The 71,933-nt window shown below is 34.1% G+C and overlaps 8 protein-coding genes across 12 annotated transcripts in view; 3 read left to right on the plus strand and 5 right to left on the minus strand.

Moving 5' to 3' along the window:
- Positions 1-7,728: 7,728 nt before the first annotated feature.
- On the plus strand, positions 7,729-13,103 carry LOC122591115 (survival of motor neuron-related-splicing factor 30). Of its 4 annotated transcripts, none has more exons than XM_043763328.1 (8): positions 7,729-8,005; positions 9,219-9,287; positions 9,961-10,080; positions 10,831-10,910; positions 11,027-11,102; positions 11,182-11,373; positions 12,263-12,391; positions 12,796-13,103. In XM_043763328.1, the coding sequence occupies exons 1-8, from the start codon at positions 7,928-7,930 to the stop codon at positions 12,958-12,960; spliced, it is 909 nt and encodes a 302-aa protein (XP_043619263.1). In that variant the 5' UTR covers positions 7,729-7,927; the 3' UTR covers positions 12,961-13,103. The 4 variants fall into 4 exon arrangements, with proteins under 4 accessions (XP_043619263.1, XP_043619265.1, XP_043619264.1 ...); XM_043763330.1 differs by lacking the exon at positions 7,729-8,005 and adding an exon at positions 9,593-9,694 and having other exon boundaries at positions 9,819-10,080; XM_043763329.1 differs by lacking the exon at positions 7,729-8,005 and adding an exon at positions 9,819-9,882 and having other exon boundaries at positions 9,244-9,287.
- Positions 13,104-13,888: 785 nt separating this feature from the next.
- LOC122591114 (purple acid phosphatase 2-like) lies at positions 13,889-16,149 on the plus strand. The gene is made up of 8 exons (XM_043763327.1): positions 13,889-14,071; positions 14,175-14,375; positions 14,489-14,600; positions 14,714-14,943; positions 15,063-15,201; positions 15,333-15,553; positions 15,629-15,750; positions 15,832-16,149. Exons 1-8 carry the CDS (start codon positions 13,889-13,891, stop codon positions 16,025-16,027), a joined length of 1,404 nt encoding a protein of 467 aa, XP_043619262.1. The 3' UTR covers positions 16,028-16,149.
- Positions 16,150-16,319: 170 nt separating this feature from the next.
- On the minus strand, positions 16,320-18,077 carry LOC122591727 (putative UDP-glucuronate:xylan alpha-glucuronosyltransferase 4). The gene is made up of 2 exons (XM_043763974.1): positions 17,387-18,077; positions 16,320-17,209 (listed from the first exon to the last, which is right to left on the minus strand). Exons 1-2 carry the CDS (start codon positions 18,075-18,077, stop codon positions 16,320-16,322), a joined length of 1,581 nt encoding a protein of 526 aa, XP_043619909.1.
- Positions 18,078-26,631: 8,554 nt separating this feature from the next.
- LOC122593987 (putative UDP-glucuronate:xylan alpha-glucuronosyltransferase 4) lies at positions 26,632-30,436 on the minus strand. The gene is made up of 2 exons (XM_043766459.1): positions 29,721-30,436; positions 26,632-27,735 (listed from the first exon to the last, which is right to left on the minus strand). Exons 1-2 carry the CDS (start codon positions 30,427-30,429, stop codon positions 26,843-26,845), a joined length of 1,602 nt encoding a protein of 533 aa, XP_043622394.1. The 5' UTR covers positions 30,430-30,436; the 3' UTR covers positions 26,632-26,842.
- A 2,518-nt stretch (positions 30,437-32,954) lies between these two features.
- Positions 32,955-43,975, minus strand: LOC122590595 (DNA polymerase lambda). Of its 2 annotated transcripts, XM_043762785.1 has the most exons (14): positions 43,858-43,975; positions 43,607-43,747; positions 42,490-42,843; positions 41,940-42,033; positions 41,697-41,827; positions 40,356-40,418; positions 39,326-39,505; positions 36,018-36,071; positions 35,265-35,353; positions 34,818-34,908; positions 34,608-34,688; positions 34,376-34,443; positions 33,862-33,946; positions 32,955-33,238 (listed from the first exon to the last, which is right to left on the minus strand). In XM_043762785.1, exons 1-14 carry the CDS (start codon positions 43,948-43,950, stop codon positions 33,143-33,145), a joined length of 1,620 nt encoding a protein of 539 aa, XP_043618720.1. In that variant the 5' UTR covers positions 43,951-43,975; the 3' UTR covers positions 32,955-33,142. The 2 variants fall into 2 exon arrangements, with proteins under 2 accessions (XP_043618720.1, XP_043618721.1); XM_043762786.1 differs by lacking the exon at positions 39,326-39,505.
- A 5,168-nt stretch (positions 43,976-49,143) lies between these two features.
- Positions 49,144-54,016, minus strand: LOC122593125 (NADH dehydrogenase [ubiquinone] 1 beta subcomplex subunit 3-A). The gene is made up of 2 exons (XM_043765483.1): positions 53,669-54,016; positions 49,144-49,312 (listed from the first exon to the last, which is right to left on the minus strand). The coding sequence occupies exon 1, from the start codon at positions 53,911-53,913 to the stop codon at positions 53,674-53,676; it is 240 nt and encodes a 79-aa protein (XP_043621418.1). The 5' UTR covers positions 53,914-54,016; the 3' UTR covers positions 49,144-49,312; positions 53,669-53,673.
- Positions 54,017-67,415: 13,399 nt separating this feature from the next.
- Positions 67,416-67,772, plus strand: LOC122591728 (auxin-responsive protein SAUR71-like). The gene has a single exon (XM_043763975.1). The coding sequence runs from the start codon at positions 67,416-67,418 to the stop codon at positions 67,770-67,772; it is 357 nt and encodes a 118-aa protein (XP_043619910.1).
- Positions 67,773-68,506: 734 nt separating this feature from the next.
- LOC122592792 (protein STICHEL-like) overlaps positions 68,507-71,933 on the minus strand; it is a 7,777-nt gene continuing 4,350 nt past the window's right edge. Inside the window, exons 3-6 of the mRNA XM_043765106.1 lie at positions 71,368-71,895; positions 69,770-70,313; positions 69,173-69,245; positions 68,507-68,841 (exon numbers count right to left, since the gene is read on the minus strand). Coding sequence (XP_043621041.1) covers positions 68,740-68,841; positions 69,173-69,245; positions 69,770-70,313; positions 71,368-71,895 — 1,247 coding nt within the window. The 3' untranslated portion in view covers positions 68,507-68,739. The remainder of the gene's footprint in view (positions 68,842-69,172; positions 69,246-69,769; positions 70,314-71,367; positions 71,896-71,933) is intronic.

Here is a 71,933-nt window from a genome sequence, read left to right on the forward strand (position 1 = left end):
AGAGCAATTTGAGCCTTAAGCTTTTTGTATTTTAATCTGTAGCTATCATCAGGCTTGTTATACGAAGTTGATGGACCAGATTGTGAGACAAACTGATTGGACTTGCACTCTTTCATGAAATGACCTTTTCTGCCACACTTAAAGCATGTCAGATTGGTCTTGTCAGTGGAAGAACTGGGTGCATTGTGTCCAGTGGGTCTGTTAGCTCTGGCTTTAAAACGGTTAATCGTTTTAGCAATCAGATCATCACTATCAGTTTCATCATAATCTGGAGAGATATTATTCATGACTCCAGAATCCATTAATTCAGACATCATCTTCTTCATCGAAAATACATTCTCGGAAGACATTAATGTTGTACATGGTGGTTCAGTATGACTAACCACAAGGGAACTACTAGAAGCATGATTAATAGCATCTTTTTCTGCCTCAATTCTCTGGGCTTGATTCTCTTCAGTGAATCTGAAGGCTCCATACAAAGATGATAGAGTATGGGAATGCAAGGTTTTACCTTGTCTCAAGACCACAATCATATGAGACCATTTTGAAGAAAGAATATCACAAAATTTTTCAAGAAGTATGTCCTTGTCCTTTTCTACCCCAAGCCCTCTCAACTGGTTTATGATGGACATAAATCTGGTGTAGGTACCAGTTAATGATTCATTGGGTAGGGCAAAAAATGACTCATACTTCTTATTCAAAGCCACTTTCCTGGTAACAATAGTATCATCACTATCTTCATATTGGTTCACTAGTTCATCCCACATGCTTTTGGCACTGGGATAAAGCACTAGTGTGGGAATAAGAGCTTCAGGAACGGCCCCGAGGATCATGACTTTTAAGGTAGTGTCAATATTGACCAGTCTCCTTTCCTCTTCAGACCAGTGTTCCTCTCTCTTTTCCCTCCCAGATCTTGCTCCAGTTGGATCAAGAAGTGGATTGAGAGGACTTCTAGGAATATAGGGTCCTTCATTTAAAATTTTAAGCATATTCCTCTCAATACCAGTAACATGTAATAACATCCTAGCTTTCCACTTGCCAAATTCATCACCATTCCCACTGAATTTGGGAACAGGAGTGTTTGAGTAGTGCACATGCATGTGTGGAGAAGCAGGAATAGGAGGTGGTGGTGGTGGATTATTGTTATTATGGCCATTGGTTTGTTCAAATTCATTTATGGGTGGAGGTCCACTGTTTAAAGGGTTTCCTTGTGTATTCTCTGGGTTGGCCATCGAGAGAAAGCAAATCTAGGCAAGTATGTTAGCCTTCTGCTCTGATACCAATTGAGAAGTCCCTCACTCGATGGCTTAACCCACAAGTGTAGAATAACAAGTTAAGTAATCACTAGATAGGACTAGTATGAAACTTCAAGTAAGCACTAGAATGGACTAGTATTACGATAAATATAAATGCAAGAATATATATAGCGTAATACGTACTTAAGCAATATAAAGATAACCAAGTAAGTAAATGGTGAGACACAATGTAATTTTCAAGTGTATTCTATTTATTGATGTTAAATAAAATACAAGGTTGTTGCGGAACAAGATATTACAAAGTATCTAAACAACCTATGAATTACATGTGATCTAATCTTTGCTAAATAAACTCTTTTATCGAAATACTTAAAGTTGTGAAGTATGACTGTTTAGATCGAGAGTATTTGAGCAAAGGCACCAAATTGCAAAAGTATGTAATTTGAACGAGGAAGTGACTTGGTATTTATAGGCAAAAAGAATAAATATAATATTCTTTTTGCCGTACAAATATGGTTACATGCATTTAACGAAATTACTTTAATTCCTTAAAAGCATTGATTAAAGTACAAGAATAAAGTCACATGATAGTGACTTGTCTTCTAATTAACCAACCACCTTTACATGCGTGTAAGGCTTTTAACAAAAGACAAATGGATTGTCCGGTTAAAGGCATGTAAAGGCATAAAGGTCAATTCCTCGAAATCAGTGTTCAGACTTGTAAGGTCTAGAACACTGACAAGGACTCCAGTCAGGAGATCTGGTAAGTCTTCCAGTGAGCTCCGCTATTTGTTAGACTTCTTTCTTCAGACTTCAGTCTTCGACTTCAGTGAGAATGTTCTTCAGTGGAAAGATCTTGACTGGAGTGAAGTCCAGTGAACAAATCTGGTAGAATCCAGATTTCTGTACAAGTAAGTTGTTCACTGGTCTTCACATAATTTCTGGACAAATCTTCAGAGGGCTCCAGTAATCACGTCTGGAGCGAGTCCAGTAAATCTGGACCTAACAGTCCTTCCTATTTCGGAAGTGCCATTTGTGACACGGGGTCGATAACTTGTTTCAAAATGGAATGTGTCCTTATTCCGGTATGTGCTTTTATTTTTCTATGTCGCTTACCCCTATTTACTTTTGTTTGACCGAATATAGACATTGAGGGCATTGTCCATCTTAAGTGTAGGGGGGTGGCAAATAGGTTTAAGCTACCGGGTTTATCATTTTTGTTTTTTTGCCATTGAGATTTTTATCAGTTTTGTTGATGTGTCCCTCTCGTAGGCCTTTGGATTCTATCTAGGGGTATGAGTTTCTATTTTGAACTCTTAACTGTGATGTGCATGTTTAAAACTGGTGACATTAATTTGGCGGAATAACAGAAGTTGATATGATTTTTAAAAACTTGAGTTGAACTTGTCCTTGTGGTAAATTGCTTTTGACACTTAATTGATTACTTATTAAGCAATTTTACTACAAAATGTTTCGTTGACAAAAATTTTAATTGGCAAAGTGTGTCCTGAACGGTTATTTGGCTAGTCCTTCGGGATTGATAACATTACTTGCATACTCATATATATCCAAAACACCAAATTGTGAGATTTCATTATTTCATATAAAATGTGTCAGGTGACGGTTTTGGTTTGTTTACCTCGTAAATACGTCCCTCTCTTAGGCTTTTGGATTTATTCAGGAGTTAGGGTTTTCATTTGATGCCCTGCACTAAGATGTGTGTGTTTGAGGTATTTCTAAGCCATTTCCGGGTTCTTTTCTTGATAAGAGTATACCGGTGATGTGTTGATTCTAGAACTTGGCCTGGTGATCGTGACGAGTACATTGGATGACGAATTGGCATTTAGGTTTGACCATACTTTTTATTTCCTTCTTTTCATTTTTCTTTTGTATATCCACTTCCCTAGTATACAACCTTATACATATATTTGTCTATATTCACACAATTTTCTTTTCTTTTATACCTTAGCAATATATACACATATACATCACTATAACTTACCTTCCCATTGTATAAATCCACTTATTCATGTAAACTTTACCTAATTATACCGTTAGTCTAATCTGGGGGGCCATTGATTGTCATTGGTTTTTTTGGATGGTTTGGGAGAGTTTCAATGGGTTGATTTGTGAAATATTCTTGTCTATGAGAATATGTATATGGGTTAAGTTATTGAAGATTGTCTAGGATTGTTCAAACAAAGGAAGTGAAGTGTTATAGGCATGTTTATCATTGTAAGAGGGTATCTACTAGTAAAGTAAAAATGGTTCAAAAAGAATAAATAGAATTGAAAAACAGAAAAATAAAAAAAAAAAGAGAAAAGAAAAGAACTTGGGCTACTAGTAGGTATTTCTCATCTTTAAATGTCTAGAAAGTTGTCGTATCATTAATTTTGGAAGATTTGGTTGATTATAAGTTGTTTGAAGTTGATACACCACAATGGTGTCGGGCTTGTTTGGTACTTTGGAGGTGTTCGTGGAATAACGTCTTATGGGTTAGTGGTTTGTTGGCAATCAATAGTATGGGTTGATTAGACTAACTTATTCATATTCTATATAACTTATACTATAAACTCTGTACTTTCACTTTCAACCAGTAAATTTCCCATATCCTACTATACATTTCCATTATACGTAGCCTTAGTTTAACCAAACAACCATCCTTAATGCCTATTTTGACGATGTACTTGATCCTTGCGCCTTAATGGTGGAGTGACGATCCTGGTTCAAGCCTATGGTAAAGAGTATACATCACGACTAAGCTATGAGTAATTCTTCATATATTCAACCCCGAAAGTAAGCTTGTTGGAGTAGAATGATGTTGATAGGATCGTGTATTTTCATTTATGCTTAGTTGATTATTGTGGCTTGCGGATTGTTCAGGTATAGTCAAACATTTCGAGTTTTCATTTAAAGATTAAAACTGCTTCACCCGCTTTCTGTCATTTGACATGCTTGGTGTTGCTTCTTTTTTATACTTGTCATTTGTTTGATAGTTTGGTTGTCAAGGATTACTTTTTCTTAAATTCCGGATTTGCTTGAGGACAAGCAATGCTCAAGTGTGGGGGGATTTGATGTGACTAATTTATACCCATTACCCACATTGTTATTAGCCATTTTACTATATGTTTTAAGTCGTTTTTGTATGCATTTGGCGCGTTTATGGTGTTTGTTAGTGTTTACAGGCTCTAAACAGGATACGCGTTCATTTGGTACATTTTCGGATGATTATTGGCCCGGAAGTGCGTTATGATGATGAGAGTTTATTTGAGTGGAAAAGACGACAGAGTTTGGCAAGTAATCGAGATCGAAAGAACTTGGCTTTGTACATATTTGTGACTGCGCCGCAGTAGAGTTTGCACTAGCCCACTGCGCCGCAGTCCTGATCCACGGAAATTAATGGACAAACCCCCACTGCGCCGCAATGGGGATGGTTAGGAGTGACTGCGCCGCAGTCAGGGAAGGAAGAAAGGATGTCGTGGATTCATACTGCGCCGCAGTGGTGGTCACACAAGCCACTGCGCCGCAGTCCCCCTGAAGTCAAAGTCAACAATACCTCACTGCGCCGTAGTGAGGGAAGGTTCAACCCCACTGCGCCGCAGTGGGTGCACGGGAGAATCAGACTTGCCTTGTTTTTGCATCAGATTTTGGAGGAGTATAAATAGAAAACTCTAGGTCGAAAATTGGCTATCAAAAATCTTTCTAGGAGCTGTTCTACAAGGATTCTTCTTCCTCCAATCAAGATTATTTCTTAGGCGGACTCGTTGAAGATTCACGGGCACCCATCTAGATCGTATCTACTTATTGTCTTGCAATTTACTTTTCATCAAACGATTGGTACATCATGTTTCTCTTCTATTTTATTTATTATTGTGGATTGATCATGAGTGGCTAAACGTTTAATCATCCACCTTGATGAAACGAGACGGATAATGTGATTGCAATATTTTTAATTCAAAAAGGTTTATTTAATTATCGTTATTCTGTGGTCTTGATGATGTTAATTCTTTTCATTAATTAATTTTGATATTGGTTGCATATGATTCTTCGTTGGTGGTACCAGTTGAATGTGTATGTGATTTTAAAACAGTTACTTGTCTATAAGTAATTATCACTGGTTCATGGTATGATAGTGAATATCATTTTAAGAAAAGATTAATTTTGTCAACGTGATTGATATCGGTTGGTGGTACCACGCTATTGTCACATAGGTTCAGTTGATAATTTGATAGTCAATAAAACTGATTGTTAGAAGAATTGTCTTAGTTTTGGTGGTCCCGGCTTGGGTAATTTAACTGGCAGTTAGGTGATTTGATTTTTTGTTCACGGTTGGTGGTACCACGTGAGTATCTTAATCTTGTCACGATTATCTTTAAACTCTAGAGAATTTGTTCTTCATTAAATGCAATCACATTTGAAGTTGAGGGAAATCAAGGTGAATGACTTTTAATTATATTGTCTGAAGTTTTTTTTCAGTTTATGCAATTATTTTGCAAACCAATTTACTTTAAGTGCCAAGAGGATTTTCGAAGCAACACCCGTTTTCCAAACCATTTCATAAGCAACTAATAATTTCCCAATCCCTGAGAACGAACTCAGACTTACCTCTTAACTATATTACAAACGATCGGGTCCACTGCCCGTGAGTGCGTAATAGTGAGTTTTTAGGGAGTTTTAATTTTATAAATTTAAAGCTCGATTTTGCATATCATCATGCTAGCTGGGTTAAACGGGCATATAATATTTGAAACTAGAGTGTTGGAGTAAAACACAAACTAAAGGGGTAACAATGGTTAAGGCATCGACACTCAAGGCATAGCATACAAAACTATTGGTCTTTTTATATCTGCTATGATATTTATACAAAAGTTGAAATCTTGTGATCCATGTGAACGTTTATGGTAAAAACCTACGAACTCACCAACATTATGTTGACGTATTTTAGTGTGTATTTCTCAGGAAACTAAGGTTTAAAATGGAGCATACTCTACAAGTCACATTTGCATATTTCACGAAGAAAAGGAGGTTTTATAGTGTTATAGTTGCTTTGTTTAGAAAATCTATGTGATAAAATTATGAACTCGTTGTTATAATTATGTAATGAATAAAGAAGTTTTTATAATAAAAACGTCTCATTTAGAAGTCGTTTGTTATAATTTGCATTGTGCTTCACATAAGTCACCCTCTCCCTGGACCCACCCTGGTGGGGTGTGACAGACGCCTCCCAGATTTGCACATCCGCCTCCTGTTATCACCCAGCCACCACCTATTCCGACCGTCCATGAACAACTGAAGATAGGGGAGGCTTTAATCGGGGATGGGAGGGCTTATGGATCGAAATCTGGTGCTAGGTCGATCGAATTTAGGGTTCTTAATAAAAAAAAACCCTAATTGAAAACCCCAATTTTGAAGATGTCGCTGCTGCTGAGCAATCACCACCATTTTTGGCCACCTCTGGGAGAAATTCCGATTAAAATAAGGATGGGGAGGGGGTGATTAAGGGTGGGGATGATTCAATATCAGAAACAAATGCTCAATCGATCGATCTAGTGGCTGTGCAAACCGAAACCCTAAATAAAAACCCTAATTTGTTGCCTGACGCCGTCCAGCCACCTGCTACCACCTCTGAACCACCACCTGGAAAATTAATTGATGGGGAGGGGGCTATTTCGAACATGGATGGCAATAGATATATACATATACATTAAATGAAAAAGATACCTATATTATTATTATTATTTATTATTATTATTATTATTATTATTATTATTATTATTATTATTATTATTATTATTATTTGCAGAAATGGTCCTATGAGCAATAAATGGACGAAACTATCCCATGTGACAAGCACATGGGGGCATTAACGACTGAATTCTAACGGCTCGTTACTTTTGGACTAAAATTGCAACATGTGTGATATGACAAGGATACGTTTCACGACTTTTCATATTTTTATATCAAACTTGCAAAATGTGTGATAAAACAGGGACCAAAAATGCAATTTGTTTTTTATATAATCTCTGAGTTTGAGTTTGACTATTGGATTTTTAAAACATAGCCAAAAATATACGATATTGATAAAAAGATATAACTCTATTTAAGAAAATGAAAAGTCCTTGAAAGTTGGAAACAATGATAGTGATATTGTAGAGAGAGTTAAAAAATCTAGAATAATAGGGATAATTTTTTTGGTGTGTCATTTTTTAGCAGATGAATAAGGGGTATATTTGTCTAATTCATATTGAAAAATAACATTGGAGATATTTGTAATTTTAGATTTTTGGTTAGAGAAATTTGTAATTTTGATAGTAGATTTGAGGATATATGCGATTCTCGTTATCACTAATTTAAACCATGCTCATTTATTTTCACCTAAAGAACAAATGTGAATGTTTATAACATGTATAGGGACTAAATATGTAACCTTCTTAACAAAATCGGGCTACTATCCCCAATCCAATATCAAATCAAAATTCTGTCAGTTATAGGGTTTCCTTTCGAATCGATAAATACATATATTCTCTCAATTAGGGTTTTACCTATATTTTAGACAGATATTTACAAATAATAGTAATAATTTATCATAATAGTCTTTGTAAAATTATCAATCCAATTCGTATATCTATTCAAATCACGAGTTTACAAAACCCGGAAAACAAGGGGGAGACATGGAGGGAGGGGGAGATGACGTCAGCATAGAGGAGCTTACTTCCAATCTTTCTACATATAAACAACAGCTTCAAGAGGTACAACTGTTGCAATTATCTTATTATTATTATTATTTTTTTTAATTTTACAGTTATTATTATCATAGATATATCTAGATATAGATATAATAGCTATGTGTTTTTATGTATGTATGTATATGTTAAAAGTTCAGAAGTATTTGTAATTGCTATTTGGGTATATGGAAACACCGCCGAGGAACGTGAAAGGGTGGACATAGATGCTAAAGTATATATCGAATAATAATAACTATACTTAAATGATTATGTTTTTACGTAGAGATCGACTAGGGTATATTATTAGAGCTATGAATAACTATCTTTTGGCCTAGTGGTAGAACGTTTTGAACGTCTCAAAAGTGAATCTTGGGTTCAAACTTTATTGGGTGAAAGATCCTCAGATGGTCAGGGGAACACTAGAAATTCTTTGCAGTTGGCATGGAGACATGATGCCACTGCAAATACTAGAAATTTTACTTTAGATAGTTGCTCTTAGGAACTGCTGACGTAATTGCTATTAGTGGACGGCTTTAATGCTGGCATCATGCAATAGTGCAGAAATAATAACCGGGTCCTAAGAGTAATTTAATCATGAGACCTCGCTTTCTGTGTAAGGACACTCATATTGTTTCATCATAATAAAGGAAATGTAGCTAAGCAACCACAACTAATATATGGAATCAGCCTGCGGTGTTACGATGGTTCTACGGGTTTTTCAATTGGATTATACACTTTATGTCTAGTGAACGTGAGAACGTCTATTGTTCTTGCTGGATCCTTTGGCATGATGAATGTTTGCCTATAGACAGATGCACTTTTATAACTAAAGTATCACAATGAAAATGACTTCACAACAAGCGAGAAACATATCTTTTGAGTTTCCATAAAAGCAAAACTTCTAAAAAGATAGTTCTTGTAATATGTATGTTCCTTTAAGGTTATACTCGTAGTATTTATTTAATATATATTGATACTATAATGTATCTCAAAACTTGATAGTTGTGATTAAATGTGTTCTGACAAAGTTTTGCTAGTGGCTTTTGGCCAACTTTTTATTTAGTCAAGAAACTAGAGCTCATGCTTCATGCCTTAATTCCTTCAGATTATAATATAATTGTTTTTTGTTTCTAGATGCTTTATAAAGAAACAAGTTTCATTTTTCTTAAATATTTTTTCGAGCACAAGATACTGTGTACTGTGTATTGATTCACAAGAGCATATTGTCTTTGATCAGGTTAGGAAGCTTTTGAAGAGTGAACCTGGGAATGCTGAATATGCTGATGTGGAGAAAGAACTCGTTGAGGTGATTCTTACATTTTCCTTATATGTCACCAGGGAATGTTGAGCTTTTTAGATTTTAACTTTACTTGGCATCTAAATTCTTGTTGATGCAAATATGGTTGACCTGATTTTATATTTGGCTCCATCCTCGTATTTGGATGATTGATTAACCTTCTTTTCATACTAATGAGCTCTACATTTTTAATATCTGTCACCTGGTATAGGACATAATTATGCTTGACATATGTTAGACGTCAGTTAGTGTAACATAACCATTTCATTAAATTAATATGATGTCTGACCTGTCCATTTTCTCCATGAACACAGATGCACATGGATATGTGCGTGTGTGTAAAATATGTTTGTATTGCTCAAACGAGTACAATAACCAAAATGATTGACGAGCATTGGTTATCGTCACTATAGAAGGTGAGAATTAGAATTCTACTAAGTATTAAGTTCAAGGGTCAAATATGACAAACTTCCAAAAGTTTTGGATTTTACTTAGTCCATCAAAAGGTGTCCATTACTTTGTATTCTGATTTCTGTGCAGGTCTGCTATTTGTCGTGATGGCCAATCTACCTGTCTCTCTCCTGAATTCAGATATTATATAAGAGTTTGAAACAACATCATTTTTATCTTAAAAGTGTGATAATTAGTCCCAAGAATTTAAAGTCTGATTTTGTTCATGCAGGTGATTGCTTTAACCGAAGAACTCTTAGAAACTGCACGCGAAGCTGCGAATTCTGGAGCTGGTATTGGTACAGGTGCTGCTGACATCTCACCTACATTTCATCAATCGGAGAATGATGCGGTAACTTTTCTTTAGTAACTAACCAACATTTATATATCATTGGCAGCGTTGATATTCTATTATATAGTTTCATTTTCTATCTATAATATCTATAAAAAATATATTATAAAGCAAATGACCCCCCTCTCCTTTTCTCAAAACAAGCAATTAAAGTACCCAATTTGCCCCAATCTCTACTTGATATACCTATAATACCCCTAATGAAGTTAGTTTACAAAATCTACCTTTTAACTCCTAAAATAACTACAATACTCCCTTTTACATCAATAGCCTATACTACTCGCCACCGCCACCACACCACCACCAGGCGCCACCACACCACCACCACCAGTCGCCACCAAACCACCACCCATCGTTGCTACTATCACACCGCCACCACCACACCGCCGGTCCGCCGCTACCATTGGCGCCGCATTGTGCCAGCATCAGTCTATTAGTTTAGTAACCCAACCCAAGTATGTTTCAGATCCATTGAGAAATTGAAATCAGATATAACTATTATATTACTGAAATAGTTGCTGTCATATGCACTGCTAATTTTAAAAAGTTCATTGCATCTTATATGTTAACCGTTGTCTTTATTAAAATATATTTATTTTGGATCTGTCAAGTACCCTATTAGTTCTTAAAAATAAATGTGTTGCTACCTTCATAATTTTACAGTGAAGTTATATCTGAATATGTATACTTAGCTCACCACAGCACTCTATGAGTTATTAATCTTTATCCCATTCGTCATATTTTATTCAGGTATCAAGCGGAATGTCTGATGGTCACACACTTCCTGTTGGTACTAAAGTTCAAGCCGTTTATAGCGAAGATGGCGAGTGGTATACTTCATTTCCTCCTTTTTTCGTTTTTGCTATCTTATTCGATCAATTTTATTAAATTTATTATTTTTTTTCATTTTCTCTCTTATCTGTATTTGATTTAGTTGAACATGCAGGTATGATGCTACAATTGAGGCTCTTACACCAAATGGATATTTGGTGGCTTACAGTGGGTGGGGAAATAAGGAAGAGGTGAGATCTTGAAGAAAGTTCAGTTTTTTTTTATAAAATCAGAGTTAATGATGCTTTTTCTGATACGAAATATACGCAGGTTGATCCTGATAATGTTCGGGCGTTAGAAGAAGGGATTGTTAATCCGTTAGTGGAAGCTGAGAAGGAAGCAGAAGCAACTAAACAAGCCCTAAAACGTAAGATTGCTCAAGCTGCTACAGCTGATGTGGACTACCAGTCAAAAAGCTTACCAGCAAAACTTCGTATTGAACCAGAAGATTCTGAGGATGTGGTAAGCCTGTTACTAAGTTTGGCTTTTACTGTCCAAAAGTATATATTACGGTTAGCAAGGTGGGTGGGTCAGATAATTGGTCAAAAGGGGTTTAGGTCATAGCAGGTTCTGGTATACGTCAAACAAGGCCAGGTTGGGCTGACCAGAAGCGTCTTTTTAGAAGTATCTTTCTCACTACTTTTATAAATAATCAGTACATCAAATATAATTACACTAAAATACTATTTCAAAAATGATCTAATTTGGTGAACAGAATTAATCATTAAGGAGTTTAACGTATTGAAAATACAAGTTGGACCAATTTAAATTCCGTTTGATCTATATTCTTCTTCAAGATAAATGATACCTAAATTAACTAATTTCTTTGTAGTTGGGTAAAAGTTGCCATCTCTGTGTTCCTTTACTTGCTCTTCAGAAGTCTATGTCATAGCAAATAAACATCAAATATTCAATGCTAAGCGACCCTACTCACACTGGGCCTAGTGCTCAGGTGGTTTGGCCAATAGTGGGCCAAGAAATATTAAACGGTGATGTGGGCGGGGGCTTCCGAGGAGTACAAATAACCTCTGGGTTTTTTCAGATTTGGCGAGCATCTGGAATAACTAGCGAATTACAACTCTATTGTACCGCAATCGGTGTCTATGTCATAGCAAATAAACATCAAATATTCAATGTTTCTTTAGCTATCAGTTCTTCTGTTTCTTATCAACTATTTCTGGTTAAATATACCATTGAACTTTTCTGGATATGTCTTGGTAAGGTCTTGTTTGACCTTTCAGACATATGGTTTTCATCTAGTAGGACATTGTTGATTGTTGTAACATAAATATACATATCATCAATGATCTCATGTGCTCATGTAAATAGGTTTTTTGTTGATTTTATACAGAAAGCAGCCAAGCGTAAGAAGATACATGCTTTCAAGTCTAAGATGCGAAAGGAGCAAATTGAGGTTACGCAGAATAAGAGGCAAAACGCGTGGCAACAATTTCAAACCACAAAAGGTCGTGCCAAGAAGGTATGGGCTTGAATTTTCATTTTGTAAATGCCTAGATGGCAAATATAAAAATGAGCAGGTTTAGCAGCTTTGATTTTATAATTATTTTTTTTTCCCTGGGAGGGGGTACGTTGGGTAATGGGTGGGGTTGGACTCAGACAACATTTTATCCAAATATTTTGTAAATCTATTATATATTTTAATTGTGTTATGTATGATCACAGCAGCTATGTTAGTTTTTTAATTAGTTATTTATAATCAAAGTGAAATCACTATCAATGTCAGTTTTTTGTTTACCAGTGCCAGTAAGAAACATTGTTGAAGGGAGGTATTATCCAATAATTTTTAACTGCATTTTTGTTAAGAGCAAGTAGGGTTTGTTATGTTCTAGTTTAATTTATTCTCATTTTTTTGATTTACTTCAGATTGGGTTCTTCTCGGGTCGCAAGCGGGAAAGCATATTCAAGTCTCCTGATGATCCTTCTGGTAAGGTAGGTGTGACTGGAAGTGGAAAAGGTCTGACCGATTTCCAAAGAAGGGAAAAGCATCTACATCTCAAGGGAGCTAATGCTGAAAACACCGAAGAATAAATATGTAAAATTTCATAACTTTGATATGCTCCATGCACTAGTTTTTTTCTGTTTTATGTCAGTACATGTAGAGTGCGTGAAGTGTATCCAAGCAAGAACTCTTTGGATGCTGATTTTATCAAGTTAGATGCATTTGTACTTCATTGATGTCTTGTACTTCTTTATGTCATGTGTTTACCCAATTTATCATATAGTACTCCAGTAATAATAATAATATGCATGTATTTTGTAAAGTGCTTATGTTTGGTGAGGGATGATTGCCACAATATATAGTCTCTTTTTCATGATTAGATAATTTAAAAGACAAGATAATGGAGCCTATACATTTGGTTTCAACTTCTCCTATCCCGCTATTCATATTTATTGATATGAAAGCAGTGTTGGACGAATACAGTACACGAGCAACATGCGTGGAGGCGACTGCAAGCAACATTCGAGTGAGTGTAACGTTTCATATATTTTACTCCAACATATTTCCCCCAATGATAAAGTACTAATATATAAATGTGGCCAAACCGTCTATTATGCACGTAAATATTGAGAGAGATGGTGGGTGCCTATGTTCAACAAGAGATGAGTACATCAAGTATTTTGGGGGAACAACAATGAGTCAAATCCTGTATATGTTTATGGTTTTTAATCTTCAGATAAGTCTCAAAGTACTGAAAGTAGCTACAGTTATCTATATTTAACATGTGATTAAGCCAATCGAATCTTGTTACTGGATTCAATATGTTGTTCTTTTGCAATTAGTGTATATAGATTTAAGTTAAACTTTCATGGGAATATTTGTTCCCGATTTCGGCTTTTCTGGAGGAAAAAAACATTCTTTAGTATCTGAAAACCTTACATTCACATAACACAAATATATATAAGCATCATCTTGTACCTGTTTATATATGTATGTTTTGACCGAACTAATCTACTAATGAGATCTTCTCAGCATTTGTTTGTTTCTTTTCTCTGGGTTTTGATAGCAAGCAATGGAACATTTTTGTCATGTAAAGGAGGGATTACTAGCACGTTTATCCGAAAAGAAGAAAAGAGCGCAGACATGCCTCTTAATAGTGATGTCTTTGGTATTCCTCCAGGCTATAATGCTCCTCAACAGGTATGTACTACTTTTCAAACTTCTAAACAGTATTGTCTACAGAACTAGGTATTGCCGGTTTTGCTGTATCTGCAAGTGATTTTTTCCCGATGATACATACTAGGTTCATATAACACAAGGAGATCATATTGGAAAAGCAGTAATTGTATCATGGGTAACTGAAATTGAACCTGGTTCAAGCACCGTGCTTTATTGGAGTCAAAAAAGCAGCCGCAAACAAGAAGCCAATGGAAAAGTTACTAGCTATAAGTACTACAGCTACACATCTGGTTATATCCATCACTGCACCATCCATAATTTAGAGGTCAGATATCTGTTCACTTACGATGGCTTGCACTTCACTCTCATTCACTTTTAAGTTAAAATCCAAATAGTCCAATATTATAGCTCACAATAATAGCTTTTTGTTCTTGGTAGTATAATACCAGATACTACTACGCGATCGGGTTTGGAAACACTACAAGGACCTTTTGGTTTATGGTTCCTCCCAAGGTTGGACCCAATGTCCCTTACACCTTTGGAATCATAGGTGAGATATTATACCGAATAATGATCTATACATATATTCTCTTTAGCAAATATTTCTTAAATCACTCTCTATCAGAAGCTTTACATGTGAATAAGTGAAAATTTTATGTGCAGGGGACCTTGGTCAAACATATGATTCAAATCGCACTCTTACCAATTATGAAATGAACCCCGTAAAAGGGCAAACTGTACTGTTCCTCGGGGACCTTTCATATGCCGATGAATATCCTTTCCATGACAATGTAAGGTGGGATACTTGGGGACGGTTCGTTGAAAGAAGCACTGCCTATCAACCCTGGATATGGACTAGTGGAAATCATGAGCTTGATTATGAACCTAAGATTGTATGATAAAAGAACAATCCCTTTACATTTTCCTTATTATATATACTCTTTAGTTACTCTAAATACACAACTAGAAATAAAGACTGAACTATAGCCGCAAAATGATATATGCAATGCAGGGTGAAACTAAGCCGTTCAAGCCCTATCTAAAACGATACCATGTTCCTTTCAAATCATCAAAAAGCACAAATCCCCTTTGGTACTCGATCAAACGAGCTTCAGCCTATATAATTGTGTTGTCCTCCTACTCTGCATATGGTAACATCTGAACCCCAATTCCTTAAATATATCTTACTTTACTTGTTTGTGTTGTACAGCGGATATTAGTATATTACATATTAATTAGTACGTTAATTACTATGTTTAATGAAAGTTTTGATTGTGCATAGGAAAATCCACACCTCAATACAAATGGCTCCGGAAAGAATTAAAAAAAGTCGATAGGAGTGAAACACCATGGTTGATTATTCTTATGCATTCCCCTTGGTACAATAGCAACAATGCACATTATATGGAAGGAGAGACAATGAGAGTTGTTTTTGAACATTTTTTCGTGCAATCTAAAGTTGATATTGTGTTTGCCGGTCATGTTCATGCTTATGAGCGTTCGGTAAGCTACAACCCTCATATAAAGAGTAGCACCATCTAGACATAACAGAATCCTCAAGACACAATAATTGTACAGGAACGCGTATCTAACATTGCATACAATATCATAAATGGGAAGTGCTCTCCGGTGGAAGACCAATCTGCCCCAGTTTATATAACCATTGGTGACGGAGGAAACATTCAAGGATTGGCAAGCAAGTAAGAGTAGATGGCTATTTGCTGGTGTTACTTTCTGTTATTCTGTTCAATTACGAGACTCAAAATTGTTTACATTTTCAGCTTTACCGAGCCACAACCAACATATTCAGCATTCAGAGAAGCAAGTTTTGGGCATGCTACGTTGGAAATTATGAACCAGACACATGCTTTCTATGCTTGGCACCGCAACGAAGATGGATATTCAAATCAAGCTGATTCATTATGGCTCTATAATAGATACTGGTATCCCATGAATGACTCAACGACCAAACATTAAACAAAAACAATGCACATTTCGTCTGTCCTGTCTTAGAATATGAACACTTCTTATCCATAACAGAGAAGTAGTATCATTTCATGAAGTAAGTTTTCATTGATTCTTCTTTTATCAGGATGTATTGACCCATTCATTCAATCAATACAAGTTTTTATATATTTCAATACAAATAGTATTATTTTTCCTTGAATCATAATACTTTTGTTTTTATCTCTTTTATTTATATAAATTGAAAAACCATGAAAATATGTGCGCGTATTTGTATCTTTCTTTCTACTATATGAAAGTTACTTTAACCCAATGTCTGTCTTGTATCTTTTACTATTATCTTCCAATGTCCATCTCTAAAACCCGCAATCTTGGCTACCCCTCTCCATTTTCTTATCCGTGTATCCATCTGTTTCGTTAACCCACAAAACGGTCTCAACTTACTATTCATTGTCTCATAAACCTTCCACCATCTTTTATGAGCCGAATCACTAGCATAACGTCGATGGTCAGCCATATCCCAGTTACAATCATAATCTTTATAACACATCCACGGTTTCAACCCCAAATAATGAATGGTGTATAAATTATCCGGGATTTCATGTTGAGTGTTGTTATTTGTATCTTGGAAGTACTTTAGATAGTTTACCATTGAATGGAACCGATGCCACCACGTAAAAGCTTCATTAAGAAAACCTTGATCACCTCCATTGTATGATCCTAAAGTGTATATCTTTTCCATCAAGGTATTAAACATACATTGTGATGGTTCTATTAAAATGAGACCCGAGTTAAATAAAGACCTATTATTTTCAACGGCTGAGAGTTGTGGATGATTAAAAAGCTCATCCAAGTTCTTTAATACTATAAGATCGGCATCTATGAAGATAACTTTGGTGTACTCAATGAGCTGCCATATTCGAAGTTTGCTATAGTTATATTCATTATATGCACCTTTTTTTGCATGAGGGCTTCGTATACGTTCAATAAGCTTAATCTTCCATCCGGCGGCTTTAAGTCCTCTAAGGGATGTTGGAGAAATGGAATGATCAGCAAGCAGGATTAGATCCTTGGTTGAGTTTGTCTGCAAGATGCTTTGTGCTAAAGCTATAGCACCACATACATAGGCTTCAGAGGAGTGAAGAACGGTCACATATGCCTCTCTTGATGTGTATTTATTCGCCGTCATTTGACCTGAAAGTTTAGTAATTACAAGTAAGTTTACATGTAACTCATTTTGTTTTCTGAGATTAATCTCCGGCATAGACATATCTATGTTTATCTGGGAGTAACGTAGGTTTTGTAAGAAATTTATCGTAAAAAACATAAAAATCAATAAGACATTGGTTTAATAAATGTTACTAGGATTACCAGTAGATTGTAAAGATGGTGATGAATTCATGCAAGAGCCAACAGGCATATTAACCTTCTCATAAAGTCTTTTTATATCTGGTTTGTAAATCCTATAATCAACCCCTTCCCATATCATATCATCACATCTAAAAATCTCCAACATTGGCCTTGACCTTCCTATAAACACTACATAAACTTCCCTATGATCACCATTATCATCCCAACCACTATTTACCAATACATTTGCCACCACCAAATTCACTTGCAACCTAAACACGTCACGAACACCATCCGGAACCTGAGCCACCACTACGTCCAACTTCTCATACGAAGGTGGCATAGGGACTTCGGGGCACTTCATTGGGCCCCACTCCCCGTTGTACACTGGTAAGAAATGTTCCCATTTCTTATCTTTATCCACTTTTTCAAAGTTAATAATGACCAAGTGATCAGCTAAGCCATGGTTAGCTAATTCTACGTTGACCAGACCGATCCTTGGCTTATTTAGTCGGTTTTTGGTCAAGAATTGGAGTTTGTCATACCAATGTGGTTGTTCCGTAGCATTGAGGTTATGTGTGATGGTTATTTCTTGGTAGTTCAAGTGGAGATTGTAAATGGTGGTATGGATTAGAAGAGTAAGTGTTAGACAAAGGAGGACAATTAGGAGGGGGAAAGTTTTTTTCTTTATAAATAATGGCTTTGAAGCCATGCTAATATTTTTTGCGACTTTCACATATCTCTTTGTATATTGGTATATATATATAAATAAATATGTTTGTGGAGAAGGAAGTTTGATTGATGCAGGTGTTCCTAATAGAAGTTGGTAAGCAGTGAATAAACTCGGATTAAAGGTAACACAAATTTTTTATTGTTAGTTTTTTATCGACGTAAACTAACGATAGGGACTAGATGGTTTAAAATTTTAGCACTTTGATATTTTCAGTTTCTTAATATTTGCAATAGTACGTCTTTATGTCTTTACGAATTTTATTGTTGAAAATTTAGAGTTAAGTCATATTGATCGATATTCTATTTTTGTTTTACTGGTAGAACTACTATAATATACATTATTTTTCAAAATAGAAATAAAAATTAAACTATATTAATCTAACAGACTCATAGCTCAAATTACCCATATAATCCTATATAAAATACTTACACTTATATTGGTTAGACCCCCTTAACACGGACATTATTTGGTCATTGGTTACCCATTAACTCAGATTACCCATATAATCCTACATAAAATAGTTACACTTATATTGGTTAGACCCCTTAAAGCGGATATTATTTGGTGATTGGTTACCCATTGGCCTCTCTCAAATATTAACTTCATGACATCGGTTGGTGTATCGATTTTTTCCTTCAAATGAACGATGCGCTTGTGATGAGTTAACAAGTCCTTTGAATTTTTCATAGTTTAACTAACGTCGGCTTATCTTTTCATTGTGTTGGTTCTGCCGCTCATTTTTCTATCATCTCTAGGATTCTTGACTAAGCTAACAAAAATTTTATATATTTTTTATTTGTTTAATTATTCACTTTTTCTTTTGGTTGTTGTTAATTCGAGTTCATTATCAATTGATTGTGAAGTTTGCATATAATTAAACTATTTAATCAAATACCACAAAAAAATAAGAAACAATTTTCAGTGTATATAAATATATAAAATATAAAACAAATCATAATAGCCGTGATTGGTCTTAGTCATTACCAATTCTGGTGAGTACTGTTGCATTAGACGATCTCCAGCGACCAATTTTCAACCATTAATCCTACACAGTAACACCTTCAACCACTACTAATCCATCATTGGTTTGTGACCCACTATATATTATTTTAATATCCGTTGAGTCTAAAAGGGAAAACCGCAAGTTGCCACAAAACCCAAAAAGTATCCACCAACAGTAGCCACTAATCCGACCACGAGTCCTAAACAATGGTATGTGGTCAAGTTTTGAGTCTTCCACGAGGTCACCTACCGTTTTGAGTGGTCTAATTGATACGTTTATTGACCTAAGGTTTCATAATTGAGAATTGATATTAGTATCACAAGTAGTGATTTATGTATCACAGTGTACAAGTTTTTTAACATACTGTATAAGTCAGTATAGCTTATGTGTGTTAAAAATATCAACTAGTTGTGGTACGAATATCACTTCCCTTCATAATTACCGTAATGTTTTTTTTTTATCTATCTTTATTTTTAAAATTAATGTGTTTATTAACTGATATTAATAAATAAAAAAATAAAATGATGAATATCAAAGCGCTATTAATAATTGATGTGTGTTATTAAAGAACGACTAACATGAACGGGTGAAAAAAATGATGTTTACCATTGAAAATAAGCGTCAACTGAATTGATTCATTATAAACATATATAAAAAGGAGAAGTAACATTTACTTATATTAAATTTGACAAATCAGGATAAGTAACAACTGAAAAATATAGAAAAAAAATATATTACGAAGGATTTCCAACATAATTTTAAACTTTTGTCGGAAATCTGTCGAAAGTTCCATTAATTTTCTAAAGATCTCCAATAGATGAGAAATCTATCAGATATCTGTCACTATCTATCGGAATCGAATTTAGTTACTTGGATTTTCTTTATAACGTGTTTTTCGTCAATAGGAAATTTTTGAAAGATTTTTCCTTTCTAAAATTCCGTTGGCCGGAATATAGCAATGCTAGTAGTGTATGTTATTTAAAAAGAATGTCATCTATTATATTAAAAGATATATGAATTCTGTTTTAATTATATCGATTGATGATAAATAGATAGAAACTACATTATCAAATATTGTTATTGAATCATATCTTTATCTTTATCTTTATCTATACTCCCTTATAAAGCAAACTAGCTTTAAGTCATTAAGAACCTGAAAAGTCTAAAATGCCCCTTACCGGCCTTAATACATCTTTCTATACCCATCTCTACAGTTGGACTAAACTACCCATGAATCTATCTCATTTTTAAAACAAAATTCCGCCGCAACGTGCGGGTATTATACTCGTATTATAAAAAGAATAGCCCTCTTTATTTTTGGTAATGTTGAAAATATGTAATATTTTCACTTAACACCCCTTAAAATGCTTTCACATTCATAATCTCCTTAACATTAATGATTAAATTACACTATCAATCATTTTATCACTTAAAATATGTCCATTAACATTTTACATCAATTATATATACAACTCAACGCCGTTCCACCACCAAAAGTCGCCCAACCATCACACCGTCGCTGTCACGACCGCCGCATCGCGCGGGCACCGTGCTATATTATAAAAAGAATAGCTTTTTTGGTAATGGTGAAAATATGTAATACATATTTTCACTTAACACCCCTTAAAATACTTTCATATACACTATCCTCTTAACATTAATGATTAAATTACACTGTCAGTCCTTTATCATTTAAAATATGTCAATTAACCTTTTACATCAATTATATAGACAACTCACCGCCGCTCCACCACCAACAGTCGTCCAACCATCACACTGTCACCGCCACGACCACCGCCGCATAGCGCGGGTATCGTGCTAGTATATATTAAAAGACAACTGTCATAATAGTTTATTAACTAATAAAAGCCTTAATTTAATAAAATTAAAATTTGATGATGTCATAAATTAAATATAAAAAATAAATAATTATTAACTTATAAATAATATTATTATAACCTTACTTATCCGTTATTTGAAGATGATAATCATATCCAAACTTTTATGTTGGATTAATGACTATAGTAACTTAACTTCATAGGACTCTTTTTACGCACTTATTGTTATAATAACATAACTCAAATAGTCTAATGTAACTACTTTTAAGTACAATCCAATTATAAAATTTCTCTTTTTTATTTTTTCTTGAACGACATATAAACTTTACTTTTATAAAAAAAAAATCAACACTATGTAATTAAAGAATTAACTGTAATAGGCAGAGTTCTTTTTCTTTCCGTTTACATTTTACAAACTATAAATAAGAATAATAGCAATTACATATTTAATAGAAAAACATATATCTTTGTCTAAATATATTTCTAAATAGATCTTTACGAGGATTGAGGTTCTCTAAAATTGATCCAATTTTATAAATAATGTTGAATCAATTTTAACCGTTGGATTAAATATAATGGTCAAGATGTAAACATTAAATTTTAATTTTGATTATTGAATTTAATTCTAAGGTTAAAGTTGATTCAACTTTACCTATAAAGTTGGATCAACTTTAAAAGATCCTAATTTTCTTTACAAACAAAACATATGTTACTTCATATATATATATTTCACGAATTTTGTCATAGACTCAGAGGCAGGCGGTACCACATGGGGGAAGAGGGGGCATTAGCCCCTTCCAAATTTAGATTTTGTCATGTATTTTTTAAAAAATTTTAGATTTTTAGAAGTTTTCAATAGGTTTTTAATATTTTGTCATCTTTTAGATTTATTTTTCATGAATGTTCTAATTTTGCCCCCACGAAAATTTTTTCTAGTACCGCCCCTGCATAAACTTATTTAAGTTTTATTTAAGTGTAGAATTCCTATATACACCCGTATATATACAACCGTATATTTATACGGGTCTAAAATCTATTCTAATACCATAAAGTTTATTTCCCTCTCGCACATAAGAAAGTAGTGTCACGCAAGTTTCTAACTATTGTCTCTGGACATTTAAGTTTGTACCTTACATGATAAGAAAGCTAGTATTAAATAGAGGTTATCTATTAATTTTATGCATAAGCAAATTGAAGTGTCAACTAAGATGAATTATTTTCAATAAAATATTCGTATTTGGTGACATATAAACTTTGGAAATCAAGTTTAAAGAGCTGGTGGATAATTATGACATCAAGAAATCGTTGATAATATTCAATTTTAGGGGGTGGTTGTATGTTGAATAATTGTACCAATCTTTTATATTAATTTACTACGTTTTATAAACGCATAGCTTGAATTAAGCAGCTTTAATTCAACAAAGCTGTAGCGTAATGTGTTGATTGTTTAATATCTTGCAACAAAGGTCGATTTTATTATGAATATTATGTTTTTTTTTTCCCGAACATTCAGTCGAGATACGACATCATGGAAACCTCGTCGTATAGTGGTGAAGCCTTGCACGTACCCTAGATAACGGAATGTTGACCATGGTCCGTTACAAATATTCGGAGGGAAAAACCTCAAAACTTATAATCCATGAGAATCAAACTCAAGACTTTGGGTAAAACCGAAAATGTTTAACCAGTTGAGCTTGACATCGTTAGCATGAATATTATGTTAGTTATGTGAAAATACCATTACTAATTAATTACAAAAGTGGAAATTCACATGGATGGTTAGTTTGTTTAAAATCGTACATTTCGTATTTTAACTTATATACTAACGAAGACAGTTTCTTTTTTCTTTTTCAATCTAAATTTGTTTTAGATCTAATCTTTTAAACGTTATAAAATTTCTAATATAACAAAACTGTTGTCTGCTAACTATTTTAAGATTTTAAACTATGTGTTGCTTAACGGTAAGCATGATAATAGCTTGAGCATCAATAATTCAATAATCTCCTTGTCCTTCCTTCGGATATCTGCATTCCGTATGTTTGGAATGATTAGTTTGTAAAGAGTTGCCAGTGTCGTTGTGCTTATGTATCGTGTTTTTATGTGGTTACATTAGTTGGTATGGTTTTATTTGTTTGTCGTTTTCTCAGGACTTGTATGGACTTGTGGCCTTAAAATTGATGGGGATTTTTCTCCCGTTTGATTTGAATTTTTTCCATTCTTTTTTCAAGCACGACAGTTAAAGCCCCAAACGATTTTACAAAGGTTAGACGGCCTTTTCTACCATTTAAGTAGAAACTAGAAGCAGCCTCTCTGCATACATCATAACCTCCCCTTATACACCGTCGAAGTATTGGGGCTCAAAACCCACGAAAAACGGCATTGAGCAGTTTCTTTTTTTCTTTCTTTTAGAATGTGTCTTTTCATCTTGTATTTGTTCTTACCTTGTTAAAGATCTTATTAATATTTTGGGAGAATTTTGACATAAATAAGGAAGATTGTAAGTCTTAAAATAAGAGGACTCATGATTTTATTGAAAATAATGGGAAAAATTCATAAAAAGATAACATTTTTACTCAAAATTTCTAATAAGGAAAACCTATTTAGTTTTCGTCTATTAAAAGGATTTTATTTTTAAATTTTCTTAATAAAGTTAATATAGTTTGTTTTTAACGTCAAACTTCCGTTAAATGCCACTTCGGCTTGTCAAGTCATTATGGACATCTGACTAGATTATACCCTTCTTTCTTTTTCACTACACACCTCTTTCTCCCTTTGAAGAATCCGGCCACCACCACTGCCGGCCGGCGCCGCGCCACCGGAGCATCGCCAGAAAATTAGATTATGAAGTTTTAAAAAAGAATACATACAAAAAAAACCATACAAATCAATAACACAATACAACCCTAAATTTTAAGGGTTACTTTCTATATCAATTATAGAAATTCACATTCATATATATATATATATAAATCATCAAAAATAATCACAACAGTTGCATCTGACTATTGAGTTCTTAGTAGAACTCGGAGGTCTTCCTCTTTTATCTCCATGTTAAACGGTTAAGCCCACTTCCCCTAAACCTATCGAATCCGACCCATCACCATACTGATCCACCCATGAAAATTAAACCTTTATTGTTGCAATGAATCTTGATGACTTCATTGTATTATCATTATTATTACCATTATTATTATCGACCAGAGCTCCTCCTTGTAATTGATGGTGGTGGTGTTGGAGCACCGCCGGCGATTTCGGAAGCGGTTGTTGAGCTAAATATTCATGTAAAGCTAATTGGATGAGCGGGGACTTGGTTAAGTATCCCGATTTGAGTGAAGCTTTTGAGATTTGGTGTTATAAAACAAAATCAGCTAAAAGAAGATTGGTCAGGGGCTGGATAGAGTTTGTAATCCTACTGTAAGCATGTGATGACTAATGACTTATTGGATGGTAATAAAACTATGAGGAACAAGGCTTCCTTTCAATGCCCCTCATAGGGGTATCTCGTGACACGTGGCGGTACAATCAGCAAGAGGCGTTCCTTACTTTTCGTGGGAGCAAGACCTTATATAGTAATGTCCTTCTGAGGGATCCACAATTTATTTAATTATATACTATTAATGAAGGGGGCCATGAAAAGTAAAAGAAAGTGGTGCATCAAGTATTTTGGGGAAGTGAAAAGTAAAAGGGCGCATGAAAGATTCATTTTTTTCTCTTTAATTTCACCCCGTCCATTTTCTCACGCTTCACCCCTTTCTATCTCCAGAACACCCCCTCGGGAAATGTGTGGGGCATCCCGGGGCGTTCTCGCGCGTCAAAAGTTCAATTTCACGACTTGCTCCTCATAGTCAAAGGATACGGTTGTATGTTAATTAAATAGATTAAAAGTTAAGGTTGAGGTTAAAGGTCAAAGAAACAATCTTGTAATAAATAATAACGTGGCATTATCTTTATTATCTAGTCAGATGTCCACGTCAATTTTTTTAATGACATGGCTCTTAACGGAAGTCTAGCGTTAAAAACAAACGATATTACCTGTATTAAGAAAATTTTAAAAACGAAATCCTTTTAATAGACGAAAACTAAATAGATTCTCCTTATTATAAATTTTAAGTAAAAAGGTTACTGTTTTTTGGATTTTTCCCTTAAATAATTATCTATCTATCTATCTATATATATATATATATATATATATGTATATATATAAATTTGTGTGTAGAAATCTGTGTTTTATTTTTGTCTATAACTTTAGTCCCTTTTGTATTAAAAGATTACATCAATGGTCCTTATTGTTAAAAATATTACAAAAACTCTAACTATAGTTAATGGATGTTAAGTCTTGTTTAAGTGTTTAACGAGAGTTACAAAAACTGTTGTAAATAAGATATTTTTCTCTAACAAGGAGTTAGACCATTTTTTTAATGCTCGTTAATGATCGTTAATTGCTGCTTGAGTGTCTAACGGGAGTTACAAAAGTGGTTGAAAATCAAGTTTAGTTTTCTAACGAGCGTTGGATTATATAGTATTTTATTTTTAGATTGGTATTGTATATCAGTTGCCCAATTTTACAAAAGGGCGTTATTTGATATTTTGAACGCTAATGGATGTCGAAAAATGCAGGACTTACATGACACTTGTAAACTTTAATGGTTAAAACTATTTTTCTACATGAATTATTGAATGCTAATGTTTGTCTATTTTCTTTTCACTTTATTTGCTTCCTATCAAAACTTAAGAGTTAGCTAATAGAAAGTATAAGCAACAACCACCTAAAAGGGGTCGTCGAAAAAGATTATGGTTAGAGGCGACGTCTAAACACCACAACAGCAAAGGGGTTTCCAACACATGCAATAAAGCGGCTAATAACACCCTTTTAAGCTATGAAAAACTCCGTAGGAGATGGTCTTCGCTAGTCCGAAAACCTCAATCCGAGAGCCAAATCTCACCGGGAAAACCAATCGATAGGGTGTGATGCATTGGCGGAGCCACGATTTTTATTTTGGGGTCACTGAGCGATTTACAAATGAATGTAAAGTTAAACTACAAAATTCAATTACAATAGTCTGCAGAGGTTGTCAATTACTTGAAAACTAAATAATTACATAGAAATAGTACTAGAGAAATATAAAATTTTATAAACATTGTGGGGGTTGTCATGACTACCACTGACCACCACATAGCTCCCCCACTGGTGAGACTGTCAAGTGAATCACCATGCAACATGGCTTTCGATTATATATAGGCAAGATAATAACAATTAGGTTGCCTTCAATCAAACCCTTCCATAAAAAAGTTTTCCAGCAACAGTTTATTGGAGAAAAAAAAAAATTACAAATCACGCCCCCAACTTTCATGAGAATTGTCGATATATATATAGTGTCGATGCCCCATAACGTGGTATCGGATTTCTAAGGAGTGGGAATGCTCCATACAAATTTGTAGTACCGAAATCTCATATCAATCACACTTTCATGTAGCTCTAAATGATTTTTCTTATCCCATTTCTAGCTCTACATTAATTACTAGAAACATAAGGTAACGTGTATACTAATTTGATAATGAATAATATATATAGTATTTAAGAAACAGTTACAAAATCGAAAACACAGCAAACAAACTAGAATCGGAATAGAAAATATGTTGTTTACTTTCATCGATCCAGTGGCGGATCTTGAACTATTTAGTGAAAAGGGGCTGAAATTAACGTAACCAGTATATATATAACATAAAGGAGAATAATCAGAAGGGACCAAAAGTCACGAGAACATAAAAATAACACTAAGAAAAATAATTTTTCGAACAAATCACGGATGAAACTATACTTATAATCGGAAAAAGCGGAGGGGCATCCGCCCTTGCTATCTATCCATCTTAAATTAATTAGTTAGTTTTAGAATGTTATAACATCATATATGCAATGTTTGTCTTCTATCTTTCACCTTTATCTTCCAATGACCATCTCTAAAACCCGCAGTCTTGGCTATCCCTCTCCACTTCCTTATCCGTGCATCCATATGTTTTGTTAACCCACAAAACGGTCTTAGCTTACTATTCATCGTCTCATAAACCTTCCACCATTTTTTGTGAGCCGAATCACTAGCATAACGTCGACGGTCAGACATATCCCAATTACAATCATAATCTTTGTAACACATCCATGGTTTCAACCCCAAATAATGAATTGTGTACAAATTATCCGGGATTTCATGTTTGTGGTTGTTTTTGTCATCTTGGAAAATCTTTAGATGGTTTAACTTTGAATGAAACCGATGCCACCACGTAAAAGCTTCATTAAGAAAACCTTGATCACCTCCATTGTATGATCCTAGAGTATGTATCTTTTCCATCAAGGTATTAAACATACATTGTGATGGTTCTATTAAAATGAGACCCGAGTTAAATAAATATTTATCATTTCCAACGGCCGAGAGTTGTGGATGATTAAAGAACTCGTCTAAGTTCTTTAACACTATAAGATCCGCGTCTATGAAGATAACTTTAGTGTACTCAATGAGTTGCCATATTCGAAGTTTGCTATAGTTATATTCATTATATGCACCTTTTTTTGCGTGAGGGCTTCGTATACGTTCAATAAGCTTGATCTTCCATCCGGCGTCTTTAAGTCCTCTAAGGGATTTTGGAGATATAGAATGATCAGCAAGCAGGATTAAGTCCTTGGTTGTGTTTGTTTGCAAGATGCTTTGTGCTAAAGCTATTGCACCACAAACGTATGTTTCTGAGGAGTGAAGGACGGTTACATATGCCTCTCTTGATATGTATTTATTCTTCGTCATTCGACCTGAAATTAGTCAAGTAAAATTAGTAATTTTACATCCAACAATTTTCGGATTAATGCCAAGAAAAAAAGTGTTTAAGATTGAAAAAAGCAGTATTGACTTAAGGTTTTTGATGGTCTAGTTTATTAACATATAAATTAAAGTAAACAAAAAAAACAAAAAAAAGTAATTAATTTGACTTATGTTATTAAACTACTAGTAATTAAAAGATACATATTTTGATGCAAAAACCAATGAAAGTTTTATTGAAATGTAAATTATACCATGGTATTTAGCCTAAAGTCTAAATATTAAGTCTAGCATATATAAGTTATTAAGAACCTAGATTTTCAAAAGGGACTAAATCGACCGTTTGTTACATAATACTGAAAAAAAGTTGTATTTAAGTTAAATTTATAGTCAATGTATATATGCATATATCTTTTCTACCATTTAGGTAGAAACTGGAAGAAGTCTCTCTGCTTAGGTAGGTAGAGGTAAGATCTGCCTACATCTTAACCTCCCCCATACATCGTCGAGGTATTGTGGCTCAAAACCCACAGAAGACGACACTGAACAGTTACTTACTTTTCTGTTCTACGTCAAAATGCAACATAGATCGATTTTTCAAAGAGTGTTATTCAAGTTTCTAATATTCTCACCTATATTATTACCGTCATGAAAGAAGTTTGAGAATAAATTAATTTATTTTCCACCGTAAGAAAATTAATATTGAACGATTCACAAAATCATTTCAATAGCGGCTTTTTAGATGATTTAGTATCACTCAACTTTTTGACACTTTAGGAACTTGGGATTTGTAAAGTTAAATTCAATTTCTTCAATAGGGATCAAAGTGCCAAGAAAGATCACACAAATATAATTTAAAAAGGTTACTCACTTACTCCCAAAGAAAGTCCACATTTATATTTTCTTTATCAATTAATCAAATTATTATATATCAAAATGTTACCATAAGGTAACACTCCGGTGAAAAAACTTTTAAAATAAGAATGGTGAGAACACTTAAAAACATCATTTTGATGCATTAAAAGTCCATAAAACTAACATAGTGCATAATTAATTATCATTATTTAAGTGTTTAACAACACATTGATTCGTCAAAATCGAACGTTTTTTGTTTTGTGCATCCATCTTGGATGCATATTCAATCCAACATAAAACGTGATTTTTTCGATTTTGACGGATCAATGTGTTGTTAAACACTTAAATAATGATAATTAGTTATACACTATGTCAGTTTTATGGACTTTTAATGCATCAAAATGTAGTTTTTAAGTGTTCTTATTTGTTCTCATTTTAATTTGGTTCTCATTTGATAGTTATCTTATATTTTGACGGATAAATGAACACAATTACGTACGTTGCAGTAATGTTACATGTTTATGGTCATGTAGAATTGAGTTGCCAAAACATTTTTGATTTGATTTCTAATATTTGTAATCATTAATTAATATAAATATATTGGACATAATTTCAAATACGATGGCATTTGAATAAATCTAGTCAACTAAAACCTGTCAAATGACTTGATCCATATTACCTATCAATAGATCAACCTTATGAATTATACTAATCAAATAGAACCATCAAACGTATCATAAAAGTGGCATCATAATAAACATATATGATCACATGATAACTAAATAAGACAAAAAGGGTGTATAAACCCGAATATCATGTCATAAACGACTCAACTAATATATTTATGAATTGTGTATGATCCCTAATTGAATAAAATCTAAAAATATATATTGTTTACGTAACGAAACCAATGAAAACTAAGATTACTAAGAATTAATTAAAATAATATTAAAAAGACAGCCACTTTTGTTCTAGTAGTATTTGAGGTAATCCATTAACGTTTGATTCTCTTTTTATGCTACTTGAAAATATGTATGGAACTTGTATGGAACTTGGTGAATAATTCCCATACTAAAGAGGAAAAATAATAAAATTTGTTCTAGAGAAGGAAAGGATTATGTACCGGCAGGTTGCAAAGATGGTGATGAAATCATGCAAGAGCCAACAGGCATATTAACCTTCTCATAGAGTCTTCTTATATCTGGTTTGTAAATCCTATAATCACCCTCTTCCCATATCATATCATCACACCTAAAAATCTCCAACATTGGCCTTGACTTTCCAATAAACACTACATACACTTCCCTATGATCACCACCATCATCCCAACCACTATTTACCAACATATTTGCCACAACTAAATTCACTTGCAACCTAAACACGTCTCGGACACCATCTGGAACTTGAGCCACCACCACGTCAACCTTCTTATATGAAGGCGGAATAGGGATTTTGGGGCACTTCATTGGGCCCCACTTCCCGTCCTCATCCACCCACTCTGGGAAGAAATCTTCCCATTTCTTAACTTTATCAACTTTTTCAAAATTAATAACGACCAAATCAGCTAAGCTATTGAATCGGGTATGGTCAGCATCTATGTTAACCAGTCCGAACTTTAGCTTATCAGGTCCGTTTTTGGTCAAGAACCGGATTCTGTCATACCAATATGGCAGTTCATTCGTGGAAGTAAGATGACGTGTGGAAGTATTTGATTCGTCTTCCGAGTGGAGATTGTAAGTGGTGGTATGGATTAGAAGAGTAAGTGTTAGACAAAGGAGGAGAAGGAAGAGGGGAAAAGGTTTTTTCTTTAAAAATAATGGCTTTGAAGCCATGCTAATATTTTTGTGATCGACTTTCACGTCTCTTTGTATTTTGGTGTATATATATGTATTAAATAATGAATATGTATATATGTTGAGAAGAAGTTTGATGGAAGCACGTTGGCTTTGATAATAGAAGTTGGTAAGAAGGGGATTAAAAAACAAACGATATTATATGCATGACATGTACTATATGTTAAAAAATGGCGAGTTTTCTAAGTTTATCGATCACTAAATAACAGATTTTCACTACCCTAAACTTTTACACATTTTTTTAATTTCTTTTTTCCTTTTGGGGGTTTTAATAGTTTATAGTATTATCAAAATAAAAGGTTATAAAATCATATCTGGTATTAACAATCTATTTTTGTTGAAGACATAGAAAATTAAAGTAGTGTCACGCAAGTTTCTGAATATAGTCCTGAATACTAAAGTTAGTACCTTACATGATGAGAAAAGTATTAAACAAAGGTTGCTTTTAATAATCAATGTTAAAGATCTGGTAGATGATTATGACATATATATGATATAAATGTGTGTAGTGTCTTGGTGTGGCTTCAACAAATCCTTTCTAATCTAATTTAAGGGAGTTATAATGGTGTGTTTGAATATTTGTACCCATCATTTATGTATATATTTAAAAAAAGAAAAGTGAGTATGTGGCTGTTATTCATCCAATTTGGTTAAAAAATTCCTCATATACTAATATTTTACTTGTAGTATTTTGAATAAATGTTTGGCCTCTTCATGATTTTTATAGTTTTAAAAAAAGTATGTGAGAGATTTTTCACCCAACTTATGTGCCTAACATCCTCATATTCCCTAAAATATGTGTAGTGTCTGTGTGTGGCTTCAACAAATCCTTTCTAATCTAATTTAAGGGAGTTATAATGGTGTGTTGAATATTTGTACCCATCATTTATGTATATATTTAGAAAATAAGCAAAGTTTGAATTAACACTTCATTCGACAAACTTGCAATGCAATTTTAACTAAGGTTTAATTGAGCCTTAAAAAATAAATTTACTCTCTTTTGTTAGCTGATAACTTTAAATTAATACAAATGGGGACACCAAAGTTTATTTTAGAAAAGAGTTAGCCTGTATTTTCTATACTGTTGCTAGATTTTCATATTAATAATATATTTTAATATTAAAACTAAAAGAGTTATGTATATTAATTAGTCGATATAATAAGAATAACAATTACTTCTATGTGAAGTGTTTGAAATCTAACTAATAGCTATTTTCAAAAGTCTTAGTTTGCAACCTATACATTTTTGTAAGTTATAAATATTTGGAGATATATATAACTTGTGTATTTTTTCTATTGTGCGAAAATAATTCTCATCATTAACTTGCAAAATTGAACGAATCGTGCAAGAAATTGGCTAAATGTTGATGTGAAAGTTACTCATTGAGTCATTTTGCAACGACTCAGATGTCAGATGGTGCCACATCCGGCCGATCTCTTACTCGGTCGTTCAGCAAGTTAATTACATATAGTGAATCAGTTAGCACAGGCGCTTCGCCGTCTTTGATTGGATGGAAACAGATATCTAAAGTGTGCAGTGAAGGATCTTTATTTTAATTTTTCTAAAGGTGTTCATTCTTTTTTCTTTTCAATATATGATATGATTTCATAATTTTTCATCATTTGATATTCTTAAAATATATTTAAAATTCTTATTTTGCCTTTTATGATGTTATATATATTTTCAAAAAATATTTTTATCAAATTTTCAAAACTCTAATAATTTATATATGATCTTTTACATTACCGTAGTCTAAACAATTTTGTTATAACATAATTTTTGACTATGCGGGTTGATAAGGTAGTTAATTAAATAGGAATATATGATAGACTTGCGAATGTGAAATGGGCTCTGAAAGGGTCGAGAAAAAATCAATTTGGGCAGGCTGACAAGAAAAATAGCACCTTGAAATTTGAGGCCCATTACTATGGTGGGTTTTTACAAGATTATTGCAAAATCATTCATGGAAATGGTTAGAGGAATCATGGCCTAATGGGGAAGCTTGTTGCTGAAGGGCAACATGCTATAGTTGCTTCGGGTTTAGCGCTTGGCCTCAGATAAATGCAGAGTGAGCAGGGACTTTGCCTTTTTCATAAGCGTCTAAGATAGATTCAGGCTAGCTTGGGTGAAATCTAAATAATTGGACGTTGTACAAGAGGTTCGTGAAGGAGCTACATTCTTAACGGGGTACTCGATGCAAATGAAACAATGTATTTTGTTAAGAGACATAATCGGAGGTTCATGGTAGTCAAGGTAGATTTCATGAAGGCCTATGACAGACTAAATCAGGAGTTTATATTTATTCTAGAGCGCAAGTTTTGTTTCAAGTTCCATAATTGAGTACTTGCATTGCATAAGCTAATAAAAGATCTCAATTTTGGCTAACTGCTCGTTCCCAACAAAGAAATTCTCTGTCACATGGAGTTCGTCTAGGTGATCTCAAAAAAGTAATTGGTTTTTAGCTAAACCCAAAACAAATCACATTCTGTATCTTTCAATATCATAGTTAAAACAAGGAAGTTACTCATTCAAACAACCTATGGTACATATATTAAACAACAAAAACGCCAAGTATGAGATTAAGCTAAACAACCTATGGCCTGCAAAGTTTGTCTTTAAAAAACAACCTTAACTTACAAACAGTCCCCTACGTACAATATTAACAGTAAGTTTGCAACAGGTTGTCACAAGTCAAATATTCCGTTCATGTGGTTCGAGCCAGGGAAATCCAAGAAATTCAAACACTTCCTTTTCAGAGTTGAACTTCAAGCTTGTACTGGCGCTGACCTGCATGACATCAAGGTGCGGCTATCATGTATAGGTGGCAATTTTAACCCACTTATTCGTTATTGTGTGGATTTGGATTATGCTTTATCTTTGGGTTAAACAGATAGCTAAAGAGGAAATAGGTCCAATCGACTGAAAGAGTTGAAAGTCACAGAAAGTGTACTCCTATTGCAGAGAAATAACCTAAATATATATATTCACCAATTTAGATTTTTTTTAATCTTGACGTACTATAATTTAAGTGAATCATATTTAACACATTGAACTCGGGATGGTAGCCAAGAGGTGGGGAACATGCAGCAAAAACGTGGAGGTCAGGGATTCAAATCCTACCCCATGTCCCTTTAGCCAGAGTGCTATGTGATTTACCTTCTCTCACGTCCGCCGTGGGACCGGTTGGTGAGGGGCCGATAATGGATCATCAATCCATTTTTTATTTAACACACTAAACTAGATATTTGAAAAACAGTATCTATTCAAGCCTTCAACCCATACCAAAAATATATTAGTTTTGACATGAACCAGCAGCTAAACCCAACCTTGTTTCCATCTCTACAGATTGGCAATTTAAACAGCACAGCAAAAGGATAGAGTACAAAAAAAAAAAATTTCCAGTACATTACCCTTTTTCCTCCGGAACCATGAGTTGCAGGGAACAGTCCATTGTCATCCAGTCGGAACCCTTTGGATTCTGCAAGTATTCTCAGTCTGCATTATGTTTTCCAAAAAGAAAAATGAAATTTCAATGACTTGTGATGAATAGGGACTTTCCCCAAGAAATGACAAAAAATAAGCAGATACATGTCGATGTACATTTATGCTGAACTTCAAAACAGCACACATCCAAAGTAACATTTGTATGGCTAACAGACGTGGCCCTCTAATCTACAATGAAACTTTTATTTTGGATTGTCCTGCTATTTACCATAGGCTGATAGGTATACTAATTTGTTTCGCACATCTAAAATTAAACCTTAATATTTCCACACGTTTGCCATCCACGAATAATATGCATATACCTCAGTAGTAGTGATATGGTTCCAGTAATCGTAAGAGTGTGAATATAGTCAACATTTTCAAGCCAGCCTACTATCCCAAAAGTCATACTTAACAATTCAAGATGTATTGTAAACGTACCTTCTGTTCACCACATCATTCCCCGTCCAATGTATTAGCCCAAAAGGATATATATCCTTTGGGTATACCTAAACAATAAGAAAATAGAAGTGTGTAACATAACCCATCACCAAAAAAGGGAACTACAACGCTTACAAATTTACAAATAAATAGTTGAACCATAACTAATACGATAATTCACATCTACTGAGTAGTTAAGCCAATCATGGCTGCAAATTAAAAAAGACAGTACCTTCAAATCAATACGATGTCGAAGCTCCTGACCAGGATATGTGCAAAGACCAAAGTATGTATCAATCCCAGAGTCAGTATCCTGAGCATAAATCACAGAAGGATACTACTACTTATTCTAATTCTAAATTTCCAAACCATGAAACACATGGCTCGATGAAGAACACATAGGCTATACATTTGAATGATATCAAGGGACAATGATTGTTACCTGCTCACTGTGAATACTGAAGACCAGATCCTCTCTTAAAAAGTTCATATCTTTCAAATGATTAACATACTTTGGTAGAAAACCTATATGACTGTAAGATTATTCAGTTACTTAGTCCGTTACCGTAAAATTTTAAATAATAAAAAAAAAAGGTAGACGAAAAATATATTATGGTTTAGCTTAAACAATATACCATTCAAATATTTGGCTAAGTAGACAAGGATCTTCATTGGTGTTCAAAAACTATTTACGATTCTGATGCTTATATATAGAAACACTTTGTATCACCATCAGAACTAGAATTTCAAATATATTTTCCAAATCATAAATTGCTAGCGTGTACAATGCGTATTTAAGTGCTGCATTCCTATGACTAACCTCAACTAAGTCAAAATAAAATGTAAATTCTGAAAACAGCTATTCATATTATTACTCTAGATACAACACCTTTTTCCATCAGGATGTGTAACTATAATATCCAGATCCCCACAAGTAGCCTTTCCACGTCTGTATGATCCCCCACACACAACACTTACCTGCATTGTATGTTTATGCGCAAGGAAAACAAAGAATAGACATCAAGAAAAACAATAACATTATTGTGAGAGACAGCATCAAAAAAGAATGATGAAAAACCTATGGGGTGCGTCGATAAACAAAACTCATAGGACATTTATGTCTTGTAACACTCATCTTCAAAACTTGTTATATTTATATTTGATAGTGATCTGTACTTAAAAGGCCGGCTAAAAACAGCACATCAAAAATGGAGGATGTAAATGTAAATTTCCTCATCTAAGCAATGAAACCTAATATGATGACAATGAAAACATCCATATAACTAGTGATGGGCTAGTAATCTTAAAGTGTTGATCGCCTTATTTCTGTATGACTTTTAACACACTATTAATTATAATGGTCGGTTTCCTTAAACGTGTTCTCTCTTCCTCAAGAATCGGGATCCATATAACTGAATACATTTAATACAACTTTACTCTCCATATCCTAAGTCAATTTTTTAGGTGTAAGAACTAAAGCTATATCAGTAAGCCAATATTAACTTAATATTAAAATATTAGTACATTAAGTTAAAGAAAAATGTTACTAAAATGGTGAAGTGCTAAATATCAATATCCAGAAAATTAAGATATCTACTACAAGAGTCCAATAGAATTAACCGTAGTTAGAAGGAATACTTACTCCAGGTAAAACATCTTGTGCAGCTTTCTGTAGCAAGTGATCCATCTCTTGCACCTGCATATAAAATACCAAGTAGATTCATAATGTTCATTAACCTTTCTTCTAACAAAGGCAATGCACATATATACTACTAAGTTATACATAGTTCGACTGGGGATATGTTATATCTCTAATGGATGTCAAATACAGATTAAAAAAATATACTTCAGAAGCAGATTGGCCGGATAAGTCAAAAGTTGCCCAACATGCATTTTTTATGCATAAAACCTCCTAAATTTATTTATTTATTTTTCTAAATTTCAATTTATTTATTTTTTTGCACTTCTAAAAGAAAAAGAAGGGTAATTGGATGCGAACCCCTTGATCCCATGTACCATTTGGTACCTACTAATCCCTTGTCAGGCTAGTGTCAGGTGAATTTCAACCACTTGATAATCCCTTGATTATCTCAAGTTTGCCTTTGGCAAGTTCGAACCCAGGATCCTTTCTATTTCACAAGGTAATTGTTAGGAACAGCCCTTAGCCATAGCACAGTGGAATCAATTAAACAAGAAGATAACAACCAGAAAATATATAAACAACACAAGAATTTAACGTAGTTCGGCCCCAGTGGGGGGCCTAATCCACCGGCTGCAACTAGGTTATTTTATGGTATCTGGGGTTAGAAACTTGGTTCCCAAGGGAACCTAAACAGGCCTCCTTAATAGATCAGGCCTTATGGCCAGCAAGCCTTCAAACCCAACAATCTCCCACTTGAAGGCCTTGCGAAAAACTTCAACCCGCCATTCAAGCAAACAAAATCTCGATCATACTATAACTCTAGTAATCTTCGGATAACAGAAATCCTTCAAGCCTCCCGTTCCAATAACAAACTAAAACTTCAAAACAACAGTTTCCCAAAGTCTTCCGTTCTCCATGAACAAGCTAAGATTTCAATAAAAACAGATAGGAACAGAAGTCTTCACAGGTCCAACTCCCAAGAACAAACCAAACCTCAATCCATGCATTCTATGTGTACCTAGTTGCAGTGGCCCTTTTCATCGGTCACCTGAAAGGCCCATTGAAGCTGTAAACCGCTCCAATACAGTCAAACACAGCCGACTCAGTCATGGCAAAGTCCACCATTCACCAATGACTCATCCTCAATCTCAACCGGCTCCTACTGATTTGAAATACCAGCTCCAGAGACTCCAGAGGAATAACAACACTCTCCACTAGCGGTAGCATCACAAGAGAGATTTCATTCGGAACCCTGGTCTTCAGAACTCAACGTCGGTTTCAACATATGTCAACACACTCCTCGTGCTCCCACTGTTACAAAATACTGTCCAAGTTCAAACTTCCGAATACGCTCGAACAGATTAGTCCCAGAGTCCTCTACCGCGTACCAGACTCGTATAACTCTCGAATCTGCGAGCCAAAACTTTTATCCGAAAGTTGGTTCAATTCTTCCGGTAGTGCAGTCTGCACACTCCAAAAGTCTAAACAGCAGATTCACTAGTGCTTCATTACAGTAGGTACATTTAAATGAAGCAAACCAAAATCCATAACAAGAGTTTTCACCGGCTTCCAATGAGTCCCAATGCATCAACCCAGACACATTCTCATAAGCAGAATTTTATCAACCTCGGGCGACTCTAAAACCCTGAGCACCTCATTCAACCCCACAAGTCAACTATGCACAGCTCCCACTGTCCCTGTTATTCCAACCCATGTTAATCCAGACTTCATGAGACAATCCTTCACTCGTATTTAACCAACGAAAACCTTCACCCAATACCAGTACAAAGATCTACTCAAAAATCAAACCACTAATCCATATATTCAGACCAGTTAACAGCAACGATCAATAACAACTATAGAGAAGACAAGCGTTAGTTCCATGACTTGATTAACTTTTTTCACTCGTGTCGACACTAGCAACGGAACAGGAATACTCAAAACTAAATCACTCCAAACCAGCTAGCTCTATTTTCTTCAAAACCAGTACAACATCAACAGAAATACAATCCATTCTGAAACACCCATATATACCCGGTCGAACAAAGGCTTAACCCTAATCAACCTAATACCTTGTTTCAATGGACTAACTTCAAACAATGATACTTATTTTTTTTTCTTTTCCAATCTATCAAGGTAATATCACAACAACAAACTTGGTAACAAGCACCCGCAAAAACCACACCCTAATCGTAAATCAGAATAACTCGAGATACAACTCAAACAATAAACTGAACCGAGATAATACCTCAACCTCTGATCAATGACGAACAAGAATGTCATGGTGGTAACCAAGAACATTAGCCAATACCTTCTCGAACAAGAAAACCAAAACAGTGCTTTTATCATCTTCCTATCGATCAATCAACACCAAAACCCCAAAAAACATAAACCCTAACAGAGTTCCAATCGGCGGCGGCTAACAACAACTGCAACAGCAGCGGCAGCGGGCGGTTAACAATGGTGAAACAGAGTCGGAACAGCAGCAAAACAGCTGCAAACCAGACCCAGAAACATATCGAATCAGGAAGAAAAAAAAACAGCAACAACAGCAGTTCCAACAGCAAAATCAGCAGATTACAGCAGCCGAGAACAGCAAATAGCGGCTGAACAACAGATTTTAGCAGCAAACAGCTGCAAATCATCACAGATCCGAATGGCAGAAGGCTAAGTGGCGACTGCATGAAACACCAGCGAACAAGGGAAGCAAAAACTGAGCTCCGTAATCGCAAAAAACAGCAGCCAAACAGATCTGTCTCAGCAGCCAAACAGATCTGTTTCAACAGCGAACAAGGGAAGGCCGAACCAAACCCTAATCGGCAAAGATAGCAGCCCCTTAATCGAACCTTTAGCTCTGATACCACTTGTTAGGAACAGCCCTTAGCCATAGCACAGTGGAAGCAATTAAACAAGAAGATAACAACCAGAAAATATATAAACGACACAAGATTTTAACGTAGTTCAGCCCCAGTGGGGGGCCTAATCCACCGGCTGCAACTAGGTTATTTTATTATGCTCTGAACCATAAGATTACAATTACAATGAGGAGGTATATATGTAGGAGAACAGCTAGGGTTAGAAACTTGGTTCCCAAGGAAACCTAAACAGGCCTCCTTAATAGATCAGGCCTTATGGCCAGCAAGCCTTCAAACCCAACAGTAACTAGTTTTATCAAAGATTGTAAATATTGGGGATGAAAAGTGTTTCTGCTATTAGCCATTTCATTTTGACCTAATACCCAACCAACATAATTTCCCGCCAATACAAACTTTGAATATGCAGGGTTATAGACACCTTAATAGCCAAACCTCATTACGTGGTATCCTTGTTCTAATATCATCAAAATATTTCAACCCCAATCGTTGTGAAGTCGTCAATGTATCATCACTTTTTAGATCATCCAGACTCCTGTGTCCTTTTTCATACAGTTTCAATGCGGTTGCTGGACCAATGCCCCATACTTCCCCAAACAAGCTAATTGTACGTACCTAGATTTAAATTAGCAATATCCTTAGGAACTATAATAGGAGAGACAAAAACTAGTTATCATAGTTCCACTTTAGGATTTGTATGATAGTGTACTGCAATACAATATGAATGCTGAGACTAGTTATGTTCATAATTTCATTTCATATATGTATTATATACAATAAAGCTGATAGAGGTACAACTTTGACAAATTTAGTGTGAATGGGTCCATCTGGATTATCGCTAACAGATCCAATGGGCCAAATCCAAAATTCTATACCTAAAAGAGAAAAGAGGTCAGATTGGTCAAACAGGACATAAATTGAAAGTTACCTAAAGTGTAATTTTAATGCTTATAGCCTCAAAAGTCATGGAAATTTCTAATATTATTAGCATCATACAGTTTGTGAAATTATATTTCACAAATTTCACTTTAAAAAAATACAAAAGTTAATTTTGTGATTAATTCATCGCATATTGCAGCAACTTGTTTTAGTCCATCCCGTTTTGATCCTTTACCCAACCTAGCCATCTTGTCACCTCTACTAGCCTTTTTTTTTCTATTGAAAGGCAAAGATTAACACACCTACAACCACCTACATTATTAACACCAATTGTCTCAAGTGATAGATGAAGCCACAATCTTTTGGTTGCTGGCTCACACCCAATACCGCTAAACAAAGGCCCTTTACTATTCGGATTCAATATTTTCTTTTCTACTATCCTCAGAATGAGTTCTTTTATACAAGGTGTAACTACGAAAATTTAGATCACAACTCAGAAGACCTTCATAAAATGCAAACAGAAAAAATGTGACTGTAAAGACACAAAAATGCCATGAAATAAAAGCATCAAAGAACTTTTCAGCACCTTTTCGTCACTCTCGAAGTGTTCCAACTTGGACAATTTCCCAGTCGTCACAATCTCATGTATCTATAACAAGGCAGCACTGTCATAAGAAAAGTATACACTGTAAATATGATAAAGAAAAATTTATTCAAAACAGAGGTTCTTTTGACAAAAGACTGTAGAATTAAAGACACATAGCAAGGATACCGATGAAGGATCTTATGGGACAATCAAATGGATATATGATTAGGTTATAAGTGTTCTAGTTTTTAACAGATACATGATTATTACTCAACACAGATTCATGATCTGTATGATGGATACCTGTTCTTAGTATCAGATGTTACTGAAAAACAGATCATATGTTTTTCTGTTACATAATACTACATACTGCCACAATGACTAGGTCGAAACAAGAGTCAAGTAGGCACACGAATCGAGTTACAAAACATGCAAAGATGCTGTGATCATAGGAGATAACATAATAGATGCCAACTAGAATTCGAGCTTGTAGCATACCACATATCCACATACATGTAGTCAAGAAAAGTGAGAGCCAAAAGTATGTTACACATACAAGACATAATAATAGAAAGAAAAAAAAAGGCCAAAAACCAAGGAAGCAGAATGTACATGAAACACCCTTAAATCTGTTACTGATTGGTTTTGCAACGGATGCTTAGGAACCTATTAAGAAAAAGAAAAAAAGCCAATTCACGTAACTTCCCATATTGATAGAGTCGTAGAGAAAATAGTGTGTTTGTCTACGGAAGTGTGATGATGATGCTGAATAGTATCATCATCATGGTGGTGAATTCTGTTTATGCAACATGCACCTCTTCACTAGCTAACAACCCTATAACATTGACTCAGCTTGTCCCTCATACAGAACAATATCGCAAAGGCCAGGAGACGAATGATAAAAGATATTCATAGAAACCCCGCAATTGGGTTTTTCTAAAATTCACAAAGTTAGCCATCACATAAGTGCTAGAAGGTCAATGAGACTACCTAGTCAATATAACAGCTTTTAGGAACACTGCCCAATGAAATGACACTAGCGGTTAATGCACAAGAGAAATAGAAGCAGCCCACGGAAGAAAAATGTTCATTTCACACTTAAGTTGTAAATCCAGCTATATTTGAACCTCCAACCAGAGATACAATAGACTAAAAGATGTGTTTGTAAGACATAAATTCGAAAAACACAATGATATTCCAAAATTATTGATTTTGATTAGTAATAAACAAATGAAAAACGCAATTGGGTGGTTTTTCTCTCTAACTCTGCATGTTAAAGATAGCAAGTAAAAAAGAAAAAGAAAAATCTAATATACAATCTCTAGACAATATTTCACTTACATGATCCTGCATTGATTTCCCGATACCAGGCAAGTCTTTGACTTGATCCACACTTTCAACTTTAAATGGCAACCTTTCAATAACTGGAATGGCCTTGTAATAACTGAAGGACCGTCGATCCTCACCCAAAGCTAAAGAATTTGATCACATGGAAAAAAGTCTCCAATCAACTCAAAGCAATATGTACACTGGTAAGGCGCATGAAGAGAATAAAACAGGAGCAAAGTGCAAAAGGGGGTTTACCTCTATAAATATTGATAAGCTTGCTGAATATTTCGGTGATATTTCTATTTAAGTCGGGAGGGTGATATGGCAAGGTAGCATCTGGTGCACTGACCTGAGTGACACACATAAAGCATGTGAAGTTACAGTACTCTAAAGATAAGCAAATGTGAAGAGCTGTCTCGACGGCATAGTCATACAGAACCAGACAAAAAAGATGAAAGAAACACGTAACAGCAGACACGCCTTAACTTTTACTACAGGAGGATGTATCGACTTTATTTATTTATACATGAACCAACTTGGGTACCGCAAGTGTCTAATGGTAAATCTCAAGAAGGTTAGCCAAACAGGTCAAATGAGGGAAAAATCACCCAATGTGGTTTAAATTATATTAAAATAATATAACTTATGACATGATATCATTAGTCACAAAAACATGAACAAAATCCCTGACCCATTTCAAGCCATACCCAACCGGCAACCTGCCCATTTGACATTTCTAAATTCTAGTTATAAAAAAGCAAGTCCACATAATATAATTATATATCAACATAGCAAGAGGCCTTACAGAGCTCTGTTGAGCAGGAGGGTTGACTTGGCTAATGCTTGGAGACCTCCCAAGGTTTGAATTATCTTTAAAGCTAGAAACAATGCGTGAAGCACCATCGACTGAGTCATTAAATGACTTATCTTTTATTTCTGAGCAGGAACCTTCTGAGTTTTTGGGTGAGGACTTCAGCTTTTTACAAGGGTGTAACTGACTTGCATTTGATTCTTTTACATCAGCAGATTCAACAGGGTTCTCTTTAGAGGAGTTACTGTGGGAATTTTGACATGAATCCAACTGGATTGTGTATGATTCATCGCTAACTTTCTCTCCTAGCCTCAAACTGTCCTCTAACCATTGATAAAGAAGAATGACCTGAAAAATTAACATAAACATATCTGTTATTTACAACCTCGGTCACCACAAAAAGAAACAAACATATCGCACCCGCCATGAAATAACTGCAACACGAGATTCAGCACATAGTTTAACAGGAATTGTTAAGATTGGTATTTATTTAAAATTTACTTGTGACATGGAGCATACAAAAAAATAGCATCACAAAACCAGTGAAACTTGAATACACCTAAAGCTAACTAACTGACATCAACTGGTTTGAAACAGATTCAACAAGTCAACACAATTATAGAACAGGTTGCTTAGTAGCAACCCCGTGAAAACATGCAAAAACTTTAAACACCCATACCTTTTGATCCAGAACTTACTATTACCTTGGAGCATCAATTTCAAATACCCCAAAATTCTAGATTTTTATGTTGTGTTAAACTTATTTTCTAAAACTTCTTAATTGAAATAGTAGTGTTTTTCACTCCACGATCACCCATAATCTTGGTTAGTAAATTTCAATACTAAGTTATAATTTTAGATTCTGAATCTGTCCATGCCAAAGGCATCTGGTACTCCTGTAAGACTTGGGGGAAATTCAAAAATTTAATGTTTTTCTTCTAAGATCGTCTATTAGGGATGTGCGTGGTTCCGTTTGGCAGTTTTGGGACTCAAAATCTCAGTCAAAACAATAAACCTCAGTAGAAAATACATATAATACGGTTGAACTAAATGAAAATACACACACACACATAGATATATAAACAATTAATTAATTGGATGTAATACTAACCCCTTTGAATCGGCGTAATAAGTTAGGGCCAAATTTTTGTTCAAGTGAGTCCGAATTAAGTGCGAATATATGAGTGACATTTCGGGTCAAATTTTCTTCTTCTATGATTGCTCCCAACTGTACTAGTTTTTGCTGCCATATCTTCAACCCCAAAACACACACACAAATTATTATCAAATTATATATGTAATAATAATAATTACCTTACCCTTACTATCTATATACAAGCAAAAGATAGAGGGAAGCGAAACCTGTAAACGACGTCGTTGAACGCCGTTATCAACGAGGAAGACGACCATTCCGGAGAATATTCCGTTAGGATCCGAACGAGCCTTTGGCGCCATTTTCGAGTATTCGGTGCACTTTCAACTCCCTTCACCGAAATGAAAAGGAAAAAGAAAAAGATCCAGAAATATCCGGGTTTCGACCGCAAATTCTAGTGGTATTGTAATGGTATTGGCCCCTTATGTTTTCAAATATATCAATTCTAGCCCCAACCTTTCTTTTTTGGGTTAAATAACTGAAACAATTTATTTTCTCTCATTTACATAGTTGTACATTGAACTGGATTATCATCATGTATCACCCATAAGGCCATAAACTTTCAATTTTTTACATGACAAAATACTAACCTGGTGACCTGCTATACAAGTTAAATATTATTTTCTTAATTCTTTTCAAAAATTCATCCTAATGAATTCATCCACCGAATTCTGGAGGTGTTGGGGTAGCGCCAGCGTTAGTTGTGGTTTGTGGATCTATCGATGGCGGTTGTGGTCAGGCGTCTTCCTGGAGAACCCTTTAAACAAATCTTAGCCATTACTTAATTGTGATCAATGGTAATTAATTGAGATGGCATAATTGTAAATAAAAGAAACCAAAAATAACCGAAACATATGCACGGGGTTAAAATTGTCATGTTAACATAATAGTTAAAGCGATTTCAAGATAAAAGGATGTAACAAAGCCCAATCAAATCCCACTTTTGTCTCACCCACACCTCCTCCTTCACACACCCCATTTGCGTGCTAAAAAAAATCCAGAATATACAACGGAAAAATCAAATACAATCAGCAAGATGTTCTCTTATGATATTTTTTATTATTTTTTTTATTAAATTTGTTATATTGTTGTTGGTTTTCTAGATGTTGTACAAATATAAGTAATTGTGATGTTCATATGTGATATTTTTATTGCAAGTCGAAAACATGATTAGATGTTTTTTATTTCATTATTTATTTTTTCTTGAACTAATTTTATATATTTAATTAATAAATAAATTTTTTGTTAGTTTAAAAATTATTTATAATTGGAGATATAGTCGTTTTTCACGAAGCAATCACTTGTGATAACTTGTTTAAATTTATTTTATTTATATTCTTTTTTCCATGTAAATGATTAACTGTGATCAAGGTGATTACTTGTGATACATGATTACATGTGAGCAATGATTAAATGTGATTAAGTTGATTACTTGTGATGGTAAAGGATAAAATATGAGTGTAGGTATGTCTTTGTAAATAATGATCACATGTGCATAGTGTAAGTATGATAAATGATTACGTGTGTGATACATGATTACATGTGTGAGCAATGATTATCTATGATCAAGGTAATTACTTGTGATTGTAAAAGGTAAATTTTGTGTAATATCTTATATGATTATTTGTGAACATATGTTTATATGTTGAAAGGCTAAACTCTAATTTCTTTAGTGAATCGAACCAGGTACCAACCGTTTGTCTTCTTTTTAGTTTTTAATGTTTACTTTGTCTTGGACAACTATTTAGTTATTTAGTGATTGAAACTTTTTTCTTTATAATAATAATAGTATCTTTAACTATTTAATTTTTGACCCGACCCGAATATATTACCCAGAAAATTGCCTTAGGAAAAAAAAAATTTAGATCCCGACCTCCTACTCAAAAATTCCTAGCTTCGGCACTGTTATGAAGAGTGTGTAAATAAGCATATGTAAACAGGTGTTAGATATATGTTTATAAGAACTTACATGAACATATATATTATACATATTCATCTATATGAGCATATGTGAGCAGGTGTGTTTTCTGTAATTTACATTCTATAATAAAAAAAAAAAGTATGATCAAACGGAAAAAATATGAATTTGTTTGGTTAACAAACGAAAGATAATGTATTCACATATACTTTTAAATTGAAAGAAAGGAAAAAAACACTATACACACATATAAATTTGTTTGCAAATAAAAAAAAAGGGATTTTGTAACTGTTTTAGATTGTGAACAGAAGACATTTAAGGGATTATATTCTAATTTTGAATTAATTAAAAGCCATTTATGAAAGTACAAAAACATCCTTATGTATATTTAATGAGAAAGAGTACTTAAAGGTTCTTGCTTTTAAAAGGTTCTCAATATAACTTTTCAATATATATATATATAATCAGCTCGGAGCTCCGACCACCAGTGGAGGTAGACGGCAAAACAGTAGCAACGGCAGTTTTAGGTTTTAGCGGGTTTAATGGGGAATAAGTCCACCATGCAATCATCAAATTGGATAATATATCTAAGAAAATATTTAGATATATTTGATTGATGTTGTAGATCAGAAATGGATTTTGTTTGACTTGAATATTCCGATTGAATCAAATTTTTTGTTGTCTTTTGTTTTGTATTTTCTTGGTTTTATCTAGGTCAACAACTTCAGATTTCATGATGGTGTAGAGATTTCAAATCGATCAGGAAACAACTGAAAATTAAGACTTGAGGATTGAATCAAAATATAAGAGGCTATGTATAAAAGGAACTGCCCACTGAATGTAAGTGTTTGGATTTAGTTTCCGGTGGATGAATTTATTAGGATGAATTTTTTTTTAAAAAAATAAGAACATAATATTTAACCTGTTATAGCATGTCATTGGGTAAAAAAGGTTAACCATGTAAAAAATTCAAAAGTTTATGGGTGATACATGCCGATAATCCAGTTCAATGGTCAACCATGTGAATGAAGAAAGTACATTAATTGTCCAGTGACTTAACCCTTTTTTTTCCAGTTCACTAGTGATGTTTGGGCCCCGCTTTGCATAGCTGCAATTGTCATGTTAAAACGGTTTCGTTATGTAATCTATTTGCGTGGAACCTACTTAAAAATCCAAAAGAAAAAAAAATGTTTCGTTATAGTAGCTTACTTGCGTTAAACCTACTTAAAAATCCAAAAGAAAAAAAGTGTGAAAAAAACCGAGAAATAACTTGAAGAAAACAAAAAATGTTTGTGCGAGAAAATAAGAAAACCATATCAAAAAGTTTGCAATAACAAATACATACATTTAGTTTGTGCACTAAAATCAAAAAATGGGAAAAAAAAAATGAAAGAAAAACAAAATGTTCAGTAAAAGTTTTCAATATATTGGTTGAGAATACAAAATCCTAAAAACTATGAAAAACATTAAGAAAAAACCCCGAAGCGGCCAAATGAAATCCAATATGGCAAAAATATATATATATATATATATAGGGATGCGGGTATAAGATAAACCAATTAAAGAGAACACAAAAGCAAAATAATTGTGCAGGAAACCAAGAAAAATCGAAAGTAAAAAAAAACCCAACGGAATCCGATATGGCGAAATCCAAATAGTAACGAGGGATGCAGGTAGAACAATAGAACAATGCAATGTGACGATGGCACTGTTTATAAGTTTCATACTTGATGATATTATACAATTATACAACATGGAATATCTACTTTTACTTATTTATTTATTTATTTTGGAAGGGGAAATTTTCATTAATAAATCAGCGAGCACCTAAAAAATTACAAAGAACAAATCATCCAATAATCAAAAACTGAAATTATTCCAATCCATCCAAGATAGAGATCTAAACTTAAATCTAATTATATCCAAAGATAGCCTTGAGCTTTTATTTTCTATTTGACTTCGTTGAGTATGAATACCTTATTGTTAAATATCAAATCATTCTTAACTTTCCAAATACACCAACAAGTTGTAAGGATGACTACATTTATCACGTTACGTTGTCCGGTTGATAGTTGGATATGTTTATGAAACTCAAGCAAGTCATTTAGTATGGTAAGCTCAAGCTCAAGCTTGTTTATTAATAAAAACTAACAGCGAGTTAGTAGTTAGAATTTGAGACACCACAATGATATTCAATTAGGTAGTATGCGGAGATCGAACCACGCATGACTGCTAAAACCCCCCCCCCCCCCCAACCCCAACCCAATAATCTAATTCTACAAACATAAGAAGTTGGACTTGATAACTTATAATGCAAACAAGAAACACTAAGGTAAGAAATCACCAAACAATTATATAATATCCTTAATACCCTACTAATAAATTATTATATATACAACCTAAATTTGTATTAATCATTCTTATTCATATTATATTATTATGTCTCTCTATTCTATCTTTAAAAACGAAATCAAGTTAATTAAATTTCTCATCAAAAAAAAAACACATGGTTTTGTTTATATCAATTTAATGTTGTTTTTGGTATTTTGTTCGCGTTTGTTTATTATTTGATATTGAATTGTTATGTTATAGTTATTTTTCATTTCTTTTAATTTAGTTTGTTGTCAATTATAGTTTGATTAAGTCTTCTTATTCTACTACAAAAGAGTTTATTCTTTTAAACTTGTTTTGTACATATTGTGTTATTTTTCACCTATTTTGTTATTTATTATTTTGATATTTATTTTTAATATATATTTTTTGAAACTACCCGTGGACGGGACTCAATAGTACGATCTTAATATATTTTAAAAGAAAACTGACCTAACCTCAATTGATCAATCAGAACTCTCAATTTCTCAAAATTAATTAAATCAACACATGTCTATACTAATTTACACTTTTTGGTATTCTATCACCAATTTACACTTTTAACCTAATTTAAAAATAATAAATACTTTATTGTATAATGTCTATCTTAACAATCATAACCAATGAATATAAAATTATTTTTTTGCAACACATCAATAAAAACTCGGTCAATTATGTAATCAAAGTTAAAATATTGCTTCTCTGAAAAAGTTTGTATAAAAAAAACTGCTATATCATTCAACCTTGATATGATTTATCATTCAACATTTACATTGAAATACCACGTTTAAGTTTTTTATTTTTTTTTATTTTTATATACTAATTCTTATATTAATAATGTTGTAAAACCCATGTATAAAACACGGGTCTAAAATCTAGTTAAATATTACATTGTGTGCGACTAATTTACCAAAGAATGTTACACTTCACAATCTTACCAATCCAGATTCCACATCGTAGACTTGAACATATAACATAGGTCAAAACATGGTTTCAGTCTTTCAGATTTCATTACCAATTCTTCTTTTTTCTTCCTACTTTCTACAATATCAGCCTACAGATGCACCAAACTAAACACAAAGATGTAGAGGATTGTTGTTTTAATTTCACTCCAAAAGTTTTAAAAAAAGGAGGGGCACCATAACCTCCATACAAATTACCGATTTAAAAGTACACCAGTCATGATAGATTCTTGTGTGTCAGGGAATTGGAAGAACACCAAACGATATATGTATCATCATCATCATCAAACAAGAAGCAAAGTATCTTACAAAACCCTTAAAATAAGACAACTTTAGTTGCATCAAATCCTTGTACAAATGATTTTATTCAAGAGCAAACATCAAGCAATAAACCACATGCATCCTTCAGAGCACCTGAGCAAAAGCAACACCATAGACAATATCAGAAATCAAATTCCTTTGTTTTTCATCCTGATTAAAAAGAGCACAAGGTTGTTGAAAAAACTATATCATGCAAAAAAAACATATGGATAAAGGAGATAATATTAATAAAACCACATAATAACCCTATAACTTGCTAGCACTCCTAGCAGGCTAGGTTCTGTGACTTCTGATATGGGTCTTTGTGATCTGAGACGTTGCATTACCTTCTCCAATATCTCTTTTTAGTCATGTAAATATTGTGGAGAAACAAATTTAGACCTAAATTAGCTTGTGCAATTGTGCATACATCTCACAAGTTTGTGTCTTCAACATAGGTTTATTTAGTTGGACACCAGAATCCATGCAATGTTGAATCTTACTGTAGCAGCAGAGATAGTCATAAAAGTGTTTCACGGTAGAACACTGTTACAGCAGTTGGCAGAACTAGTCGTGCAAGAGTATGGTGGCAAAACTTAGACCACCTTAACTAAGTGATTTGGAAACAGGTTTGATTGCCTAAAAATTCTTTGTTAGCAGGGAAAATACTGTTTGAAGAAAAGGGTAATAGCTAATGTCTCAGCAACCAAGATGGTGACTCAACAAAGTCTAACAATGTACCATCTTAAACAGGCTCTCCCATGATAGATTATTTCGAGAACTCGAGAAGTACATGAACATGAACCTTCTCTTTGTTACCTTGAAAACAAATCCTCTAATCTTTGATACCATCCACAAACAAAATTTGGTGCATTCATATTATCATATATGTCATACATTTCACTTCTACTTTGGATACCGAATATAAAGATATGCCAACAAACTATCTAAACAATCTCTCATTTGCATCTTACTTTGACTTTATAAAGTATTAAAACTGAAAACTGTAATTGAGCTTTTCATATCTTTATATCCAAAAACCAATTCATTGATTAACTAATTCATCTATTGATAGTTATCCTATTGAAAGAGATTACGAGTTGTTCTTGTAATCTCACCATCATTCACCGTTGATTAACGCTTCAAGCTATAACTTCATCCTACATATGATTAAGGTGAAACTTTGTAGTCCACAACTAGAGCAGATGCTTGATTATAAGAACCCAGTAGGCACATAAAAGGCCATGATTCCTCCTCCCAAATGATTGGTGAATTAACGTCAACAAGCTTTCTAAAACTAAGAGACCATACATTTATGTGCCACATAAAAGTTATCTATCAAGAAGAATGCTGTCACTATTCTCACCTTAGCCTAAAATAACACATGGACACACGGTAAAAAAAAAATAACATATATCCATTTTCCAACTACTGTTTTCTTCAGTCTTGTGTCTGTGAAATGATAGTCCCATCCGCCTGCTACAACATCTGTGAGGTTGTGGCCAAAGTTGTATTATGTGTCTTACACCTTCCATGGATACCAAGTTACCAACAGCGTAGACCTAGTAAATTCAGTATGTAAAGACAATGAAACCATAATCATCATCTGCAATGCTGTAGCATTGTCAACCATATCCGCAAAATTCTCTCCCGCACAAGATGTCATAAAGAATTATCCAAAAGTTGTATACCTCCAATCTTTTCAATGGCAACAAACTCAATCTAGATGTTTTCAGCACTCAAGGTTTATATGTACGGAAACGAGCCTCAAGGCGTTTTCCCTTCGCCTCAAGAGGCGTAAGCCACGAGGCGAACCGAGGCATAAGGTCGAGGCGATAATAATAAAAATATAGAAATTATATATCTAATATCTTATATTAAAAAAAAAATACTAAAAATCAAATAAAGTTCATAATCAATCAAATAACATAATTTGCATCATCTCCCAAGTCATAATCTTCATGGACCGAATCAATCAGATATTAATTGCCAATTATTTAGGTTACGATATCTTTATATTAATGGATTGTCCAATATTAATCGCACAAATTATTATGTATTTATATTAATGGATGTTTAAAGTATTTTAGGTCAGGCCTCCAAAAATATATAATTGGCTCCAATATTTGCCGCCAAAAATAATGTCAGCCCCCCCCCCCCCCCCCCCCCCCCCCAACAAAAAAAAAAAAAAAGCCTCAGACCGCTTAAACGCCTCTTGCGCTTCAATACCGCCTCATCTACCAGAGGCGTATGTGCCAAAAGTCCATCCTTAGGCGCCGCCTCATACGCAATACATGTATGCCTCGCCTCAAAACCGCTTTTTTAAACCATGTCAGCACTCATAAAAGAAACGAAGAGAAAGAGTCGGTGGTGCGATCCGAGACGTTGCACGTCCTTCGCCAATATCTCTAGTCATGTAAATATTATGAAGAAACACATTTAGAACTAAATTTGCATGTTCAAGCATCCTCACCGTTTGTGTCCCCATACAACTTTATTTATTTGGGCACTCAGTATCCATGCAATATTGAATCTTACTGTTGCAACAAAGATAGTCCTACAAGTGTTTTCATGGTAGCATAGCTTAAAGTGTGAGAATACTGTTACAGCAGCGGCAAAACTAGTCCTATAAGAGTATGGCAGCAAAACTTAGACTAATATAACTAAGGGATTTGGAAACAGATTTGATTGCCTTACAACTCTTTGTTAGCTAGAAAAATACTGTTTGAAGGACATGATGATGGCGAGTATCTCAGCAACCAATAAGGTGACTAAACAAATTCTAACAATGTACCATATTAAACAGGCTCTCTCAAAATAGATAATTTGCGATAAGCAAATGAACATGAACCTTATCTTCGTTGCCTTGAATACTAATCCTGTAATCTTTAAAGCCACCCACAATCAGGATTTGGTGCATTCATAAATGTCATACATGTCACTTCGACTTTAGATATTGAATATAACTAGACGCCAACACGCTAACTAAACAATCACACATTTGCATCAACTCTGTTTTCACTGAACAAAGATGTTAAAACTACAAAGTGTAATTAAACTTTTCAGCTTATTTAGATAATAGGACTTGGTCCTGTAAACTACCATGGTTTTCATAAGGGTCCATTATAAGTACAGGGTCTTTAGTGTACTTCACAAATCACAATATTTTAACCCATTAAGAAAAAAAAAAAAATTAGTTCCTATAGTACGAAGTCATGGGGTGACTAACTCGGATTAAGGATATAGATTGGACACGTTTGTTTACAAATATTCAAATTCCACACTGATTTCTTATCTTGGGTAGCATTAGATGTTCAAACTGAAAGATTAGTAAAGATAAGGTTCACCATTATTGAACACATGAAATACAATATGCATCAAAGAGAAGATACTTATTAGACAGTTGCATAGTTTACTGGTCAGCGCATGTGTCCTACCAGACAAAATTAACCACAATCTCAAAGTATAACATGTAAGTATTTCACTCGCCAAGTCGCCATTGTCCAATGTCCACTCTTGTACTAACAAATCAAACATTTCCAGAATGCTCATTTGACATTAATATCATGTACCGAATCATTGACTGTGAAGAAAAGTGATGACTTGTGAATGTTCAAGTTTTTCCATACTAAAACCAACTGGGCCCATAATGATCATGAAGTTTCAAAATACTAGACAATAATACCCATATACCAAAAGCTTTTATTCTAATGCTAAAATACTTTCATCTTAACTATTTATAAGCCAAATCAATAGATGTCTCCAAAATTTACCCCAATTAGTATTTAGTAATCAACATCGACAATTCCTTGTCAGTCGGACTCTGCAGCCTCTCGACGCCTAACTCCCACTCTAATCACCGTCGATTTACCCCTCTCACTCAACATAGCCATTTTTAATCTTTTCTAGATAAAGTCCAATGTCAGGCATATATACTCATACTAATTGACTCAAGCTTCAACATAAGTTTTGTTCACATATGAATTTTGTGAAAAGTTTCTTATGCAAGCAACAAACGAGGATGTTTGATGGCATTTTCTAAATCTTCTTAAAGCCCAAAATGTACTTCCATACTTGTGTCTTCCAACAGACTTTTCTCGAAACGGAGACAGTTTTAAAATTTACTCAAAAACAATCCCCCAAACATATTCCAAACCTAACACTCATACGAAATGAAACAGTAGAGCACCTATATGTAATCACTATATATATCCACCGAAAAAGGTGTCAGTCTTTACTAGCGTTTTTGCTTTTCCACAACCTAATTTTACTTGCATCCATTTTCAATTTCAATTAGTATTTTCCATAGTGCAAACAATTGCAACATCAACGCGGTCCATAAATCATATCGAAAATGTAATAAATTACCAATTTCTATATCTATAGAATCATAGAGAGTATAAACAACACACAAAATATAACCCTAAAAATATGAAAACATTATATATAGAGAGAGAATGAGAAATGAACCTGAATCAGTGGTGAGACTCAGAAGGTGAGGTGGAGTGAGAAGCAGGAGAGGCGTAGATCTTGTCGTAAGCCATCTCGCCGACGACGTAGATACCGAAGGCGACAAGCGCGATACCGAGACCAGGAGTGGCGTGACGGAATTGATGATTTAGCATCGGGTGCCTCCTCCACGCATCTCTTCTTTTGAAAAACTCACCCGTCGGTCCTAATTCTTTTGGTGGTGATTTTTTAAACAACGAAAACATATTTCAATTGATTGATTAGATTGATTGACTGATGGATGTTAAAATGTAGGTATGCTGCTGCTGCTGCTGCTGCTGTTAGATTTATCCCTATTTCTTTTCAAGGACAAATTACCTTAAATAACTTTACACGAGATTTGTCATGGTTATAAAACTTTAATTAATTAGGTAATGAAAATTTAAATCCTAGTTATTTTACGTATCTATGACATTGTAACATTCCAAACTTTAAAAAGTTATTTTTTTTTTATTATATTGTTACTTTTAAAATAATTTCTTAATATCTATACTATCTCTACTATATATTTAAGATTATAATCCCTGTTGAAAGTTACAGGGAGAAAAGTCTAATATACCCCTACGTTACTATTAGAAGTCCGACCCCCACATTACTACCTTCTAAAAGTTCCATCTATACTACATAGTCAAACACACGTCCACCACAATTGTTCCTTTTGGTAAGTATTAAATCTCATAATTCATGTCCACCACGATTGTTCCTTTTGTTTGCTTTAAAAACAAATCATATCATAAAAAAAAACCAATCAAATCAATTATTGGAGACAGAAGATCCTTATCAACTCTCAGTTTTCAAGTGCTTACATCGACAAATTCCCTCCACATCAACCGACTTTATAGAGGCTATGATTTAGAAATTAGAATCTTCATTATATAAAGAAACAATATTTTCATTAATAACAAATCATACTACCAAAATGTTAGCTAGAAATTGTGTTTCTAAATCTTTTTTTCCCGCCAAACATGTTCTGCCAATTTTTTGTAAAAAAAAAAGCAATTTTCATGATAACAAATTTAACATATCTAATTAACGGTGAAATTAATATATTTTCGTTTTTATATGTTTTTTTATACTTTAAGTTCTAAAGTTCTATATATTATATAGCATGAGTTGATGCAATGTGAAGACTAGAGGTCATATGTTTGTGTCACTGGATTCTATCTCATGAGTTGATGAAGTGATTTATTTTGTTTGCATTAAAAACAAATCCTATCATAAAAAAAAAACCCAATCAAATCAATTCTTGGAGACAGAAGATCTTTACCAACTCTCAGTTTTCAAATGCTTACATCAACTAATTCCCTCCATATCTTTTTTACAGCTAACAAATTAAGTTTTAATTGCTTAAATCATTTCCTATTATTGCAAGTTCATACACTAATGCATACACAACTATATAAACACTTGAAAACACATTCACGTAAAAGCAAACACAATTGCAAGTTCAAACTCAAATCATCAAAAAAAACATCAACGTAACAATGGGTTCATCATCAAACCATATCAACACTAATGTCATCGAAGCTTCTGGTGATAACATGAATGCCTAACTAATGTGAATTTCGATTTGTCTTTTCAGTAAATTATTCGTCCCCATTGTGTTGAGCTGAGTTGGATATGTTACTGAAACCAGGATCTGTTTCTGCATGAGTTTTCTAATACATATTTAATTTTACATCTAAGTTGCAGGTTGTGTATATAGATTTTTGTTGGAGATTTTTAAATTTCTACTATTTTTAGATTAACATTGGTCGTTGTTACATCTACGTTATCCATCGTATGCTATTGTTTAATTGATTGTCAACGTTTATTTTTATTTGTTAATCAAGACATGAAAAGGCTTTACCATGGTATCCCGCCGCAACGCGCGGGTACCATGCTAGTATTATAAAAAGAATAACCCTTTTTATTTTTGGTAATGTTGAAAATATGTAATATTTTCACTTAACACCCCTTAAAATACTTTTATATACACTATTCTTTTAGCATTAATGATTAAATTACACTGTCAGTCCTTTATCATTTAAAATATGTCCATTAACCTTTTACATCAATTATATACACAACTCACCGCCGCTCCACCACCAACAGTCGTCCAACCATCATACCGTCGCCGCCACGACCACCGCCGCATAGCGCGGGTACAGTGCTAGTTTAAATTTAAGAAAAATCATTGTTTTAATTAGAAACTTAATGATTAGCGGGTAATTTACGCTCTTAATCTTGCCAAGGGCGTGGAGTTATATGAAGATGTCATACAACTATTTCTTGTTTAGTCATATTTCCACATACTTCCTATTACTTACATTTATATTCAAGAAAACATTCAAAGCATTAATAATAGGATAAAGTTTAAGAAATTTTAACAAAGATAAATTGAAAGATTGTGTGGGCATGTATGTGTGTATTGACATTTTCAAGAAACAAGAAAGAAGAAAAGCTAGTGTCTTTTTCAACCCTAATCTAGTTATTATTTCTTTAGGTATGATATGTATATTTTGTTAATTGAAATAAGGGTTCTTAGGAGAAACTAATTTTGGGGATTTTAGGAAAATATATCATTTTAATTAAATTCAATCTAGGGTTCTTATAATTTGATAAATTGGGGATTTTTATAGTGGGATGATGATTTGGTTATTGCTTCTTCAATTTTCAACTTGTAAATGTGTCTTTATTTAATTGCATGAAGGTTTTGATAAAAGTGTTGTTTTTTACCTTCATGGTTAAGATAAGAAATGATTGATTTTGAGTAATAGGATGACATGGTCATATTGTTGTGGACATGAAATGAACCAACTAAATAATATAGTTGGAATTAAATGGGTAAAAAGAATGTTAATGAAATTAGTGGCTATGGATAGATATTCTTGTATGTAATGGGTTACCAAATGGCTTTATATACATGTTGTGATTATCGTTAGGTTGAAAATGATAATTGATGTTCATGTGATCATCGTGGACTTGGTTGTTCGTCATTGAAGTGAGTATTTTTAAATATGATTATTCACATGTTGGGTCAGTTACGTAATCATGGTGGAATCTATACGTCGTATTTAGATGATGGGAGAAAGACCATACGAGATGTGACATATTATGAAAGACCATACGGGGTATGGTACTGTGATTTGGATGTGAATGAAATGTTTAGTTGATTGCTTAATTGTATAGAAATATATATTGCATAATAGTGTAAAGATGTAAGATTTCAGACCCATAGTATGGTGATGGGTATACAGATAGGATGTTGTAAGACCGTATTGGGTATGACAATGTGATTTGAATATTGGATGGCATGTTTATTTGTTTGATTGATTTCATGGTTTCATATATTTTGGGTCGATATGATGGTGCATGTGGATGAGATGTTATTGTGGTAATATAGGTTACGCATCTCATCCTAATATATTGTTTTCAATATGTGTATATTTCTATATAAATACACTCACTAAAAAGAAAGCTTATTCCTTTAGTATATTTGTATATAAGTGCACTCACTAAGAAGAAAGCTTATTCCTTTAGTTGTTTATTTTTTATTTGTCTTGAAAGTGGGAACAAGTGATTGACTAGTAGTGCTTTGAAGTGGTTAGTGATTGAAGGTAGTTTGGGCATATGCGAAAGAATGGTAATTGATAAACATCTAGTGATCTCACCTCGTTCATGGCCCTTGGTACAACGATTGTAGTTTTAAACTTGTTGGTTGTATATTGTTTAATGTGGATTTGGTAAAGTTCTCTTTTACCCTATATGCTAAAAACCAACCTGTTTTTTACAAGTTGGTATGCACAAAGTACAACCTACATTATATATGCATAAGTTACAACTCTCATTACATATATATATTTATGCATATTACATCTCAGGTCCTCTTACTTCTGGCATTTAAACTTTCACCACTAACTTTTTCCATTTCATACTTTCTAGACTCAATCTCTTTCAACCATATACATCCACCACCACCGCCCGCCTAGCTTACCACCACAAAAACCACCGTCTAAGAACTTTGACCACCACCGTCGGTCACCATCCCATCCGAATCTATAACATCGGCGACCAAAAACCACCGCCAACAACCTTTAAACCGCCCGTGAAAACAGCCGGATCCATAACATCGGCAACCAAAAACCAACAACCATTACAATATACACCATCATCGCCAGCCACGTACTGGATATATAACACCGGTGACGAAACACGACCGCCTACATCCTTTAAAACCCTTTTTTCTACATAAAATTTTCAGATCGAACGAAAAAAAGGGGTTTCTTATGCTGGCACCATATTCCCGAAACTAATTCCGTCTGTCTCTCTTTTTTTCTGGCCATTGTAGCGGAGAATAGATAAAGAGGATCTCGAAAATTTCTGCATGTTAACGGGATATTGTTTGTGAAACAATGATGACTTTGCAATCTTTAGCAAATATACAGAAAGATTGTTTAGTCATTTGTTATTTAGTCGAATATACGTCTTGAAATACTTTTTGAATTTGTTTATGTTTGTGAGCAGAAAGAAAGGACATACAATAAAGAGGAAGATGAAAGAATAGATACAAAAGTAGATACATTCGGTGGGTAGGTGATCCAGACACGTGACACAAAGTGAGAAACCCACCTCTACTACTTAACAACGGGTTTAACTTATCCTTTTTTTTTTTTTTTAACTTAATAGATTATAAAGAATGGGCTTTTGATGGGCTGATTGTTTGAGCTAATTCAAGATTCGTTAATAATGGTAAAAGTCTATATTTCCTTCGAAACCATGGATTGAATGACGTATGACAAACATGAATACTTTTATTTACGCATCTTGATCTAAAATGATCTCTAGAATATCATCAACTAAAAATAATACATAAAAGTATGATGGTATCATGCGTAAAAATGTACATACAAATAACGTATCATTATCGTAATACAAAATACATAATGTTTCTTCTTAACTAACTACGCACTGATGATGACGCATAATATATACGAGTAATACATATTGCAAACACCTCTAAAAAATGAAGATAGAGATTTTCAAAAAATTGGTTTTTATAAATTAGTGTATGTTAGCTTAATTCAAACTTACCATTCTAGAAACAAGAAAAAATCTTATTTTAGTTTTCCTCCGCAGCAACGCGCGGGTCATTTTACTAGTTTTAAACTAAAGATCAAAATGTTGTTTTGGGTCGTTGGACAAAACGGGTAATAACCCAATTTATGAAAGAATGTACATTTTAGTTAATGCAAGCTTTTGAAAGGTTTGGTTCTCTGATTTCGCCTTGTTTAGGCCTGCAAATTTGTTTTGGCATATTTAGAATGAGTCTTGGGTAGACTCCTTTCAGTATTTAGTCTCTTTTTGGACTGTTGTATACTTTAAGACTATTACCCTAGGTAAATGATACGAAAATGCCCCTGAGTTGCACTGAACTCAGTTCAGACAGAGTCAGCTCAGGCCATGATGATGTTTCCCTCGATGGCACACTTTGGGAAGATGATTGGTGATCCTATCTACCTCATAGGATTCACCTTACTTAAAAAAGAAGACTGAAATGCGGGGGAAGTTTGAAGATCAACTCGCAAATTCGTCCAATCTAGGTCAGCTTGGAAGAAGAGTCAACTTGGGACGACCAGTCTGGGTCAGCTTGGGCAGAGTCAGCTTGGAGCTGAATCAGCCTGGGATTTTCAAACACTTATCTATTTTGATGCTTTCAATAACCAGGTCAAGTCATGTGGTTAGCACGTGTGTGTGTCTATTCTAGATGATTCTGGATAAGGATAAGAATTCAGTTTTGTGTTTTTGTCTTGTTTTGGTGACACGTGATCGTGGGAGAAGAAGAATAGAAGTGGGGAGCAGAGAGAGAACCTTCCACTACCCTACAACTTCAGATTGTGTTCTCTATTCCTATTGGTTGATTTATAACAACCTTATACTAGTTGTTTAGGGTAGAATATTCACTGTCTCTTGTATTTCCTCTATAAATAGAGGTTGCCTTTTATTGTAAAAAGACAGAGTGAGTTTATGAAAGTTAGATAGAGCTGAATTCCTTTTTTTGTATTTGTGGTGGCTCAGCCTTTATCAAATATAGTGGTGGTTTTGGAGTGTTTCTTGTATTTGATTCTGGTGGTTCAGTCCTTTACGAGTCAAGTATTAAATTCTTATCTATCATTGTTTATTTGTTCTTGTTTCAGTTTAATTTCACTGCTTCATTGTTGTTGTACTATTTTTTCTCATAGTTAGCTTGGGTGTGCTTTTGTTACAAAACCCAGAAAATCTTACAAAAATAGTTTTAATTCCGTTGTGCTTGTGTTTTGTGAGTTGACTCAGTCTAACTCTGAGTATTTCATAGAAATTTCACATCAAGTAGTCTCTTTTTAACTAATGTACACTTTATGACCATTATTCTAGATAAGTAGTGTCTTTTTGTCTACTTTCATTTCTTGTTGTATTTTTGGTTGAGTCCTTTCATACATTCAGTGTCACGTTGGTAGTTTGTAAGTTTCTAATTGGTCAGGTACATATAAAAATATAATAACCAAATTTATGACATATAATGCATAGGATTGAAGTTGAATGCACTTTACATTCTAAAGTACTAATCTCATATAATAAACAACCCTAAATAATAGTTAATAACTCATTATAACCTGCACAAATACGTGTACAACAATGGGGTACAAGGATGATACGGGAACGAGGAATAACAAAACTCAAACATTTAAGATACGGGTATGGTAAATATACGGAAATAAAAAAATATAAAAAAACAAAAAATATATAAAGAAAATACCAAAGATATATATACGTATATAATTGGATTATATGTATAATGAAAATATATATTATATTATATAATATAAAGACTCAACAAATCACTCTTCATTATAATAAAATTTAATTTAATGTAACATATATAATATAATACAAATATATATAGGGAAAAGGGAATATAAGACTGTCTGGCACCTAAGTTTATGTGTGGAACCTCTCACATACTAATATTTTATTATTTCTTGTTTAATAAATAAATGATTGGCTTCACATGATATTTATGGTTTAAAAAATTAGTATGTGAGTGTTCCACACCTAAGATTAAATAACCGACAGCCTTATATTACCATCCACATATATATATATATATATATATATTTATATATATATACTCCGGTGAGAACACTCTTAAAATAAGAACGGTGAGAACACCTTAAAAACATCATTTTGATGCATTAAAAGTCCATAAAACTAACATAGTGCATAACTAATTATCTTTATGTAAGTGTTTAACAACAAATTCATCCGTCAAAATCGAAATAATCATGTTTTTTGTTTTGTGCATCCATCTTGGATGCATATTCATCAAAATGATGCATCCAACAAAAAACGTGATTTTTTCGATTTTGATGAATCAATGTGTTGTTAAACACTTAAATAATGATAATTAGTTTTGCACTATGTTAGTTTTATAGACTTTTAATGCATCAAAATAATGTTTTTAAGGTGTTCTCACCGTTCTTATTTTAAAACTGTTCTTATTTGATTGTCTCCCTATATATATATATATAATTAAAAATATATAGCACATTTCAAACTAATATATATCCAAACTAATTTATCATATAGTGTAAAGTATCATTTGTAAAACCAAATAAAGAATAAGGGTATATATGGTAATTGAGATATATATCACCAATAATAAGACAACTTTATAAAGTTCCAATAATGACATTTTCTTTGATACTCATCATTTTATCTTCTTCACTCAACCTCAAAGACCTGCAATTATGGCTACTATTAACTACATACATTAAAACCTTAAAATTCAATAGAAACGTTTAGGAAACTTGAATGAAATGTTCCCTCATAACTCAAAACGTGTAAGAAACGTTTAAAAGGCGAATCCTACATGTATTCGTGCCCATTGCGTCCACGAAACAGGTACTCCACCCTAACTGTCGTTTCCGTACATCACAAGTTATTACACACATATAAAAATGCATTATACATAAAAGGTTCACTTTTGAATTTTATGACAAAATAATTTAATATATGACAAATTTTAATAGCAGATTGCAGTTTCAATATTAAACCCTAACAACATTATTAATGGTATTGTTATCACACCAAGGTGGTAGTGTCACATCATCACTCCACCACAACCACACAACTTTAATAACAATAACTCCAAAAACTATACCCCACGATATTATAATAACCAATCAAAAACAAAAGAAAATAATAAAAAATTAACCACACCACAACCACCCAACTCTTTCCAAGGCGGATACACGCACCTTGAGCCTTCCACACCATTACCACACCACCTCTTATAATAGACAACCACGACAACCCGGAGGTGGAAGCCTTCCGCCTTGTCCACACAAACACCATTACAAACACTCTAAGAGTTAAAAGTCATGGAGGTTTTTCAAGTTAGATGCACACAATAACAAAACGAGTAAAGTTTATTACATTCTTATGCAATAAACCCATACAATTATGTCAATGTACAAACCACACATGTTAAGTGTATAAAAGTATCTACTATTATTTAAAAGTTGATATTACATTAAGTATAGAGATAAAAATAATTATAGAGTTGTAATTGTGAACGGTATCGACAGACATTTTATGTGCTTGGTGAAGATTGAGCTATTTTAACTTGAAATATTGACCAAACCAATATCAATGGTTTAACTTTTTCAAACCAAACCGTCTATATTGTTGTGTTAAACCAAACAAACCAAAACCAATTAGGTCTGTTTGGTTTGGTTGGTTTAACGACTATCTTTTAAAGTTCAACATATAAAATCATATAGTAATGAGTGGCACACCCAACGTTTAGTAAACTCATACTCTTCATATAACATAGCTATTAAGTATCTATATTATACTAAAAGTATAATATAATACAATATAGCTAAGATAGATATAAAAATATATGTCATTGTTTAATTTTACTTAATAATTGAAAACTTAATACATTCAATCAAACTTTATGTTTTTATAACCTTGATCTTCATTCTATTTATTGTCAACTAGGTAGCCTGAGTTTTAGAAGAGCGTTTATGTGTATGGGTAAAAGTGACGGAACCGGTGTTGATCAAAGGCATGTGCTGAGTGCCAGGAATGAAACCATAAACTTTTTCAAAAGAACAGGTGGTATCTATTTAACTCAATATAAAAACAATTGGTAAAATACATAACGTTGTCACATATCAAATGCTATTCGTTTATAAAATAACTTTTAAAAAAAAAACTCAAAAGTCAAAAGAGAATAAAGAACTTACAACAAAAAGAAAATTGAATAACATATATGTAAAACAAAATGTTACAAAAAAAAATAGCTAAAACTTTGTTAAAAACATTGTAGAAAACAAAAAATTTAAAAACTGTGAATATACAAATGAAATATTAAATAAAACATAATGTTGAAAAAAATGCTACAAAAAAAATAATGTTATAAAGTATAAAGAAAATAGTAAAATACAAGACAAAGAAGCAAAAAGTTAAACAAAAGTTAAGACTAAATGTATAAAATAAATGTGAAGAAAAAAAATAAGTTACAACTCATGTGTCATTTTTATGAAGTATAAAAATTATAGTAAAAAAGTTATAAAATACATGTCATTCCAACAGCAACAACAACAACAGGACCCAATCCCTGCGCGGGGTATGAGGTCTTACCTCTACACAAAGGTAGAGAGACTGCTTCCATAGGGACCTCCGGTCACAAAGGAGTGCAAAACGGAAAATGAGAAATGTTTAGAAACTCATACCTGTCTGCCGAGAATCTGAAAATAAGAAATACCTGTCTGTTGGGTCCGACTACTATGCGGGTCGAACGTTTATCACTCATCCGTCCTACCGATATCTTAGAAACATGTTTGATAATACAATTACAAACACAAATACGAAAGCAACCATATTGGGCATATTAAAACAACATAAAAGTAGCAAACTAATACGTAACTCGAACAAGTAGTGGGAAACAACATGACAAACATACAAATAAATAAGAAATGACAAAACCTGAAAAGATCCCGATTGAGCCAAGGCAGTAACTACTTCTAAACAACCTATGGAAAAAAGGACCTTAGGCCACCTAGCTATCCTAATCCTAATCCTCTCACCTACTCTTCTAAACCAATAAACTAGTCCTAAACCCCTAGTCCTCTAGATAAACTCTCATTGGTCATGTCCTCCGACAGTCATCTTGGGGGAATCAAACACAAGAGTAACCTCCCCCCTCGGTTTAGGCCTCTCGAGACTCAAGGACAAAAACCCCTACGAGAGGTCACAGAGAACCAAAGTCTAAATAAAAAGTCTACTTAATCTAAAACTCATATGCCTTACCCTCGCATTCCACTACCTCTACCTGGAAGCTCCTCTAACGCATTCGAAATTCCGTACTTCCACCTCCATCTACCTACCACTCTTCCTGTCACGTCGAAGTCTTATGTAGCGTAGCTAAACCACTTTTCTAGGTCAAACCCTCACAAACCTCCTTTGGCAAGGCAATATAGGAAAAGAAGACTATCTAGGTCGCCCAAAAGTCCTACCCTACCCTACTATTCTACTCTAATCCTAGTTCTCCATGCCGTCCTATCCGACGTCATGTCCTCCGACATGCCAAGTTCAATTAGATCATTCGCTAATCGATCCTCCCACCTCATCTTTGGTCGTCCCCTTCTTCGTATGCCCTCCACGTGAATAGAATCCGCTCTCCTTAGTGGTGCAGTTTCATCCCTTCTCCTAACATGGCCAAACCATCTCAAGCGCTCTTCCCTTAGCTTGTTAATGATGGTCCCTACTTCAAGTTCTGTTCTAAAAACTCCCGTCGGGATCCTGTCTGCTAAGGTCTTCTCGCAAGTCCACCTTAACATCCTCATCTCAGCCACCTCTACTCGAGCCGTTTGGGCTTTCGTCATCGCCCAACATTCTGACCCGTATAGCATAGCCGGTCTAATAGCCACTCTATAGAACTTCCCTTTCAGCTTTAGCGGGATCCTCTTGTCGCACATGACTCCCGTAGCTGCTCTCCACTTCATCCATCCTGCTTGGATTCGATGTGTCACGTCTTCGTCTATCCCACCCGATTTGTGTATCACTGATCCCAGGTATCTAAAAGACTCCTTCGGTCGCAATATGCGGCCCCCAATGCTAATAACCTCATCCCCATTTTGTCTTATCTCCTGGTTATCGAAGTCACATCTAAGGTATTCTGTCTTCTCTCGGCTCACGCACAAACCATGGTCTTTAAGGGCTTCTCTCCATTTCTCTAGCCTCTGGTTTAGTTCCTCCGTCGATCTCGCTATCAGCGCAATGTCATCGGCAAAAATCATACACCACGGTAGTTCCTCCTATAGGCCCCTGGACAGTTCGTCAAGGATCAACGTGAAAAGGTATGGGCTAAGCGCCGAACCCTGGTGTAGGCCCATATTTACCGAGAAAAGTTCGGTGTTCCCCACAGGGGTTCGAACACCGGTCCTCGCCCTATCGTACATATCCCTAATAACCCTAATGTATCTCCCGGTAACCCCTTTCGCTTGTAGCGTCCTCCAAATCAGCTGTCGTGGTACACTATCGTATGCCTTTTCCAAATCTAGGAAGGCACAATGTAGCGCTTTTTGTCTTTCCCTATACTTCTCCATAAGGCTTCTGGTGATATGAATAGCCTCCATTGTCGACCTACCTGACATAAAACCGAATTGGTTCTCTGCCACCTTTGTAACCCTTCTAAGCGTGATCTCTATCACTCTCTCCCATAGCTTCATGGTATGACTTAGGAGTTTAATGCCCCTATAGTTGCTACAACTCTGCACGTCCCCCTTGTTCTTATAGATCGGTATGACCTTGCTAAGTCTCCATTCTTCTGGCATTTTTGCACTTGTCCATGAGATATAAACTTTAAGGGTCTAAAATGAATAAAAAAGTATAAGAGGGCTGTTGGTAAACATTCCTCCAAAAATGAGGGGGCTTTATGTAATTTCAGAAAATAAGAAGGAAAAATAAAAAGTGTAGGTGCTACTAAATTCAAACCTACAACCTTTTGTATGCAGAGAAGGAAGCTTACTACTCCATCTATCTTCAATTTTGTTTTGTTTATCTGTTCATTAAATATATAACTTATGTAATGTTTATTGGCACAAAAAAATAAAAATCACTATTCACAACCTATTCTTTTATTAGAGTAACTAACTAGTTGGCTCGAGCCCCCGCATTACTTTTCTCTTCTTTAATTTTAAAAAACCGTAATGTATCCGAATGTCGCTACAAAACTTTTATTATATTTATAATATTTATAACAATTAAAGGTGGCTCAATTTATAATCATCTTTTGGGTTTTCTAACTTTGACCAACAAACTTTGGGTTTTTCAATTTTTGCCACCAAACTTTAATAAGTTTTGGTTTTTTAATTTGGCTATCAATTCTTTCTTTTTTTTTTTTCTTTTTCACCTTTGGCCCCTTTAATTCTCTTTTCTTTAAAATGACCAACAAACTTTGGTTTTTCTATTGCCACTAACCTATAGTGAGCTTCGGTTTTCTTTGCCACTAACTTCTAATGTGTCTTCTTTAATTCACGTATTAGTATGTTAATTTCATTTATTATTAGTATGTTAATTTCATTTATTATCTCCAGCCAACATCCATTCTGTGTGTAAGCATGTTTTTACTAAAGTTTTTTTCTTGGTCATGTTAATAAAAGTTATAACTATTCCTTTTGTCAAAATGTATTGCCTTTGAATATTTGGTCTTTCTTTTTCAAACACATATAATAGAGTTTTATGCATGAGGATAGAAAAAAATCGTTCCCGTGGCAACGCGTGGGAATAAAAATCTAGTTCATCAATAAGTCATTTAACTGTTGATATTAAAATAATTAAAAGATAATGCTAATTATAAAATAGATAATAATAATAATAACAAAAGACATGTTTCTGGTGCAAACGACAGCTTCTTTCATAGAAACGAGCATGATATCAGCGCAATGCGGCGACGATGACAATGAGAGTGATGTGGTGGCATCGACGGATGGTAACGGCGGCGGCGATCGTTGATGGTGGCAGATGCGTTTAGGTATCTGATCTAAATAGTATTTGATTTAAAAGAGTAGTGAATATTTTTTATATAATAGTATAGATACGTCATACATTATTAGATGGAATAAGCATAAAATGTCAAGGGCAATTCTGATAATTCAAAGACAAAAATTACTAAAAATGGAAAAAGGGCATTTTATTTTAAAGGGAGTAAAGATATAAAACGGTCTTTTTCATATACATATAAAACGGCTTTTTTCATGATGGTTGAAACGAATATATAAAAAATAATAGCTAAAGTAAAATAATATTTTTGACAATAACAGGAGTTATAATATAATGTTATGTAAGGTCATGCCACTCGAATGAACGAGGTACTACCCTGTTCAGGTGTCAACCTATTTTCTTTTTCCAACATATATATATATTCTATAAAATCCTTTCCATTTTTCACACACCAATATTACAAATGTCCATCATAGCAATAGAAACACAACCATGTTTTGATTTAGCCTACGATAGAGGATATATAATTCAACTTTTCTAATTCTATTTACATTACAAATCCCATCAATAGAATCTCTTTACTTTGTATATTTTTTTAGACGAATGTACGGTGTAAAAGTAGCATACAAGTTCATTATCAAGTACGTGTGTGTGTGTGTGTACGTACGTGAATATAATGGAATCAGTCAAGCGCGATAATGCAAAGAAGAACTTTCTTGCCAAGACATGGAAAAGGTGTCGATCTTTCAGACATCACAAGAAAGACGGCGTTACTGGTAGCTTGATGAAAAGCAAATCATGGGGTAGTATTGGAGAGGACATGGAAAAGACACCCGAAGGTTTCTTTCCTGTCTACGTTGGACCAGATAAACAACGGTTTGCTATTAAGACAAAATGTGTTAACCATCCGTCGTTCATTATGCTTCTAGAGGATGCAGAATCTGAATATAGTATACACTTTGATGGTCCAATTATGCTTCCGTGTGATGTGGATCTCTTCTGTAATGTGTTAGCGGAGATTAATGGAGGCTAATTAAAGATGTGGCGCCGCCACTTGTATGGAGCTTTTCGTTTGAACCGTGAACCCCGTTTACTCAAGTGGGAAATGACGTACAGTGCACATCAGAGAGGTAAAGGACAGGGTATGGTTCTTATGAAGTTTTAAGACTTCCGAGCTTGATTAATCAAGATGTGAACTAATTACAACTTACAAGCTTCTTCTTGTAATTGTGTCTGGTTTGATTCCTAAGTCATTTGAATAAACATTACTAAGTACTACATTAGTCTACTAGCTAGTATGCACGGATGAAATTGGAAAGCAATTAATTTTGGTTTCCGAATTGCATATCACATATATCACATATTCACATCACAATATATACACATATTACTTTGTTTTACAAACACTAAGCTAATTATTTAATAAAAATAAATAAATAAGATATCCCTCAATCCGTCACAAAAAGCTTGCATTTCAAATTTATTCATCGAGTTGCGGCTTCTTTTTACTTTGACTAATGAGAAATGTAGTCGATTAATGATCTCTCATAATCTCACTATTTGATTGCATCAAGTGTAATAATCATATTATTAGGAAGTTTTTAGAGAGTATATATCATTTCCATTTCCCAAATTGCTCATTGATGCTCTAGTTTTGATTAAATTTGTTAATTTAAAATTCTTTGACATACATTTGCCAAGAACTGGAATAAATAGATAGAAATATACATAAAAAAATTTCACTATTACTATAAAGTATCACGAAAATGCCAGTAATTGTGTGTAAATTGTAATTGTAAATGTAAATTGATAGGGAAGGGAAGAAAGAATAATCCCTCTTCACCTTTATTTCTCCCAGGAAAAAAATTGGACAAATGCAGAAATCCAGTTGTTGAAAAAAAGAAAAACTTTACAAGTACCTCCCGTTACAGCTACAAGAACAATAAATTAGAAAATATTAAAAATATAAACGACGACGACGAAATTTTTAGTTTTTACTATCACCTTCTAGGTCTATGCTCTGTCCTTCCTGACTTCCCACACTCTCCGAACAATGAAAACTTAGCACCTCTGCGTGGACCAACTGGGGTTCCGGGTTTCATCTGTTTACAACATATGACGGTTACCGATGTTTATTGGTTACAAAGAGAATTGGTGCACTCTACCGGGGGCAACTTCAACCTTGTGATGTACAGGCTACTACACGACACAGGTAAAGATTTTGATTTTTTAATTATAAAAAGAAAAGAAAAAGGTTGTATCATTATTGTGAGAATAGTTTATAATCATTTTTGAACATGTAAACTATTTGAAAAGAAAATAAAAATAGACAGCACATATGTTAGAACCCCAGCAGCTCATTTTGCCACCAAAAGTGCACCCATTCTACTTCCTTTAAAGATCTTTATTGCGGAGAGTTTTTCAAAAGTTTACCTTCCCCCTGCGGTTCTGCCTGGGTTTATTCCAGCAGAAACAACCACCACCTCCAGTTCCAGACTCGTATCCCCTATATAAGAAAAACCAAAGAATTTTAACAATCTTCGCATAAGTTGTATTGACTCATGTGTATGCTATCCAAATCAAATTGATAATGCAAAAAGAAAAAGGCCAAACTGCACCTGAAATGAATTTACTTTCAATAAAAAAAAAAAGAAAGAAAGAAAGAAAACACTAACACAAACTTTCAGAGGTGAACATATTAAGGGCCAACGTTACAAGAATTGCAGTAGACTAAACTATCATCAGAAAACACTAACACAAACTTCTTAAGAAATATAGCAAACCTCATTCACTAGTGCTTGAAAAGTGAAGGGTGCATGGGTGAGACCAATAAGGCATCGCTAAAAATTAATAGTGACATTGATGAGGCCAAAGGACCCACTTTTTTAGACGCTACTTAGCCCAAGTGACCCGCCCGTCTTGCTACCTCTACTATGAAAAGTATATTCCCTAAAGTTAAAATCAACTCAAAGTACATTCCTGGCACATGCAATTTTTCAAATTAAAAGAGCAAGATTGTTGACGACTCACATGCTTTCTTTGCTGTACTTAGCAGCTAATTTGCTATCATGCAGCAAACTTGGTGATATATTATGTTCCTTTGAAAGGGTCTTCCCATCATTCATCTTCAAAAGATTGAGTTCGCGAGTCAGCTCATCTTCCCATTGCTGCTGTGATGTCTCCATTGATGCCATTTGACCACTTCCATCTTGTGGTAAGACTTGGTTCCTCTCAGGTTTCAATCGATTTAATGATCCAGGAGTGCCTTTTTCTGCAGTTTGTAACCATGCAGTTTCTAACCTTTGCTCATGTATAATTGATTCTATTCTTTGAACTGGATTTCCTACTTTTCTCCCTTTTGTATCATTCATTGATGTTTCTTGTGTCAAACCATTTGTTGGTGCAACTGGTTCTCCTGTTTTCAGAGTAGTCCCATCATCAGATTGTAATACGATTCTAACTTCTATATTGCGATGAAGTACAATCTCAAATGAGTTTGTAATACTGCTAAGAAACCGTTCAGCCCTGCTTTTGATATCTTTATCTCGAAAGACAATATAAGCAACAAGAACACCTGCAAGATGAATATATTAAGCCTAATTACATTGCACAAAGGACAGAGAAACCATCATTTATGAGATTACTATTGTGATGGTAAAAGTATACTTAATATAACCATAAATGTTTAACTTAATACAGTATCATATATAAGTTTTAGATAAAGACAAGTTTTGCAGATCAACATCATCCGTTTTTGCTAGCGCAAAAAAATATAATTGTTGACATGCTACCAAATCTTGCCCCCTCTAATATAGTCCTACATGACTAGTTTACAGATAAATCAGGCCATATGGGTTTTAACTAGCCCATAATCTATTCATATTCTTATAACATTCTAATCTATTTAGTCAACGTTAGATATTTATTGTAATATTAAAATATTTATAATCAGATGTACCATACTAGTTGCTTATAATTTGATGAAAATGGACAATACCACAAGAGAATGTCTGTAGGTAACCAGTTGACCTGTAGTACAAAATTACCCATGTTGACATGTTACCGGATTCACTCAAAGCATCCATTTTCCCAACTCTAAAAAAGTATAAACCAATGTTTGGGAGCTCTCTACTCCCTCGTTGCTTTTTTAGTTACTTTCTGGGTTGTCCACATGTGTGGGGGACATGGTATGAGAAGGTATCAGATGCTAAATCCGCCTTATCTAGTACTTTGTTGCTTACTCACATACTCATCTGATGGACTGCTCATAGGTAACTGATCAGAATGTAATAACTGAACATCCATCAAAGATGAACATGATATCCAAATACGAAGACCTGACAACTTCAGCCCCTTTATGAATGGGTTTCAACCCAGTATGGTTTTATCTCATTATGGGTTAATGGTCAAAAATTTCTCAGACTAGTATTGAAGACTGAATTAATGTAAATTATTATGAGTAATAACTTTTGCAATCATATTAACACCCTAATTATCCGTAATAAACTTTGCACAAAAAAACTTTCAGGTCAACCCAACGTTACAAGACTACTTTTGACCCGTTACCCACCCATCTCTACCATCTAATTTGCTACCAATAACTAAAGTGCATGAAGACAGATGATTACCTCTATCTTCAGATATAGAAACAAGGTTCCCGTGAGTATGTAGCAGCTGCCTCAGAGTTTTAGAATGGCATTTATCAATGCAACGGACCCATATATCATCCAATATGTTTGCATTGCTACGTTTTGGTATACTATTTCCAACAATGACATCATTATGCAACACAGATGGGCCATCCCCATTCAAGATTTGCCTCATTGGTAGCAATGCATCTTCTGGGCTGGTTGATTTTCTATAATTGGGTTTAGGGGGGTACGTAGGAGTAGACTTTTGGGGTGTATACTGAGAATCCGTCTTCTGTTTTTGGAAATAAATATCTTTAAAAGTAGCAGATGGGTCATCATCAGTTGTTCTAGAGCTTTGTCTTCTACTGCTTCCTGAAGGAGTAGGGTCTGCTGATGGGACGGAGCCAAGCTGCAAAAGGGTTGCTGTGAACCAAGTTGATCGTTCACTAGATAGCCTCAATTGTTTCTCAGACTCGGAAAGAAGTTTCAACGCCTGCTTTAATCTCTCCAGTTCAGATTCAGTTACTGGAAAATATTGCAAACATCCATATTCATAATTAGCA

This window comes from Erigeron canadensis, chromosome 3, assembly GCF_010389155.1.
Source record: "Erigeron canadensis isolate Cc75 chromosome 3, C_canadensis_v1, whole genome shotgun sequence".
NCBI classification, from domain to species: Eukaryota; Viridiplantae; Streptophyta; class Magnoliopsida; order Asterales; family Asteraceae; genus Erigeron; species Erigeron canadensis.

Excerpts from the sequence above, each read along its gene's own strand:
- LOC122591114 (XM_043763327.1), top strand. The coding sequence starts at position 13,889 with ATGAGATCTTCTCAGCATTTGTTTGTTTCTTTTCTCTGGGTTTTGATA. Across the intron at positions 14,944-15,062 it reads TTGATTATGAACCTAAGATT|GGTGAAACTAAGCCGTTCAA; the intron begins GTATGATAAAAG and ends TATGCAATGCAG. Across the intron at positions 15,751-15,831 it reads ATTCAAGGATTGGCAAGCAA|CTTTACCGAGCCACAACCAA; the intron begins GTAAGAGTAGAT and ends TTACATTTTCAG.
- LOC122591115 (XM_043763328.1), top strand. The coding sequence starts at position 7,928 with ATGGAGGGAGGGGGAGATGACGTCAGCATAGAGGAGCTTACTTCCAAT. Across the intron at positions 8,006-9,218 it reads ATAAACAACAGCTTCAAGAG|GTTAGGAAGCTTTTGAAGAG; the intron begins GTACAACTGTTG and ends GTCTTTGATCAG. Across the intron at positions 10,911-11,026 it reads TATAGCGAAGATGGCGAGTG|GTATGATGCTACAATTGAGG; the intron begins GTATACTTCATT and ends TTGAACATGCAG.
- LOC122593987 (XM_043766459.1), bottom strand. The coding sequence starts at position 30,429 with ATGGCTTCAAAGCCATTATTTTTAAAGAAAAAACCTTTTCCCCTCTTC. Across the intron at positions 27,736-29,720 it reads ACCATCTTTGCAACCTGCCG|GTCGAATGACGAAGAATAAA; the intron begins GTACATAATCCT and ends GACTAATTTCAG.
- LOC122590595 (XM_043762785.1), bottom strand. The coding sequence starts at position 43,950 with ATGGCGCCAAAGGCTCGTTCGGATCCTAACGGAATATTCTCCGGAATG. Across the intron at positions 39,506-40,355 it reads ACTTCGAGAGTGACGAAAAG|GTACGTACAATTAGCTTGTT; the intron begins GTGCTGAAAAGT and ends ATTTAAATCTAG. Across the intron at positions 33,239-33,861 it reads ATGGTTCCGGAGGAAAAAGG|GTCAGCGCCAGTACAAGCTT; the intron begins GTAATGTACTGG and ends GATGTCATGCAG.
- LOC122593125 (XM_043765483.1), bottom strand. The coding sequence starts at position 53,913 with ATGTTTTCGTTGTTTAAAAAATCACCACCAAAAGAATTAGGACCGACG.
- LOC122591727 (XM_043763974.1), bottom strand. The coding sequence starts at position 18,077 with ATGGCTTCAAAGCCATTATTTATAAAGAAAAAAACTTTCCCCCTCCTA. Across the intron at positions 17,210-17,386 it reads ACCATCTTTACAATCTACTG|GTCAAATGACGGCGAATAAA; the intron begins GTAATCCTAGTA and ends CTAAACTTTCAG.
- LOC122591728 (XM_043763975.1), top strand. The coding sequence starts at position 67,416 with ATGGAATCAGTCAAGCGCGATAATGCAAAGAAGAACTTTCTTGCCAAG.